The 72,089-nt window shown below is 36.3% G+C and overlaps 4 protein-coding genes and 1 long non-coding RNA gene across 6 annotated transcripts; 3 read left to right on the top strand and 2 right to left on the bottom strand.

Annotated features, from left to right (window-relative positions):
- Positions 1-4,058: 4,058 nt before the first annotated feature.
- LOC131011903 (chaperone protein dnaJ A7A, chloroplastic-like) lies at positions 4,059-9,420 on the bottom strand. The gene is made up of 8 exons (XM_057939802.1): positions 9,109-9,420; positions 8,656-8,770; positions 7,823-7,952; positions 7,355-7,412; positions 6,092-6,134; positions 5,839-5,887; positions 5,664-5,744; positions 4,059-5,170 (listed from the first exon to the last, which is right to left on the bottom strand). The coding sequence occupies exons 2-8, from the start codon at positions 8,760-8,762 to the stop codon at positions 4,322-4,324; spliced, it is 1,317 nt and encodes a 438-aa protein (XP_057795785.1). The 5' UTR covers positions 8,763-8,770; positions 9,109-9,420; the 3' UTR covers positions 4,059-4,321.
- Positions 9,421-21,314: 11,894 nt separating this feature from the next.
- LOC131011901 (transmembrane emp24 domain-containing protein p24delta3-like) lies at positions 21,315-24,511 on the top strand. The gene is made up of 4 exons (XM_057939801.1): positions 21,315-21,619; positions 23,088-23,295; positions 23,419-23,495; positions 24,033-24,511. The coding sequence occupies exons 1-4, from the start codon at positions 21,402-21,404 to the stop codon at positions 24,175-24,177; spliced, it is 648 nt and encodes a 215-aa protein (XP_057795784.1). The 5' UTR covers positions 21,315-21,401; the 3' UTR covers positions 24,178-24,511.
- Positions 21,345-23,229, bottom strand: LOC131011902 (uncharacterized). Its single transcript, XR_009097134.1, has 2 exons — positions 23,096-23,229; positions 21,345-22,915 (listed from the first exon to the last, which is right to left on the bottom strand). It is a non-coding gene; the product is annotated as an uncharacterized LOC131011902 (long non-coding RNA).
- Positions 24,512-45,910: 21,399 nt separating the features above from the next.
- Positions 45,911-48,589, top strand: LOC131011900 (WAT1-related protein At1g21890-like). Its single transcript, XM_057939800.1, has 5 exons — positions 45,911-46,200; positions 46,291-46,353; positions 47,265-47,381; positions 47,685-48,233; positions 48,314-48,589. Exons 1-5 carry the CDS (start codon positions 46,007-46,009, stop codon positions 48,504-48,506), a joined length of 1,116 nt encoding a protein of 371 aa, XP_057795783.1. The 5' UTR covers positions 45,911-46,006; the 3' UTR covers positions 48,507-48,589.
- Positions 48,590-54,626: 6,037 nt separating this feature from the next.
- LOC131011899 (increased DNA methylation 1-like) lies at positions 54,627-61,067 on the top strand. Of its 2 annotated transcripts, none has more exons than XM_057939798.1 (9): positions 54,627-54,785; positions 54,953-56,639; positions 57,039-57,174; positions 57,294-57,376; positions 58,303-58,541; positions 59,080-59,166; positions 59,772-59,871; positions 60,243-60,435; positions 60,534-61,067. In XM_057939798.1, the coding sequence occupies exons 2-9, from the start codon at positions 54,966-54,968 to the stop codon at positions 60,887-60,889; spliced, it is 2,868 nt and encodes a 955-aa protein (XP_057795781.1). In that variant the 5' UTR covers positions 54,627-54,785; positions 54,953-54,965; the 3' UTR covers positions 60,890-61,067. The 2 variants fall into 2 exon arrangements, with proteins under 2 accessions (XP_057795781.1, XP_057795782.1); XM_057939799.1 differs by having other exon boundaries at positions 54,645-54,785; positions 60,514-60,648.
- The last annotated feature ends 11,022 nt before the right edge of the window (positions 61,068-72,089 follow it).

The raw sequence follows: 72,089 nt of genomic DNA, 5'->3' as shown, positions 1-72,089 counted from the left end.
AGGGGTTAGTTGCTGGAGCACATTTTGTTTGATTGATTTTTTCTGGGTTATATATAATTATCATGAATATTCTAGTTATGTGAATGAATTTTAAGTGGATTGTGTGTGAATTTTTTTATCAGCTAACTTGCATTTTTTGTTCATTTTTATGGTAATGAATAAATACAAGCATTTGTGTGCATTTTTTTGAAGGCAGAATTTGGTGTGTGTGTGAATAAATATAGGTGTGTTGATGAATTTTTCCTGATATTCTTCTATATGTACATATTTCATTGTTCGTTTTTTTATAGTGTATTAAATGTGTAATATATTTTGTATGAATACTGATGTTTATATGAATGATTATTATATGGTTTTTGCTTGAACTTAGTCTAAATAAAATATAATCAGTTCATTATGGTTGCATTAGAAAAATATAGTATTAAACTCTCTTGTATATATAGCTTATTTGAACTTAGTCTAATTATATTTGCTTATTTGTTAAATTGTTCATGTCGTACGCAGGAGATGCTAGAAAGAAGAAGCTTAATGGAACTGAACCAAGTAATTGGTTAACTACAAGCAACAAGTAATCAAGCCCGAGAAGGATTACACCTCATTGTTTACACGCACAACGCCATGTACTCTTGTGAAAGGGATTTCAGAGATGAATGACCTCCAGCAACATTCAGTTGACAAGCTGGGTTTTGAACATCTTCTAGATCTGAACATCCTAGATCTCCCGGGTCGACTTAGTTACTGGGTTTTGGATGCGTTCAATATCAGGCGTTGCGATATTCTTTTACCTAATGGTCAGACTATTCCAGTTACTGAGGATTACGTTCAAAGGGTGCTTGGATTTCCAAAGGGACCAAGAAGAATTGAGCTAATTAAGAAAAAGCAGACCACAACGTTGTATGAAGAGTGGAAGCAGCAGTAATTTTGTGTCGACGCCTTGTTTGATTTAGGACATTTGTTATAGTGCGCGACGAGACAATAATTCTGTGTCATCACCTTATGAATAATATTCTATGACAATTTATCGAATTTTTTAGACCATTAAATTTGGTACGTACGTTTCAATGTTATGGTTTTGTCAATTAATGGTGTATTTAGTTTGTGGTTTAAATTATTTCAATTGTTGAGTGTTTCTAAATTGTTCATAAGAATTACAACATGTTTGATGTAAGAATATAATTTGATTCGTGAAATATAACGTTTAGATTATAGGTGTATATATGAAAAAATTTCACACTTAACTGAATATAGTGAATGTATAGTTCATAAACTAAGTATAGCAAAATATTCATACATTGATATGCAAATAATTCATATTTGTGCATTAAAAAAATTCATACATAACTTCATATGTGCGAATATAATTTCCAGTTATATGAAAAAAAAAAAAAACGTCAATAACTTAATGTAATTTGTTAAATAGAGAATGCAGTTAGTCATCATCAACCTTATAAGGGTATGAAAAATATTAACACTTAACTTAATATAAAAAATTGAAAAGAACAACTAAGTGCACAGAAAAATATTCATACATGGCTATGCAAATCATTCATATATGTATATTAAAAAATTCATACATATATTCACATATGCGTTCAAAATTTGCAATTCGATGAAGAAAATCTTCAAGAGCTTAATGTAGATGGAAGTATATTAAAATATAAATTACATAAACAGAACTTGTTAAAATTAAAATAAGTGTAAACATGAACACAGTCTAAAATAAAACAAACATTACGACAAATTAAAACATAAAGCGAATATATAATAAAGTAAGATCATCACAAAATATTCATAAACATACAGTAACAATATTCATGTGTATATAATGGAAAATTCATTAATTAGATCTGTAAATGGAAAATATTGCTAAAGGTGAATGTAAAATATGAACTTATAAACGAATGATCATGAAAAACTTAAAGTAACAATATTCGCCTTTGCACATTTAAACATGATCATGTGATGTCCATCATCAACATTACGATTACATCTCATCAAGTGGCGACATTATGAGGAGACTAGTTTGTGATTATGAGCTTCAGAAAAATTGTTAAGGAGATACTGATTCTCGTTATGTATTATGACAATAACACGTGCCTCGCAACCATTCCTAGTAGATGGCTGCCGACGTCTTTTTTCTTCTTCGGCTGTGCTTCAGACGTCTCATCATGTGTATCGGGATTAATACGTTCTCTAGCACACACGAGGTGGCGATATATAATTTGACCATATTTCTCCTTCTTAGAGGACCCTCTACGAACATCGAATCCAGACGAATATCCGTTTTTTTTTTGTAAAACTGAAATGCATCTTCTTTAGAGTTGATCAATACTTGACCAACAAAGGGCTTCAAAGAGTCATCACAAACTGGTATATATAAGTGGTCACCATTTTGATCGCCTTCATTATTCAAAAAACAATGTCAGCAAAAATCACAAATAAAAATTTGATGAACGAAAACAAAAGAATTGTATGAATATTTATATATTTCGATTATAACACAGCACATCCTACACAATTACATAATAATTTATGAAAATATGTATTTATGCATGAATAAATAAGTGTATATGTATGCACCTAAATTGTCTCAAAATAAGTATGAAATCATGAATTGACATCGTGAACTTAAAAGCAGAAATATTACTAACAAGTAAAATAAGAAAATACTCTAGAGAACCGTATCATCTATTACTATATCAGAAAGAATCATAAAATACTTTATGTTGGGAGTTGGGTAATAGATTTTTAAAGAAGAAGAATAGTGTATATAATCGTACAACAGTAGTTCTTCATTAACAGTAAGAATAAAAAAAAAAAAAAAAACATCTACTTCTCCATCAACATGATATCATATACGAAAGAATCAAAATATAAAAAACACATATGAATATTTCGATTATAGTATATATAATCATAGAGCAGTAGTTCTTCATTAACGGTAAGAATCAAAAAAAAAAAAACATCTATGAATATTTCGATTATACCTGGATTGACCATGCCAACTGATATCGTGAAGTGTATGACGATTTTTAGTTTCTGTTGGCAGAGTGTATCAATTTTTATTCTCTGATAGAAGAGTTTCTGTTGGCAGAGTGTATCGATTTTTATTCTCTGATAGAAGACATGAGAATAATATTGGATGATGAAGATATGAAAAAGATATTGATTAATTTTGATGCAAACGTGATCCCCTAAAATGAGGGAATCTATTAATTAAGGATATTGTAATTACACTATTAACCTCCTAAAGATTTTCGTTTAATGCCATCCTAATATTTCTAATCTACATCTAACCGTCCATAAATGTGAGATCAAGCGTTGAGATTTAGTCTTATTTTATAGGCTAACATTGAGTCTTATTTTAGTGCAATCCTGTATATATATATAAATTATAATGCAACTTTTGAGAGCAAAGAAAGGCGTTTGTTTTAAAGCCAATGCAATTCATATGATGAGATGATGAATTCATATGTTGATTGATATTTCTTCCAAGAGATTGTTCATATCCCTTAATGCACGACCGGCCCGTTTGCGCAGGTCAAGTCCACTCACCAAGCCCAAAAAATTAACGTGTAGGCCCAAAGGACAACCCGCAAAAGCCCACTTCGTAAAAACGACGGCCTAACCAATTTTTGGCCCGATGAGATATCTGTGATTGGGTCAATGGGCCGGCCCAGGCCGGACCACCGCCGGCAGCCTATTGGCAGACGACGAAACTCCAACAAGGGTCAGCATATTCATAAGACACGAATCTTGCTCCCAAACATTAGCCTAATCTATTAGGTGCTTGTTTGGTTCAAGTACAAGAGTGGAAAAAGAATTGAATCAAATAAAAGAAAGGAATTATAACTTTATTGAGTGTTTAGTTCAACAATAAAAATGAATCACTAGTAAGAAATTTCATTCTTTTATTTCTCCTCTATTTTAAGTGGTAACAAATGATTAACTTATTACCCAAACCAAACAACACGTAAAAGATTCAATTAATTTAATTCCTTTCCAACCTCCAAAAATGGGCTCGAACGTACTTCCAACACAAAATTATTCAATTCATGTAAAAGGAAATGAGAGTTTTTTTTAGGCAAATAAGAGAGATCCAAAGTAGGAATTACATTATTCCAACAGCACAACAAAAAAAATATGCCCCAATAATTCTCATTTGTGTTTGCAGTTTATCACACCAAAAATAACCCCAAAATTTCAAGCATTCTTGAGCGCTCATGTAGATTCACTGAGGTAGCAATGTGGATTATAAATATCTATAATTCTACAAATACAACATCTATTACTAAAATGTATGATAAACATATACTATAATTTACCTCACACTAGGAGCCTTCTCCTTCTTTAAGCTGGCGAGTTGCTCAATGAGCTTCCTCTCATCGCCGCTGAGTCGTTTTGGGATCTCGACTTGAACTTTAACGAGCTGGTCACCCCTCATGTTCCTCTTGTTAAGAAGCGGAACACCTTTCTTCGCCATGACTAAGGTCGTCCCTGGTTGCGTGCCCGACGGAATTTTGAGGTCGACCATTCCATCGACCGTCGGTACCTTTGTCGTCGTCCCTAAGATGGCGTCTATGTAAGAAACCTTGCACGTATAAAGAATATTGGTGTCATCCCTTCTCAGGACAGGGTCGGGGAGGACGTCAATGGTGACGAAAAGATCTCCGGGAGGGCCCCCTCTACGACCGGCATTTCCCTCGTTGCGCACCCTCAAACGGCTTCCGGAGTCCACCCCAGCCGGAACTTTCAAGCTGATACGCTTCGACTTCCTAACTCGGCCTTCACCACCGCATGTGTTGCAAGGAGTCGATATCTCTCCGTCTCCACCGCATGTCGAACAAGTCATGACTTGTTGAAAGACACCCAGTGGCGTCCTTGTGGATGCTACCACTTGCCCTTGACCTCCGCACGTGGTGCACTTAGACGCACTTGTTCCCGGTTTTGCCCCGGAACCATCGCAGGTGCTGCAACTCTCGAGACGAGTTATTTCGATCTCCTTCTCGATGCCAAACACTGCATCTTTGAAGTTGAGGATCAAATTGTAGACCTGGTCTTCGCCTTCGGTGGCTCGGCTGCGGGATCCCCTTCCTCCCATGCCCATACCGCCCATGCCACCCATGCCTTCAAATAACGACTCGAATATATCAAATGGATTGTTGAAATCCTGCCATTGAAAGTAGATAAATGTTAAAATACTAGCAACAAGACCATACCACCATTATTTCTGTAGTGCTAAGGTACAAAAACAGTCGTAACGTTTAGATCAAGTAGTAAATTCCACTTAATCTCTTCTTTTCTCTTGGGAGTAAAAAGCATAAAGCAACTTTCTTTTAGGTGCAAATAACCCCTCAAACTAACCGTGTCAAACGGTAAGGGGGTGAGTTGCACCTCGACAAGAACAACAGGAGGTGGTTAGTGTACCTCTACATTTTCATGCTGTATTTAGAGGATGTATACTTTAATCGTTATAATATTTTATTATATACTATATACACATATCCTTTTATACTTCAATATGTACTTTTCATTTGATTGATTAGGTACTCATAGAATTTATGAATAACCATTCATCTATTTTCAATACTACTTTATATAAATAAGATTAGATAACTTCAATAAATAACAATATTGAGAACTGAAGTGACAGCACGACTTACCCCCATACCCATGCCGGCACCTTTAAGCCCGGCCTCACCATACTTGTCATAGATGGAACGTTTCTCATCATCTGATAAAACCTGTCACAGAATTTAATATTAGAAGATTCATCAATATGGAATGCTCGAGCAAAAAACATTAAGTGCGTATATTGTATAAGGATCCGATTCCTACCTCGTAAGCATTACTAATCTCCTTAAACTTTTCTTCCGCTCCAGGTTCTCTGCATTTCAGATGTATATCTTAAGACTAATATTTCCAATTTTCAAAGTTCCATATCATTATAGATAACCTCAAACATAACAAATAGAAAGTCATAACAACCACAAGCTATTAGAAACCAAAACCCAAAAAAAAAGGAAAAGGAAAAGAAATAAGTAGTTGAAAGCAAATAAAAACTATAAGGTGCATGTGCATCATGACTTACTTGTTCACATCTGGATGATAGTTCCGAGCAAGCTTTCGGTAAGCTGAAGAAGAAAGTAAAACAAATGAGATATTAATCAAATCCTTATCTTTTCATCAATCATAAGAAGAAACTCTTAACAGAAACAGTAAGCGCAATTTAAGAACTTCTTCTTATGATTGATGAAAAGATTAGATTCATCCATCTATTTTATGTAATCTCAATTCTACAAATTATTTAGAAATCTCAATTGAACCTTTCTCCATACATACATATATATATATATATATATATATATATATATATGAAAAGATTAGATTCATCCATCTATTTTATGTAATCTCAATTCTACAAATATTTAGAAATCTCAATTGAACCTTTCTCCATACATATATATATATATATGTATACATATATATATAATATGTAGAGTTAGGATCCAGCGAGAATAGCTATTTTTATGAGAAATGAGAATAACGAATAAGTCAATATAAATTTGAGAATAAGCTGTTTATCATGCATGAATAGCCATATTCAGTTAATACAATGAAATTTTCACCCCCTCGGGGATTCAAATCAAACCCAAGTGAAATCTTCCCCCTTCCAAGTCAATATTATCCATAGGATTTAAATGTCTTACATTCCAAATTCATTCTCATTTATCACCAATTTACCACATTTGAACATTCTCATCGGATCCTCTCTCTCTATCTATCTATCTATCTATCTATCTATCAATGGAAAGGAAACATGCAACATGCGAAGAATTCTAAATGCAGAGGATTGCAATTAATGAAGGAACATGTTACAAAAACATTTACTAAATAGAGGGGATAATACAATGATGATGATGACACACAAAGTTCGAAGAAAACATCTTTATGTCGATTTCCAAAATTAGAAGTCGACATAGAAGTAAATAGCATGCAAGGAGTTAGAAGTTTGACGGTCACCAGCATAAATTGACTAAAATAAGTCGTCGATTAACTTATTTGGGCAACACTAATAGATGGAAGAAATGTTGATGTTCACCGGTGCAAATAGACTAAATTAGGTTGCCGATCAACTCATTTCGGTAAGACAAATATATGCATTATGTGAACAAAAATATCATAGTCCTTTGTGAAGGTGAAAAAAAAAATATTAATTGAGACGCAGAATACAAGAACCCATTCTTGAATCAAGATCAGCATTAAATCAACATATTCTACTTGGAGCTTGGGCAATGAGCTTGATAGATAAGCACAACAGTAGAGTACAAGAAAGAGTCAAGCTAAGACTAACCACTTTTGATCTCAGACTTGTTTGCGCTTTTAGAGACACCAAGGATAGAATAGTAATCCTGCATGACAAGTCACTCATGAATAAATGTGAACGGGAAATACATAACAAAACGTGAACGGTTCCCGTTTTTCTTTTCCTACGAAAAGGAAAATTATTGCCAGAAGTAGGACAGCTGTACCAGTTTACTTTATAGATCTTTTCATGGGTATATCAGTGTGAGCATAACATTAGAGGTATATGTGTAGTTTTTGTGTGGTTTTCTTTCTTTACTTTTCTTCATTTTACTTTTTTTAATTAATGGTGGATCTGAGCATGTGGATCAATGTGGGGGTGTGCGAGGGGTGTGTGTGGTAAGAATTAAGTTTCTCCTTGGGCCGACTAGTCAACTCCAACAGAGCCTAATATTAATGCGCATTAGAAACATTGATTGTAATAGACAACATAGACCAAATACAATTGCCAACTCACTCGTTCAGCTCGAACAACAAGGCGGGCACCTCTCTGGTATGGTTTGACATATGATGCCGAACCGAAAAGTTCACCCAAGGGTTTATGAGAGAAAATTGTTGAACTTAGCGATGCGACCTTTTTGGACAAACTGCACACAATGGATAATCAAACATATAATCAGGACAAAAGAGATCGGAGAATGTTCCAAATATATTCACATATATTGACTCCTTGAGATGTGACTAAATGAGAGAGAAAAAGACAACACATATTAGTAGCCACGGGACAACAGGGTGCACACGTGCAAGGCGCAGCAAGTTAACAGAGGGAAAAAAGGAAGCGCAATCATCAAAAAACATACACATGCCAATAGTGCGACAGGGCACACATTGAAAAGCACATACATAGGGAAAGAAAAGGAGAAGCACAATCATCAAAATGAGGGAGCCGGAAAGATGTTAGTAAGACAACAACAAAGAATTATTGCATATCAGCATAAGTTAAGTTCATAACTATGACCTATTCTACTTATTAGTCTTAACCTAAACCTCAACATGTATCATAGTACTAGCTGAAAGACAAAAGGAAAGTGCAAAGCCATCAACGAGCACCAAATTACCCCCAGCACCGGACAAATAAAAGCATCAAGAACCGAATTTTATGTGCGAGCGTCACCAACTGCAGCTACTAAACGAATAAAATATGGATCTAGATAAGCATTAATAACCAGATGATTGTGCAAACGTCTTAAAATCATAAGCACCGCGAACTGCAGTTACTCAACGAATACAAGATGGCCCTAGATAAGTTAAACCCTATGTTTTTCAGAATATGACAACGAAAATGCATACCAATGAGTAGACGCCAACGCTCTATTCACAGCAGAAGATCTGAAAACGAACTGGGGCTGAACTCCCGACGGCGCAATCTGCATACTTCCACAAGGAATGACTGCCATCCAATGCCCTGCTCATTTGAACCAAACAACAAATGGAAACCTCAAATTAAGCTAAAAACCTTACCACGATTACCAACACAACATAATCACCTAATTTTAGCAGCCATTATCCCAATTTCGATTTGAGCTTAAAAGAACAGTAATCTGCCAACCTTTAGGAAATAATTTAACAGCTTGCTGCTCAAGGTCGAACAAAATCAGTAAATATTAACCGCTTGCTTCCTCCATCAGTAAATAAATATAAACTAAAAATCAAGATTGATTTTGCTTCCATACGTGTTTAATTTAATATACAAATACGCAGGGAGAAGGAACAAATTCAGAAAATTATAGAAAACAAACCTACCTGCTGCTGCGGAGAATCGAACGGAGGTGTTGGCCGGAAGGATGCTGACTAGCGGCGAAGGCGGAGGAGCGGCGAGGTCGCGCGGAGGCGCGAAACGACTGGATGCGCGTCGCGGTGGGAAGGAGGCGCAGCGAGGCGAAGCTGCTGGCGTCGGGCGGAGGCGCGACGAAGGCTGCCGGCGACTGCGCGTGGCGGCTGTGAACTGAAATTAGGAGATAGGGTCGTTCTTCTTCTATTCTGTAGTTTTATTCTGTGAACTGAAATTAGGGCCTTCGAGAATAGCCGATAGGTAGGGTTAGAGCACTCCCAGCAGAAATCCCAAAATTATGCTCTTATATTTCTCCCTAAAGCTTTCCTATTTAGTTTTAGGATCTCGATTTTATAAATGCATACACCAGATCTCCTATTTTCTACATAAAAACAATAATTATGTGTGGACCCTACTAATTATAAGCTTAAAATAAATTTAGGGTGGGTGTAAATTTAAGATTGAATTTAGGTAGGTGTAAAAATTTTTGTGGGCCCCATCTAATTTAGGGGATCTGCTGGATGCATTTTTTATCTCATTTTCAATTGTTTTAGCCTAAATTTAGAGTTAGTGATTCATTTAGGTGATCTGCTGGGAGTGCTCTTATGCCGTTGTGCACTTGGCCCAGGCCTCGAATATATATTTTTAGGGTTATTTGCGTGTAAATATACCAACTTTTACCATTTTTTGATTTTTTCATGAATTTTTTTTTAATCTAAATACACGAACTTAGTATTTATCTGATTTTTTCCATGAATTTTATTTTTCTTCAAATTGATGATGATGTGTCCGTCGAAACTGTCGGCTACATGAAAATTAGAGGACGAATTATTTAGTAGATGTTTATAAATAATGGCTACATGAAAAATAAGACACTCTACATTGTTTTATATTTCAAATAATCATCTATCATGTGTAGAGGCTAAAATCTACAATTAATGATGACGTCTGCACGTCCGGATAGATTGGACACTAGCAACCTGTCAACACAAGAACACGTAAGAGCCCTAGGTTGAGCACCGGGTGGGGGTGTCGATCGTAGAGCCTCCAACGTTCAAGTCAGTAACGGAATAGCAAAGCGAAATTATAAATGAAATTAAATGAGAGAGAAAGGCAGGCTGGAATGCGTGGTTATTCCAGGCTGTAAGCGGCGTCGGAGGGTGGAAACGGTGACAGTGTGTTGTGATAGTGGAATGTAGAAGGCGGAGATTGGCCAAGTTGGCTACTTCCGGCTTGGATGAGCAATTAGTGTGGCGACGGAGTAGAGAGAATTCAAGGAGTAGAGAGCAAGTAGGATTTCGTCCCCTTTTGATGATCTAGTCGGGCTGTTTATATAGTGAACATCCAGCCGCTAGGGTTTCTACAGTTTGGCCTCGTCAAGGCCCTTATCTCCCAGGTTGTTGCGATTTGGGCAGGATCACAAAGATTTACCCGTCTGACCTCGTCAGCTTGGTGGGAGACGTGTTTTAGGGTTTGACGACTGTGAGATGTTTTTTAGGGTTTGACGGCTGGGCCTTGTAACTTTATCATTCTAGGTTGACAATAACCATTGGGCCGCATGCAATATATCCAGCTTGGTTGTGGACTCAAGTCGGTCTATAGCTTTCCGGGCTAGATGGACCAATCTGTTGGACCAATTAGACTTTTTAGGGTCATGCCAGGTTGGCGAATTAACTTGATGGGTTTGGGCTAAGTGCGAATTACTCAACCGGACTGTTGAGACAAGTTGGACTTGGGATGGGATAGTCATCCTGGGTCGGTCCAGGTTGATCTCGAGATAAGTATAACTTGACTTATCAGGCTGGGCGAACAAGTTTTCTTAAGTAATTGGGTCAGCCTCGTTATTGATCCAAGTTGGTTCGAAGTTTGTCGGGCTGGACTGACCGGGCTGTTTAGCTCATTGGTCCAACTTGGAAGGTTAATTGGACTTGAGCCAAGTTGACGAATTTTGCCCACTACAATTAGCCCCCCACTCTACAATTAGAATTTTCTAATTGAAGAGTTGGTTGATTATAACTATCCCGTATAGGTGAACCTTTTGGGGTATCGAGCTATCCTGATTGGTATGGCTAGTCGGTTTGTAAAAAATCAATCATTTGTATTGACCGACTACTATATGTGCCAAGCTGCAGCAGTTTGCAAGATTAGCTTGCAAGTCGAAGGCGAATTCTCTTTAGCTTGGCGTGAAACTAATATACTTGCAATTTGGGCATACGTCAATCGGTTTATCAAGTCGGATTGTGTTGCCTCTTCCGAATGGGAAAATTGTTCTTTTTTTTTTTTAACAATACATGTATGTAATTTGGCTTGACAGTCTGAAAATTGTTGCGATGGTAGATGACGTAAACCGATTTGGAATTGTATGATAGCCGGTATATCTGAGCCAACTGAATCTGTTTGCCAATATGAGTTTCGGTGTTTCGCCAGCTTGGAATTTTTCAAAGAAAGATTATAGCCTGTAATTGTTTGTCAATATGAATCGTGGTGTTTTACCAGCGTGGAGTTATCGAACAGGCTGGACCTATTTGCCAACGTGAGATGAAAATACCAGTTTGTAATTATGTGCGAGCCAAATCAAATTTGTTTGCCAACGTGGGAAAGTGCCAAGCTGGACACGTTTTATGGGATGAGATTTACTGCTTTATCAACGTGGACTCATCCGATGAAAGTAATTGGCCCGAATAAATATTATACTGGTAAGCTGGGTTTTTTTTTTATGGTGGGCTTGGCACATATATATGTGTGTATAGCTTGGCTTGCCAGCCGGGAAATCATTGCAGAAATAAAATAACGTAAACCGATACCAATATGTAGATGTGTGACCCAAGAATTAAATATCGACTTGTAAGTGTGTGAGTCAGGTTGGATCGATTTGCCAACATGAATTTTGGAGTTTTACCGATTTGAAATTTTTCTAAGAAAGAATACGGCTCGTAGCCGATTGCCAACATAGGTCGTGGTCTCTTACCAGCTTGGAATTGTTCCAATAATAGGATGTAGGAACTTTACCTTCACAAGTAGGATTTTTTCTTACTTTTTTTTTTTTTTTGCTGAGAAATATATATGTATATCTAATTTGGCTTGTCAACCTGAAAATCGTCGTGACGATAGACGACGTGAGTCTATTTGAATTGAATGACAACCCGTATATGAGGGTTTTGTTGAATCCGTTTGTAATAATGGATTTTAGCGTTTTGCGGCAAAACTTTCGCCAGGTTGAAATTTTTTCCAGTCTCCCAACACATTTGCCAGGCTGGAATGCTTTACCAGCTTGAAATTTCTTTTCTCCTTTGTGCTATCGAATTTTTCCATTTGAAATAAGCAAGTAGAAATAGGCAGATAGTTTTCAATTTGGAAATTTGAAGTAGCGAATTTTTCTGATTACTCCAGCTGACTTATTTGTCGAAATACTTAATTGTTCCAGCCTGTATGCAAGATATTGAATTCAATTTTCAAATTGGCTAATCTCCAGCCTGGCTCGCAAAATAGAGGAAGGCGAGATATCTCTTTCTTGGTTTCTTCGTCTAGTTCGAAGGAAGAGGAAAGGGGATATTTCATTCCTCTCTCCCATCTTATTCTATCTCTTTTGCTTCATCTTTCTCGTCGAGCAGGCAACGGCCGTCTCCGCCGTTCTCACGGTCAGACGCCGCGGTTCGAGTTTTGGCCAGCAGGAGAGAAGTTTGGCGGCGTTAGGTGCGCCTAGGGTTTTTCAGGCAGCTTGAAGGCAGTTGGGCAACTGGTGGTCGGAGGCGACGCCTTTCATCGGATAATCAAAGGAGAAGATGTTTTTCGGTTATTTCAAATTTGGGGATCTGAGGTTCGGAGTTGGCGGCGCCGCTCGATTGACGGCGGTGGTAACTGAGATGGAGAGGGAGTCGAAAGAGAGGGGTGAGGCCGAGCAGCGATTTCGCCGGATGTCGAAATAAGAAGGGGTGGCTCCATTTTTCTGCCGTTGCTTGATTCGAGGAGAAGGGGCCTCCCGGCGGCGCACACCTGTGAAGGAAAAGAGAAGAGGAGATGGGCCGAAGACGGCGTGGTGTCACCGGCGACGACTGCTATTTTGTGAAGTGAGGAAGACGAGCTGGATTCAAGCGGTGGAGGTGACACTCCAGCCGTTTTTCGCCGGTGTTCAGTGGGGAAGAAGGTTGGGTCGGATTTGTGTATATAAAATATCTTATCTCAAGCTGCTATTGTGTATCACTTGGAGGTGGTGGTGCCTTCGCTGGAAGAGGAGTTGTTGCGGTTGGTTCGGCTGAAGAGAGAGGTCAAGGGGCGACGATGCGGCGTTGCCGACAGTCGTAGCTGAGTTGTGAGGTGAGAGACGAATTGGGGAAGCCGTGTCCGACAGCTTTCCGGGGTAAATCGTGCTATAATTCCTTCTCTTTTTGAATTCTTGTAATTTGGGATAGATTCGAGTGCTATAGTTCGTGCGACGACAGCATGGCGTCGACGGCGGTTGTAGCAGATTTCTGAGGTGGGAGAGGCGAATTGAGGAGTTGAAGAGGATGGAGATGTTGCTCGAGTCTGAGCAGAGGATTGTCAAGGCATTTGCTCAGGCGATATCCGAGATAAGTGCCAAACGGGCGAAAAGAAATTCGACTACACCGGGTTGAAATCAAGAACTGTAGTATGGCTGAGTAGTGGAAGTTTTGTCATGAATTGGGCAGAGGCATTGGTGGAAATTGGTTCCTGCTGCATTCAGGTTAGCCATGAGGTTAGCTGCATTCATTGCGGCTGCTGATTCATAGAGCGAAGGAGACGAGCTGGAGGAGTCTATTCGAGTGGCTCTCTGCCGGAAACTCTGGGGCGGTGACAGAGGCCAATTAGGTAGGTTCTTCGGGCTTCCTTTTGATGAGTTATCTTTCTGTGCTTATCCAAAATATTTGGAGTAAATTCGCGACTTTCGGATCATCTCATATGTTGTCGGATTGTATTGATACAGCTATATGTGGTTAAAACATTCCATTTTTGTTCAAGTGATTATGTTCCAGCCCGGTGGCGCTGTTGTATCCCGTACAATGCTATTGAGATTTATGGCGTTTATTAGGGCCGTGGGAGGTGAGTATTTGCATAAGGTCGTGATTCATTTTTCATGAGATGCAGCCGGAGTTCAGAGAGTGATTAGAGAAAATAGGAATGGGTGCAGCGTTGGCGGCGTCGCTCGCTGCTTGATTCGAGAAGACAGGGCGGCGCGCGCGTGTGAGGAAAAAGAGAGAGGAGGAGCCGAGGGATGAAGGCGGCGGCCTCGGCCGCAGCTTACGGCTGTTGCCGGAAGACAGAGAGAGGTGGCGGCAGCACTTTTTGCCGTTATCGTCTTGGAGGGATGGTGACGTGTAGCATCTGTAGGTCTTAGGGCTTGGGTGCGAGGCCCCCGTCTCGGTTCCTTGACCATTTTTTCCGGAATTCGAGGTGAGTTTCATCGGATCTAGATTTCTCAAATAAATTTGGCGTGGTACTGTGTAGTCGGGATTTGGGGTTTTGAAGGCTCGATTCGCGGCGACCCTTGTCGCCGTTCGGGGTTGGAGCAGAAAAGCTCTCTTGTGGTGGTTGCTTTCGCATCGCGACTTTTATGCCGGGCGCCAGAAATTGGGGGAGGAGAAGCTGGAATCGGGGACACTGGGTGATCGGGCGATGCTCTGCCGGAGGATCTGCCGTGGTGGGACTTGCCTTAGGGAGAGGGAAACATCTAAATTTGCCCCTTTTTATGTTGACCTCGTTGCTCCTGCCCGATTCCGGCAGCTGCGTGGCTAGATATTTCCGCCGAGGTGGGTCTGGCTTCAGGGAGAGGGAAGCATAATTTTTGGGATTTTGATTTTTTTTTTTTTTAACTCGTGATGTTTGTAAAAATTACATTAACAGCTGTGCAGCAGTTGAATTTGGTGTATTAATCTTGCCTATTAATGAATAGAGTTACAGCTATTTTATCCTTTTTGTTTGTAATGAAGTAAGATCCATCAAGTAAGGAATCAAGTGGACTGATTTCAGTCTCTGCAGTTGGAGCATCTTGCTTAGTTTCATCAGCAAATATACAATTTTTTCAAATCTCTTATTTTCCAGCTTTTTGGTGGTTTGGTGAGTTTATTAGTATTGTATCATTGTCTGCAGAAAAATAGTAGAAGCCTCACTCTCCATTCCTTACAAACAATTCATTTAGTTTGTGAAAGGTAAGCTCGACGACAGGGAGAGCGGACTTTTCTTTTGGCTCTCGTAGGTTTTGAACTTTCTACAACGATAAAGAGATCTTTGGATGTATGGTTTCTTTGGCTCATAGATGTTAAATGAGCAATTCTGTTGAAGCTCAAAATGAGATACTGCTTTTCTGTACAGAACCTGCTCATGCGATTGGACTTCAAGTGTCGAATTATGTATGCTTTTTTTTCCTTGGTGACAAGAAATGATACTTGGTTCGGTTTCGCTGGTCGACGAATGTGATTTCGTTGTGACTTGTGCGAATAGGCTATTTGGTTGAATTTTCTTAAGCTAATTCAGGATGCATGTCTTTAAAAAATGATGTGATTTTTGACATGTAATTTATATGAGAGCAATAAATGGTTGAAGTTCTTTAGTTGCATCTGTTGGTGGTAGATGGAGAGGCGAGGCGTGCGGCGGCGGTGTGGCATTGCCGGCGGCCATTGATAATTAATGAAGTGACGGAGACGAGCTGGGTCGAGTCTGGCTGCTTTTTGTCGAAAATTTTGGAGGCATTGGCGGCATAAGTGTTAACCCCATAGTTGTTGTTGGATTGAATTGATATAGTCTAATGAAGCTGTAAGTGGTTCGAAATTTCGACTCTTGTTCGGGTGATTTTAGTCCAGTCCGGCGATGCTACCGCATCTCACACGGTGCTGCTAAGGTTGACGTCGTTTATTTGGGGTCGTGGGACGTGAGTCTATTTGGAATTAAGTGACAACCCATTTATGTAAGCCAAGTTGAATCTGTTTGCCAACATGGATTTTGGTGTTTTATCAGCTGGGGATTTTTCAAAGAAATAATACAGCTTGTAGTTGTTTGCCAACATGGATCGTGGTATTTTACCAGCTTGGAGTTATTAAAATAAGAAATACAACTTGTATCTGTCTTCACAAGTTGGGATCTCACAAGTTGGTGCCACCGATATATAGTATTATTTGTAGATGTGTGAACCAAGAATTAAATACCAGCTTGTACTTAAGTGAGTCGAGCTGGGTCTATTTAATTGTACGAAATTTGCGCCGTACACCAATGTGGAATTGTCGAAATAGGGACACCAACTTGTTGCACTTTTGTGTTTGTTGTAGAGTATGCAGAAAGCTGCATTCCTTAAGAAAAGAACTCTTGCGATGGTGGCAGAGCTTAATGAGTTGAGGGCTGAACGAGCAAGTTGGCAAGACAAGATGGTAGCCGTCAAGAAGGCGCGTGATGAGGCCAATAAGATTGTCAAGAAATTGGAGTCTGCCAAGTTGTAAGACGCTCGTCGGCTGGAGTGAGCTGCAACGGACTGCAAGGATCTCAACTATAAGGTTGTTGCATTGGAGCAACAAATCCTTTATGCAAGCTGTGGGACGGAGATTCGAGTTCGGGGTGAGATGGCCTTGGCGTATCTCGAGAATCAGCCCCCCAGGACTGGGGATGTCCAGCAATATATAGATGAATTTAATGAGTGGAAGGCTGACAAGGAGGAGCATGAGCAGCTTGCAAGCAACTTTGTCGGGATGACCACCGGAGATGACCGACCTCAGACGAGAGAGTGACTTTCCTAGATTGGCATGTGCCTGTTTTATCTCCATCTTGAGCTTTAGACCATTAGGTCCGTTTGAGCTATTTATCTTATTAGGATGTTTCATTTGTGAATTTTTTGAAAGTCGACATTGCTAGATATTTGAGAGATTTGCCTTATTCTATTGATTGACGTGGTTTGTTGATATCTCCTATTACCATTTTGCATGTGAATTTGTTTAGAGCATAAATGTACACATGCTTGAATATCCCATTTGATGAAGTAAATACCTTGATTATCATGGTTTCGATAACGTATGGATTGGTGCAACATATTGCAGCTTGTAATCGAAAGAACAACAATATGTTAAAGAGATACATAGACACAGCTTGTCATTTTATTTTCATTTCGAAATTTTCAGCCTGGAATTGATGTTGGAGAATTTTATTGCATCTAGACAGGACCAGGCTGAATTCATATGTGTCGTCTTGTATGTGATTTTGATATGTATACTTGTATTTATTTTGCCAAGCCGGGACGAGTTATTGTTGCGTTTGACTTTGGCGGCTTGTGCCCCACTTTGGCGTGCGAGCTAATCAGATAATTTCATGTAGCATACCGGCTTGGAACTATTTTTTTAATCAAATTCTGAAATTGTAGAGTTGTCGACTCCGAATCGCCTAAGTCAAATACTTGAAATTAAAGCAAGCTGGTTTTCATTAGATGAGATCGTACTGACTTCGACCAATGGTGGCTAGTACAATATGACGAACATGTGGCATATTCAAATTTATAAAAGATAAATGCGTACAAACTTCTTGACTATAACCGTCGATTGCTCCAAGCTGGGTAGTCTATCCAATTTGATGATTAAAGATGATTTTATTGACATAGGTTAATATTGTCGTCGTAGACGGATCATCATTGGCGACTTGTATTTCGCAAGGTGTTAACATCGTAGGGCAGGTTGAGACATTGTTATTTGAGGTTGGTGGCTGCACTCCGAAGAGTCGCCTACATACATCTTGCGAGGATCAAGCCGAATGTAGTTCTTGGGCAAGATTGTGCTTCGTAGAGTTGCCTACGTACCCTTTGACGGGATCAAGAGTGATGTAGTTCCGTCTTGGTGGCGATCCAGGCGGCTAGGTCAGCCTGAGTAGCCACGTGGGGTGCATCAGGAGTTTCAGATTCGTCACAACCATCAGACATGATTGTTGCTCGTAGAGATTTAAGGAAAGTGCGTTGATTCGCTTGATTGCTAGGGCCCCACGGTGGGCGCCAAATTGTAGAGGCTAAAATCTACAATTAATGATGACGTCTGCACGTCCGGATAGATTGGGCACTAGCAACCTGTCAACACAAGAACACGTAAGAGCCCTAGGTTGAGCACCGGGTGGGGGTGTCGACCGTAGAGCCTCCGACGTTCAAGTCAGTAACGGAATAGCAAAGCGAAATTATAAATGAAATTAAATGAGAGAGAAAGGCAGGTTGGAATGCGTGGTTACTCCAGGCTGTAAGCGGCGTCGGATGGTGGAAACGGTGACAGTGTGTTGTGATAGTGGAATGTAGAAGGCGGAGATTGGCCAAGTTGGCTACTTCCGGCTTGGATGAGCAATTAGTGTGGCGACGGAGTAGAGAGAATTCAAGGAGTAGAGAGCAAGTAGGATTTCGTCCCCTTTTGATGACCTAGTCGGGCTGTTTATATAGTGGACATCCAGCCGCTAGGGTTTCTACAGTTTGGCCTCGTCAAGGCCCTTATCTCCCAGGTTGTTGCGATTTGGGCGGGATCACAAAGATTTACCCGTCTGACCTCGTCAGCTTGGTGGGAGACGTGTTTTAGGGTTTGATGACTGTGAGATGTTTTTTAGGGTTTGACGGCTGGGCCTTGTAACTTTATCATTCTAGGTTGACAATAACCATTGGGCCGCATGCAATATATCCAGCTTGGTTGTGGACTCAAGTCGGTCTATAGCTTTCCGGGCTAGATGGACCAATCTGTTGGACCAATTAGACTTTTTAGGGTCATGCCAGGTTGGCGAATTAACTTGATGGGTTTGGGCTAAGTGCGAATTACTCAACCGGACTGTTGAGACAAGTTGGACTTGGGATGGGATAGTCATCCTGGGTCGGTCCAGGTTGATCTCGAGATAAGTATAACTTGACTTATCAGGCTGGGCGAACAAGTTTTCTTAAGTAATTGGGTCAGCCTCGTTATTGATCCAAGTTGGTTCGAAGTTTGTCGGGCTGGACTGACCGGGCTGTTTAGCTCATTGGTCCAGCTTGGAAGGTTAATTGGACTTGAGCCAAGTTGACGAATTTTGCCCACTACATCATGTATTAAAAGAAACATTACAATCATTATTGAAAGAATCATATTTGATATATGAATTGATTTAAAAGCGAAATATATAAAATTGGTCATATATATATATATATATATATATATATATATATATATATATATATATTTTAATGGATGGAGTTTGATTATAGGTGGAGATTTATTAGAGATTTAGAAAAAAAATAAGAAGAATTGAGGAAAATTAGAATTGAGTGATTATACGACACCACGTCACCACGTATGATAGGATTTATTTTGCTATTATATATATATAGATTTTTTTTTGTTATTTTCATTCGTCCAATAAATATAATTTTTTAATTTTAAAATATATACTCTTATATTTTTACCTTTTTTACATATATTAATATTTACAAAAAAAATTATTTCACAAACGATTTATTAAGTGCATGTTTAATAGACCTTATGAGCATAGATAGTTAAATAATATGGAGTTATCGATGTGTCTGGTATCATAGATTATTAATTAAGAGGTTCGTGATAAAAATCAATGCTCTCTTTATTTCAATATTTTTTATATAGAAATAATCTCACCTCACTCATGAGATGATTAATTTTAACGATACAACAATTATTTATTCCTATTCATTATATTATTTACCTTATTTTTATTAACCATTTCATTTTCAAATATGAATATCAAACAAGTGTTAATTATCCAATACATAAATTTTGATGAATTATTTTCTCTACGTTCTACAAATTTTTCAATATATTTTTAAAAGATGTGGTCTTGGGTACACCCGGGTGTACCGTACATCTGAATTGATTCGCACTCAGATCCTGACCTGCATCCTGATTCAAACCCACATCACGACTCAAATCGTATAAATGACACTATTTGGTTATACAAATGACACTGTCTGTAATTGACACTAATTTGCTATACAAATGACACTGCGTATAAATGGCATTATAATATTGTAAATGACACTCTATATAATTGACACTATTCAAAAATATAAATGACATTGTATATAACTGAATAGTGTCATTTACACTATTTGGGTTGGAATACAAATTTAGATTAACATGCGGGTCAGGATCTAGGTACAGATCAATTTGAATTTACGGTACATTGGATGTACATAAGATTTTGTGTTTTTAAAAATTGTGTCTTCCAATCCAGATCAGACTTATACTGGACGTAAGTATAATATATAATGAGACAATATGATTATTGAATTGAAAGATAAAATATCAAATTAAAAAAAGTGAAAAGATTTTTGGACACCAGGTGTCTTAGACACCTTCATAAAAAATCGATTTTTGATTCATATTTAATTTGAGCGATTTTTTTTGCTATATAGTAATTTCTCTAAAATATCATTTTCAAAAATATATTCAACCAATTTTGTTATTATTTTCGACTTTTATATTTTTTATACTCCCTCCGTCCGCCAAAAGTATTCCACTTTGGCCGGACACAGAGTTTAATAAAATGTGTGATGATGTTGATGTAGTGGAGAAAGAGCCCCACCACTTTATGAGATATGTGGTTGAGATTGAATTTGGGGTGGGTTTTTTGTAAATAAAGAGTGTTTATAAGGATAAAATATAAAGGTGGATGGTGGGACCATGGCTTAAAAAGGAAAGTGGAATACTTTTTGCGGACGTCATATATAGTAATTGTGGAATACTTTTGGCGGACGGAGGGAGTATTTTTTTTCCAAGTTCACTAATTTTTTATATAAAAATATATAAAAATCGAAATAATAACAAAATCGATTGAATATATTTTTGAAAATGATATTTTAGACAAATCACTAAATAACAAAAAATCGATCAAATTAAATATTAGGCAAAATCCGATTTTTTTATGAAGATGTCTAAGATACATGATGTCCAAAAATCACTCTCCTTCAAAAAATTGGTCTTAAAGTCAACGGTAATGGTAACACCAGTAAAACAGTCCACGTACGCGCGTGACAGCAGCAATACCATATTGTCCGAAATCTACCGCCTCTATTTACGCTACGTGGCAAAGCATTATTGGCCCACATAGAACGAAACGGCGTGGAGCTAGTACTCTCACATAACAATCCCACTCGCGGAGTTTATGCGCGTCTCAACCACTCTCCTCTTTCTAACCATGTAACCAACCCCCAACCGAAAAAATTCAATAATTATAATTACGATTTTCGAACTCATTTCTCTCAGAAATCTCCAAACCTGTGCATTCCGTTCCCTGCAGTTGAGGATCGATTATGAAGTTAGGGGAAGCGCGTTGGCTGTGGACGCTGCTCATAGTGGCGGCGGCGGTTCCGGCGGCGCGTGGGTTGTGGTTGGACTTACCGAGCACAGGATCGAAGTGCATCTCCGAGGAATTGCACAATAACGCCGTTGTTTTAGCTGATTACTACGCATTCATCGGAGAAGACTACGATGTCAATGCTACTCAGACTCCGACCATCACCGTTAAGGTAAGTTTAATTTGCTTGCTTTTGAAATTATTGTTTTGGATCTTCTGATCGGTCTCGATTTTTGTTGTATTCTATTGATGTATAGAGCCCCAAAAAAAATTATAGGAGAATGTTGTGAAGTTTTCGTTGATCCAATCAGGAAATCGTTTGGTTTCTATAATTGAATTTGCTCATTGTTTGTTTTAGTGAATGGTAAATTCAATTGTTTGTGTATTGTGAAGTTTGAGATGAACACTTTGATTTGTAAACATTGTATTTTGATGTGGTTTTCTTTTATTGAGGTTGCTGCTTTCTAGTTAGCTGCGAGAGTGATTATGACTTTACCATTGAAATGAGTTACAGTAGAGGGGTCAATTGACTGAATTTTGATGTGCTTCGATTTCCTTTTTTCTGTAGTTTGGTATAAAGAATTTGATGATGGATTTGGAGAGTTGATTTCAAATTAATTTGCTTGGCAAAGCTGCAACTTTGATTTCGCGTTACATACTAACATAGAGGAAAATCCTATGTTATTATCAATTTATATATTCAGACAAAATTATGTTTTTCTACTTTTATTTATGAGTTTACAACTATAACTGAAAAATCAAATCCCAAATTTATATCCAACTTTGCCAAACAATAATTGAAATTTATGGCTTTCATATTCATTACATATATTCACCTCAAATTGAAACATCAAATTTCAATTTTTTTCATTTCAAATCCCTCCATCCAAACACACACACACTATATTTTCTTCTGCATATGTTTGAGTATCCTAGATTAGTACTTAGAATAGAATCCTTGAACTATTGTCATGTCTAGCTAGTGATGAATAATAAGGCAAGGGAACTCTCAGCCGTTATAATTCAATGAAATCACTAAACTTCGTTGTATTTGTTGAATGCATTTTGACCACTTAAAGTATTGTAGATCTTCTAATGCAGAATAGGTTTAATATCCTGTCTTTTGATAGCTAGCGGCTTATATATAATGATAACATTAGTATCTTGAATATGGCACCCCTTACTGAAAGGAAACACTTTTTCTGCAATAAGAATTCTGAAGGGACTTCTTAGCTATAAGTGACTTATTGGCTAATTATGTCTTGCCGAATTTCAGGGGCATCTGGGTTTCATGTATAAGTTGGATATATTAGAACTGAATATTGTGTAGAAGAAGCTCAGTTTTGTGAAAGTTATCATCCCATTGACTTTAAGACTTGGAAGATTTAGACATTTTAATAATAAAAAATAAATAAAAATTGCTTATGTCTAAATTTATCTTTGAACGCGGCTCCTTTTAGGTTACATCACCTCCCTCTTGGGAGCGAATTGGAGTTTGAGGAGATATAAGGTAGATTTTGGTGAATGGAGAGATAAGGTGGTTCTTGGAGTGGATGGGGAACTAATTATTAACATCTAACATGACTTTGCCCGATCAAAAAAAAAAAAAAAAAAAAAAAAAAAAAAAAAAAAAAAAAAAAAAAACATCACCATATGGAAATGAAATCCATCATAGCGAAAAAGTTGCTCACGGTCAGTTTGCCTTTACGGCAACTGAGGCTGGGAACTACTTGGCATGCTTTTCACTTGATGGTGATCAAGGAGGTAAAAAGGTGACTGTTGGTATTGACTGGAAAACTGGAATTGCTGCAAAAGATTGGGAGACTGTTGCAAGGAAGGAGAAGATTGAGGTAACGATGGTGTTTCAACCCTTTGCCTTTTATGTTATATGTTGATGATCTCATCAATGTCGCTCCTCTGTCTCAGCACATGCCTCTTTACCTTATCGTAATTGTAAATTATATACAATGCAGGGGCTTGAACTTGAGTTGAAAAAATTAGAAGAAGCAGTGGAAACTATCCATAATAACTTGTATCATCTGGTAAACAGGTAAATCCGAACTCTGATTTTTACACTATGTATGCATTTTTCTCGTGTAATGCCTCAACTTGCTATACCCATTACTGTCTTTTCCAGACATTCCCACTTGAAAAATCATCACGGACCTGATTTCTTACTATGAAGGCCGTTCAATACACATTCATAATTTTTTTTAGGATCTGTTAGCTGTATTAGCTCATGATAATACTGTGAAAATAACAACCCTCTCAAATAGTTGAAAATTGAGAAGTCATGATAAGTGTTTATGGTGCTTTGTGATGTAAGCAAGGAAATTTGTTGTTGTCCTACTTTTTTGCTCGAGGTGCCGTGCAATCCCTGAGAATTTTATCTATTTGGTTTACTATTTCTTAACCTTTTTTTTTGTGAATAAACTTGTGGTCTCACTTGGGATTTGGGAAGCAAAATAGAGTTACTACACGTATCTCAGTTGAATCACACTTTGTCTTGAGCAAAATATAGTGTATGAATGCACTATTCTAAACTTGCGTATGTTATCTCCAATCTAACTAATACTTGTGGCTGCAGGGAGGCGGAGATGAGGGAGGTTAGCGAGAGTACTAACGCTAGAGTTGCATGGTATAGTTTGATGGCCCTCACCATCTGCATCGTGACCTCGATTCTCCAGGTTCTGTATTTGAGGCGATATTTCAGGAAGAAGAAGCTCATTTAGACAGCACTTGGTTCTTTTTCTTCTTACAGAAACCAAATCCATTACAAGTTTTTGAAGGAATCAGGCAGTTATATTATTGATATATAGCAGAGTGATGTAGTACAACAAATTCATAAATACAATTCAAGTTTGTATTCCATTCACATATTTGTAGTGTTTTCGGTTCTGGATCATGACCTGTTCGATGGACCGGATCATGATGATCTTGACCTGTCAATTAAATTAGATATGAGCTGAAACAGACTAAAGATTGTATACAGGAATCAATTCCAAAGCCAAATAATCAATTGTATTGCTGATTTTACTTGAATATAACTATATATTGTAACTTAAATTGTTCAACTTTCAAGTTTGGGCTCATCGATTGACAGATAAACATGTCAATTAATAAGATTAATCTGAAATTTGAAGATTTGGGATTGGGACAAAAAAAAATATTATAGCCCCCCAAAAAATCTGATCCAAATTGAATAGTTTGGACCTATTAACATTTCTAGATAATAGATATATATGAGGAATTAATTAATCAGAGCATTTTCCAATTAAAACAAAAAAAGAAGAGTATTTTCATATCTTACTACAATCCCTAAGCTTATCATATATCTACTTGATTCCTTATTCGTGTTCCATTTTTCATTGATTTTATTCATTATACTGTCCATTGCATTTTCTTGGCATAAAAATCAAAAAACATATACTACGAATTATGATTCTTTTTTTTCTTTTTCTTTTTGTAATTAAAATGTATTCACTCGCGAACTTTTTAGACTTCGTAATACACAATTTGATGAACCTATTTGGCTAAGCTTATTTTAAAGAGCTTATAAGATGTAATTTTTGAGAGCTTATAAGTTGTCAAAGTGTTTGTATAATTGAGCTTATAAGCTAGAGAGATAATTTTTTGTTAGAGAGAGAAAATCGAAAAAAAATGAACTTGAATGATATATAATGAAAATAATAAATTATAGTTGAAAAATATTTATAAAATGATTGTTGCATATGAGATTATAAAAAAATAAATTGGGGTAGAGGAACTTATTTTTTGAGGAGCTTATTTTTAGAGAGCTGTTTATGAACTTATTTTGCCAAACACTTTGAAGGAGCTTATAAACTCCTAAACAGCTTTTAATATTTTGAGGAGCTTATAAGCTCAACCAAACACCTCAGTCCATGCAGACATGCCAATTAACTCTTTATTGATATCAAACTTCTATATCGAGCTGCGAAGCAGCGCAAGTACTGAAATTACGAGGGTACCACCTTAGATAATAAAACAAGTAATAACTTCTAGCCTTCTACAAAACATATTTAGCCATTTTCTAGTGTGTGTCTAAAACACCCTCACTTTTATTTTGCTTTAATCTTCCTTTCTCAAAAAGTTCATTATTGAAAGGGTGACTATATACATACCCACCATTTTACTTATTATAACATTTTATTTAAAAAATATCATATAATTTAGTCCCACATTAAATTCATAATTAATATAATTTCTTTCACCATAGTCCTTCAAAACACATTGAGTAGGACTCCTGGGCGAATAATAAAATACTCCTATATGTTGAGGTTTGATTAACGGGTTAATGACGCAACAATGAAATCAAGTATATAAAGCAACACTAAAGATTACGTGGTTCGATCCTAAAGATCCAAGTATACGAGAGGTCATCAGAAAAGATTCATTATCAATTAGCAAAATTACAATTACAAGATAGAGCGACAAAATTCTCTCAATCGCAGAGTTCTGCAATTCTCTATCTCTATATCTTATAATTCTAACAAATCATATGTTTTGTGTAGGAGTGAGCATTCAGTTCGAACCGAATTGACTCGAACAAGAGAATTGAAAACCGACGGAACAGAATTTTTGGAACCGACCTAGATCATTTAAGCCCTGAAAATCGGTGCTCCATTTTGGTTGGATTTTGGCCAGATTCAACTAAATTTGATTGAAACGAAAACAACCATATTTTCACCTGTTAAACATCAATAATGCAATATACTAATGTAAATTCAAGTTGTCAAACATCAACAAATTCACCAAAAAGCAACACTTGATCACAAATTCTTAAAAGGTGAAACATTAAAATTAAATTATCCATAGATAATAGGATTAATAGTGTTTTATATCTCGAACTTTCAGTATTTTTCATAAAATGTTCGGAACTTTTATTTTCTCCTAAAAAATCCATAACTTTTAGTTTTTTTCATAAAATGTCCCGCTATACAAAATTCGATGATGAAAAGATGACTTATCTCGTCAAATTAAATATTTTGGGGATCATCATTGTTGGAAAATCATATTAAAAACCACCATTGTTGGAAAACGTTGACAGTTTGGAGATTTTTTTTTTTTAATTATCTTTTCGTAATCGAATTTTGTATAGCGGGACATTTTATGGAAAAAAAAAACTAAAAGTTCAGGGTATTTTACGAGAAAATGAAAGTTCAGAACATTTTATAGAAAACGCTTAAAGTTCGGGACATAAAACACTATTAACCCTAGATAATAAGACAAACTCGAAAATCCAAATCTTCTTAGAAAGAAATAACAAAAACAATAATTTTGAAATCTTGAAATCATCATTACAATGTAATATCCATCATTCAGGTTGATTCTTCGCTGCTCCTACTTTTGTCATTGATGGAAAGATTCTTCATAACTACAAATAAAGATTAAAATTAATGAAATATTCCAAATTAATAATTCAAGCAACACACACACACACACATATATAGGAGGAAGTTCAATAGGGAAATAAATGTTCGCAAAGAAAGGAGAAACAATATCAGTCATTGATCACGATCCATCGAACGGTCAATAATTAAGATTAAATTTCACATCCAAATTTTTGATGAACGTATCGGTAATTGTTTTGAACATATCCAGGTTTCGAACCCCAAAAACCCCAAACGTTCAATAAAATTATTGGTATTGTTCAACCGCATTACTGTCATGTTCAATGTTTCACATTTTCTTGTATAAGCTCATTTTCTTGTAGAACCTAACCCTATATATATATATATATATATATATATATATATAGAGAGAGAGAGAGAGAGAGAGAGAAGATCAATTGAGAATCCACAAGTAGTGTAAGAAATTAGAATACGCCTGAACAATTGCAAACAAGTCATTTCATTTTGATGAACAAGTCAATAATTTTATGAACAAGCATTTTGATATTAGGTTCGAATTCTGGAGGTGGTGAGATTTTCAACATATTAAATAAATATGTTTGTTCATCAATTATATTTGTTAGTTCGTAGAATTTATGATTATGCTCATTATTCTCATTTTTCACGAAAAATCAAATTCTCAATTTATAATAATAATAATAATAATAATAATAATAATAATAATAATAATAATAATAATAACAACAATAATAATAATAATAAAGACTTTCAAATTTGACCTTTTTCATGCTTCATTATATCCTCTATATCCTCTTCAATGGTGATTGCATCTTTTGACCTCCTCAACCAATCTTGAATGCATATGAATGACTCAACAATTTTAGGACTTAAAGGACTCCTAAAGCATTGAGCACTCTTTCCATGGTACTAAAAGCAAATTCTGAAGTCACTGGCGAAAATGGGAACAACCAATACATCACAAGCAAGATCACAAAGCACTGGAAACCTATGTTGGTTAAGTTTCCACCATATCAAAATGTCAAAGGTTTCATCTTCCGTTGATACAATCATCTCGTTGCAATAAACATTCAATTCATCTATTGCAGAGATTGTTCTACTTTAAACATTCTACCCTTGAAACACTCAACCATCACACATTTCTTCAGACCTTGAGATGATTCTTTGTCTTTTGATTACTGAGATTGTGTAGTAGCTGTGGTACGTGGTAGGTTGATGTCGTTCTTTGTAAGTGTCATACAGCTCGTGCAAGCTCTACATAACACTTTTTTCAACGATATTTCCAATTTTCGCAGCACACTCTTGAACAAGCACATACTATAGGAATTCATACTTGTATCTAGTCAACAATAACACTCAATAAGATGATGTGGTTGATTTTATTTGCATATTCACAATGCTTATCAAACTTCGCCCTCATTGACCTCACATCTTCATCCTCACTTCTCATCCAAATCATTCAATATCATACTAACAGAAATAATCTCATGCATGAATTCATTACAAGTAACATAAAAGATCTTGATATTCAAACTGTTAAGTAAAAAAAAAACAACAAAAAGCTCATTCATCCTCTTCCCAATATCTCAATCTATCCTCAAGAAAACACCCCCATCATCCCCAAGATCACTGCCAAAAAATGGATCTTTCACAAAAATATGCATCAAAGGTTTTCTCAAACTTGCAAGCTACACTCAACATTAAATAAGTCGAGTTCCACTGAGTAGGTACATCTAAGCATAATAAACTCTTGTTTTCGATGTTCTCTTCCTTACAACAACCCCTTGATTTAACCAACCTTGTTGGAGATTGCCTAATATATCTAACTGCACATTTAATCTTCTTAACAAAAGAGCATATCTCTTTCAACTCATCACCAACCACCAATGCAATTATATGAGCAACACATCGCATGTGAAGGAATTTTCACTTAGCTAGACAACAGCCTTTAGAAGTTAATCGTGTTCTCAAAAAAGCCAAGAAAGTATCATTGATATTATCAATGGTCACAACAAATACCCTAGCAATCCCCTACTCGCACAAGCAAGTATCAAGCTGCCTACCCAAATCATCACTCATATGCCTTTCAACTGTGCAAAAATTGATTATTCTCTTGTTCAACTTTTCATCTTTATCAATGTAATGAGTAGTGACACAAATATAATTCAATTGTTGCAAAGAAGTCCAAGTGTCTATAGTAATGCAGACACTTTGACCAATTTCAACAAAAAAATGACGAAATTTAAGCTTTTCATCTAGATACATTTGAAAGTAATCTATTGAGATTTCTCCATCTGTAGATGAACTTAAAATTAGGTTGCAAAGTCCTAACAAATTCCTTAAAACACTCTCCATCAACCACCCTAAAAGGAAATTCATCCTTAATTTTCATCTCAATTAATTTTCTCCTACAAAACTCTTGATCAAACTTCCAACTCTTATGTTGGAAAAATTCTATGTTTTGATCAATGCCAAAATCCATTGAAGTGAACTCTGATGATGACCAAAACCAGTTGAAGGATCAGGAAATTCCCAACTGAAATTAGTATGCTAAAACTTAAGGCTAAGAATAGCTGACTTAGAGAAATTCTATGAAGAAGTTCAAGGCTGCTAAAACCCTAGATGAAATATCAAACGGCAAAGAAAAACCAACAGATGACCCAACTGAAGGACAGTCAGACTGATGAAAAAATCTAAGTTTGAAGAATCAGCAGACGGCTAAGCTGATCAGGTTCGTGCATGCCAGGCCACCAACACGTAGACTTCATTGAATTGAAACACGAACTAATGGAAGCATCAGTCTACTCAAACTAACTGGAAGTTAGCACGTGCTCAAACTCACTTATGCTACGTCAGCTCTGAAGCCAACAAGCCTAAAACAAAGTCAACCTTTACATTTTTATCAAACTATTCCAGACATTTAATGTTACATAGTTCGTATTAAATGTGAATCCCGCTTTTAAGAAAAATGTACAAAGATGTCTACTGGATATCAACCTCAACATATGAATGTGCAAATCCAGCTATTACGACCATTACTTGATGCAATGAGAAGATTCCAACGGATAACAGATTGAATTTTGAAGAAAACTCTCTCCAACGGCTCTATTCAAATTCATGTCTACATATGTGATGGAAGCTCAAGATAAGCAAGGTGGTGGGGAAGCTGTGAGGTAAATCTTTTGAGAACAACAATAGCCCAAAAAGGAACTTATATTCTTCACTGTAAAATTCCAAGTTTAAACTTGAGAATACATTAGAAGTTCCTAAACTAGGCGTTCTTCATTGTAAATATCATAAGCCTAGACCTGAACACACTGATCCTTTCAATTGTTCTTAATTGTAACGGTGTGTTCACTTAGTTGTATACTCCCCATGTAGCTCTCACTCATTGTAAAAGATAAGTGTAAAAGTGAAGAGAAGTATGCAAGTAAGCTTCTAACTCTGTAACTTTGTTCATTTATCAGGACGGGCCAAAAAGCCCAAAAACCCCGAAAAGTGAAGAAAAATAGGCAAGTAAGCTTCTAGCTCGTAGTTTTACAATTGATTCGTATGTAGAGATTACAAATACACAACAATTAGAATAAATTACTTGTTGTGTAGCAAATAATTATGTAAAATTACTTGTTGTGTAGCAAATAATTATGTAGCAATTCCTGCAGTTGAATCCACTACACGTATATTGAATCCACTACACGTATATTGCAGATTCGATGTAGAAATAATTTTCGGTGCACAATTCAATCTTCGAAAGTTAGAAATTTTCCAATTGAGTTCTATAGTGCTCTAAATATTTTCTCACTTGTGTTTATGTGATTTTACGTGTGTCTGACAAAAAAAATACATTCATGTTCTTATAGAAATAATACACGCCTGTAGCTTCAGATTAACAGGCCGAAATTTTCTTTTGTCTCCAATTAATTAATTTAATAATCCAACTATTTACTAATTAATTAAAATTTATTAAAATATACTCCCACCGTTCCACTTAACATGACCCATTCAGTGAAAGTAAAAGGATCATGTTAAATGAGACGGAGGGAATATCAAATATATCCTAATTTAATCCATTTTCAAATTAAGGTTGTTGATCTTATCTCCATTGGCTAATGGATTCACCAAGTGATTGCATATCAAGTTTCTATATTCGTTTAATTGCACTACTTTATCTCGGTTAATAAAATCAAATAAAATGTTAGTTGGACTTTGGAGACTGACATAAGAAACTTGATCCAAAATAATTTCAAAAACATATAATAATGAGTTAAATTTGAATATTCATTCTTTATAAGATTTTGATCGAAAGAAAGAAAGAAAAAATTAAACTCCAGCTTCGCTACGAGTGATGAAAAAAAAAAACTCCAACTTTGCTACGAGTATAATCAACAATAATTTAATTATTAATGTACTAGTTAGTGTGTAACTCGTCGAAATTCGACGGAAAATTATTTTAAATTATTTTTAAATGATATAATATTATTTTTGTATATATAATTATTTATATAAAAATTATTTTTAAATTTATTTAATTTGAGGTAATATAGTTGAAATTATATTAATCTGAACCATATTCCAAAATTAAATGTTAACTTTTTGTTAGAATAATAAATATTTTTAATATAAATTTTTATTTAATATTGTTTTCAAAAAGGTCAATATAAGATTGAAGATTTTCTTTCATCTGAGCATCATCTCGTCTGAACCTTGTAGGATCATATCATCATCTAAATCCGGAAAGACGACATCTAACGTTTGAACACCAGACTTTTGAGCATCATCTCGTCTAAACCATAAAATACAAAAAATAAACGTTTATGCATCAATTTTTTTAACATTACTATCTGGAGTTTTGAAAGAACAAATTTAACTTGTGAGTATCATCTCATTTGAACTTCTTTTTCTTTTGCAGCAAATCTCATTTGAACTTTGAATGACCATAATTAAGTTACAAGAATTATCTCGTGTGCAGCTTTGAAGATCATTATCATCTTGAGCTTGTAAGATCATAACTAACTTCTAAACATCATCTTGTATGCAGCTTGAAAAATCTTGACAAATTTTTGTGCATTATTTCACGTGGAGCTTGAAATATCATAATTGAGTTTCGAGCATCTCATTTAAAATTTGAAAGAACAAAATTGACTCTTGAACATTATCTCATTTGAAGTTTGAAAGGCCATAACTAAGTTCTGAAAATAATCTCGTGTGAAGCTTAAGAAAGTTGATGCGAGATTCAAATTGTATTATTTTATTTAGTAAATTAATTGATATTTTTCATAAAAAATCAACGTTGAATCCAAATTTTATTTTTAAAAATATATACAAAAATATTATTTTATAACCAAATTAATTGAAGAAATAATTTACTTAATCACACCAATTTATTTTTCAAAATTAAATTAATTAAATTATGTATTTAATTAAATAAATTTGGTCAAATTGAATTGACAATGCAATTCAAATTGTATTAGTCTAAATCATTCTGCCAATTAAACGTAGATTTTTAATTTGGAAAGCAAGAGCTTCTTCTCGTATAAGTTTTATTTTGGTGAAATCTTATAAAAATCAATGTGAAATGGGGTGATTTATATGAATTCTTCACTCGATTGAGATTATTATAAATTTGATACAAGATTAAAGATTTCAAATATATTTTAACATCATATCCTCTATTGTTCATTATCTAAATTCTTATTATTGTAATGGACGAAACTGAAACAAATAAAGTTTTTAGATGTGAAAAATATATTTTTCTTCACGATAAATGTATGGATATATTTTATAAAAAATTAGAAAAAAAATTAATGATTTTGATAGACGTAAAATAAGATTTTATTATGCAAACATGCAAATCAATGACCGGACCTGTTACATACACGTGCATGTCTAATTCAAACCCAATTTAAAATTGATTTTATTAAGAATTAAGAAGATAAATATTATATATATATATATATATATATATATATATAAATTCATACAGTATAATATATTGCAAAATATACATATAATATATACGCTTTTGAGAAATATAAAATTACTAACAAATACACATCTAATTACTACATTCAATTAAAATCATTTATCGTATATAAAATATAGTAATTTTTATCTTGTCAGACATGTAAATCTAATTTTTATCAAGATAAAATAAATAATAAAATTTATTAATTTAGATTATATGTAAGTTAATATTTATAGATATATATATATATATATATATATATATATATACACGTACATCTACTATTAATTATATTTACTAAGATTAATGAATCTTTATATAGAATGTAATAGTTAATTAATTAATATATAATGAAAAGTATACATGGTAAATTACTGTAAATACATGAGAATTTAAGAATTTTTGAAATAAATCAATTTTAGACATGCCAGATAGGATAAGTGGTTTTGCTATTATAAAGGAGATTATATTAACTCAAGTCAATTGAATAGATGAAAAACTTTCATTAGTAAATGTTCGCTATTTATTTTTAGCTACGCTGCAAGTGCACGGTGTAGTTGCAATAAGTGGAAGGAATGTCGTATCCCACAATGATGGTGAATTCAAACTTCTAAATACTATTAATAAGTTGTTTTCAATCTACTTAGACAACCAAAATCAAGAGATGCTTATAACTAAAACAAAGCTAAAATAAAACAAGCAAACTAAATAACAATAACATAAACTTAATTAATAAATTGGGGAATGACTCGAAGGAAAGTTATCATAGGGACTTGATTTCGATGGATCGTAATGAACTTCAATCTAAATCAATATTAATCTTGATATGGCCTACTTATTGTTAGGTCCGGAGGGTCTCGAATAGGTATATGAGGGGGGGGGGAATACACCTATGAGTAGGGGTGAGCAAAAACCGAGCCGACCGAAAAAACCGAAAAAAAATAAGCCGAACCGATCGGTTTTCGGTCGGTTTTTTTTCTATGGTCGGTCGGTTCGGCCCATTTTTTATAGAAATCTCGGTTTTTTCGATCGGTTCGGTTTTCCCGAATTTGATCGGTCGAAAACCGAACCGACCGATAAATATATATAATATTTTTTTTTTTTTACTTTCCTAAAGCTAAGCCCACGGCCCACCTCCCCACCCCAATTTCTTAACCCTAAATTCATAATCATCAAATCTCACTTCTCTCTTCACTCTATGCGGCCCCTCCCCTCCCCTCCTCCCAACCCAAACCTGCCTCCCTCCACCCCCAGGCCCCATTTCAGATTGGCGACGCACTCCATTCCAGACCGACGAGCCGCCCTTCCTTGCCGCCGCGCCTCGAGCCTCCCGGCAAGACGCGCTCCATTCCAGAGCGAGCCGCCTCACCTCCACACCAGAGCGAGCCACGCCGCCGCCTCACCTCCAACCGTTGCTTCTCCGAGTGCACCGCCGCCGCCAGCTCATCCAGCTATTCGGCTCGACTCTATTCGGTCGGTCGAAAACCGATTATTTCCACGGTTCGGTGTTCGGCCGGCTGCTCTTCAAACGTCGGTCGGTTCGGCCCATAAATCCTCCAAACCGTCGGCCCATCGGTTTGTATATTTTTGGTCGGTCGGCCGGCCGAACCGACCGATGCACAGCCCTACCTATGAGCTATTTTTCTCAGTTAAAACGAAACTTTAAAAACAAACTGATTCAACCTGTTTACCAAAAGGAGTTTTGTCAAAACATGGTTGACGACTGATACTGAATACTCTTCAGTAAGGAGTTATCAGTTAAGTCAAAAACTTAAACTGATATACGTAAGGCTTCAGTCGAGTTTGATTAAACAGAGATATACGTAAGGCTTCAGTCGAAATAGCTTGTGATATTAAACACGTTGTCAGTCGTTAAGTTTCTCTTTGCAATTAATCAGTTTTCAGTTTAGGAAGGTAAGAGCACAAGTAAGAAGGTAAGTACTGAAAGCTGTAAATAACACAGAGATTTTTACGTGGTTCGGAAAACACTTCCTACATCCACGGTCGGTTGATCAGACCAACAACTTCACTGGGCAAGTGCTTATGGGTGCACTGCAAACCGATGCGTGTGCTTACGGGTGCACAACAAACCTGAACGTGTGCTTGCGGGTGCACACAAACTGAGATGATTGAAGATCTTATCTTCAGTACCAACACACTGGGTTGGATTTCTCACTCCTAGCGCACACTGGGCACTAAGATCTCATGGAGACAGAGCACTGGTCTGAACTCCTTTTCAACACAAACACTCAATCCGGTTGGTTAAAGAGAGGTTTGAAAACTTGCCAACTAACCCACAAAGAACAAGTTCTTTGCAGTCAGTTTTACCTAGGCTTTGGATATACAATATCTGCCTAAGTTCTAAGAGAATGTATGTAATCATCAGTGACTGATTTTTGGCTTTGTGATTCTCTTCTTCGATTCAAACTGTGGGGAGGCTTGGTTTTGCTGAGTAACGAATTCGACAGCGTTTCAGCTTATGTTGTTGAATCGGTGAAGATTGATGTGATCCTCGAGCGCAATTTATAGGAGACGTCTTGAATAGATCCGTTGACGGAGATGGTCTTCAAGATTTCTTCCATTAGAGAGTAATTTGAACTTGGGTTGAGGCTTCAATCTTCGAGGTTCCTTGTTTGGTGAGAACGGCTACTTTGAAGAGCAGGAGATGCGACATCTCTGAAAAGGTGATCACCAAAAAGGAATGGCCTCTGCAGAGAAATGACGATCCTGAAATCTCTGCATTTAATGCGGTTGTACTTCTGGAGTGCGTGGCTTCCTTTGAACGTTGGAGGTTCAGTCCGAGGAAGAATGTTTAACTGATACTTGACTTTAGTATTAGTCCGCTGAATCCACGTGATTAAGTGAGTTGTCAAGATTTAAGTTCCACTTTGCTATTAATCAGTTTCGGTTGAGAAAACGTTTGTGCACAGATAAGAAAGGTAAATACTGAAAGCGATAAGCAACAAGGGGATTTTTACGTGGTTCGAAAAATACTTCTTACATCCACGGTCAGTTGATCAGACTGACAACTTCACTGGGCATGTGCTTACGAGTGCACAGCAAACCTAGACAACTGAAGATCCTATCTTCAGTACCAACACACTGGGTTGGATTTCTCACTCTTAGCTTCACTGAGACAAAACTATGTCTTTCTGCAAATACTAAGATCTCTTGGAGTCAGAACACTGGTCTGAACTCCTTACAACTCAAACTCTCAATCCGGTCGGTTGAAAAGAGGTTCGAAAACTTGCCAACTAGATTACAAAGAACAGGTTCTCTGTAATCAGTTATACCTAGGCTTTGGATATACAGTATTTGCTTAAGTTCTAAGAGAATGTATGTAATCAGAAGTGGCTGATTTTTGGCTTTGTGATTCTCTTCTTCGATTCAAACTTTGGAATGGCTTTGAATGCTGAGTGACGAATTCGGCAGCGTTTCAGCTTATGTAGTTGAATCGGTGAAGATTGAATTGATACTCGAGCTCTATTTATAGGAGAGGTCTTGAATAGATCCGTTGGCTGAAATGATCTTCAAGAATTCTTCCGTTAGAAAGTAATTTAAACTTGGGCTGAGGCTCCAATTTTCGAGGTTCCTTTGTTTGGTGAGTACGGCTACTTTGAGGAGCAGGAGATAGGATATCTCTGGAAAAGTGATCACCAAAAGGATGGGCCTCTGCAGAGAAAGGACGATCCTGAGATCTCTGCATTTAATGCGGCTATATTTCTGGAGTGCGTGGCTTCCTTTAAACTTTAGAGGTTCAGTCCGAGGAAGAATGTTTAGCTGATACTTGACTTTAGTATCAGTCCGATGAATCCACGTGGCTCGCATTAAATAATCAGTCGTAACTGATTCTTTTGGACTAGTTAGTCAAATATCAGTATTTGACTTTGCCTTAATCGTCACATCAGTCGGCAACTTCAGTCTTCAGTCCTCCGGCTCCAGTCTTCAGTCTTCAGAACAACAACAAAACTAGAAAAGAACTCTAACACTTGAGTTCGAACAGTTCTAGTTAGAAGGAAGGCCTACTGATTTTGGTATCATCAAAACAAGAAATATGATATTTCATTAAGTTCACAGCAGATGGTAAATGTAGGTTATCCTTCTTCTATACCTCAAAGTGAACGCACTAGGATTGTAAGATAATCTTGATAAGCTAACTGATTCGTGTTCTTGAAAAATAAATTATGCCAAAATATAACCGGAAACTATCGTAATGTGAGATGTGAAAGACGTTAAAATTGCTTCAAATGAATCTTCAAAAGTTTTTTTTTATTTTTAAAGAAAATTGTAAAGAAGAATCGTTTGAGAAGAAGTTATGAAACCATGATAAGTCGGCTCAGAGACAAATATTCTGTCCAAATAAGGTTCCATTTTGCAAAGAACATAATTCCATCTGCATAGTAGTTTACGCACTAAATCGGTGTTATCACAAAGTAAAGCATTTTCCTTCGATTAAAGCTGCTATTTTAGTATCAAGGCACTATACTTTTCTTTTCTTTTTTAATTAGTGTATGTCACACACAACGATGTGAATCATGCAAGTTATTCTCCATATATTGAACACGTTATTTATTATATACTTAATAATATTTTTCATTATTTGTTGGTTTTGTTTATACCACTTTGGTCAATATATAGGTTGTAAGTTTGCTGTTAACAAACTATTTTTGTCATCCCAGTGATACTTTTTTAATTAAAAAACAAAAGTTTTTCATGAGAAATTCGAGTTTTAGCAAAATTTAATCTCAATTAGGGCTATTCGAATATTCAGTTAAAAATTAAAAATAAAAACGCTGGTGGCTGTGGCTGCATATGTCAACTAACTAACAAAAAATAAATGGTTTTAAATTAAAATGTCGAAAGATTAATCAATCTATAAGCGGACAAAAGGCAAAGCACAGTTCAAATGAAAAAAAAAATATAGTACTAGTATATATTTACTTTTGCTTAACCAAATATCTAATCAATAATTTTAAATTTCCGTCTACAAGTATGTAAATATGCAATCAATAATAAGCGCAAACCTTCAGAATTAATATCCTACATAATTATTTTGAAAACTAATTCGATGCCTATGTCAAATTGTCAATACCGAAATTCCCTATGACAAAAAATAAATATTTCGAATTAAGAAAAATTATCAAGTTTATCAAATTTGTCTTATATAAACGAATTGAAAGCGAAGATGTTATTATTGGTCAAAATATAAGGCTAATTATTATCCAAATAAACATTGAATTAAACTTCATAATTAGTAGAGCCCCAAGAAGTAAAAAAACATAAAATCGAATCTTAAAAGTTGAATATATAAATATGAGATTCTTGAGGTCATCCTGCATGACTCATCAAGAGAATTGGTGTGGATAAAAATCAGTGTCGCAGTGTCAGCACATTGACTCATTAATTTGATTATATTTCAAACTCTTTCTTTTTATGTATGGACATGATTAATTAAACACTGCATACAGATACAGCCATACAGAGTGTCAATTGTGAATTCTATTAGAGCACTCACATCGATAGACTCATTTGGCCAACTCGAGTCGGTTTGTCGGATGAGTCGACCGATGCAGGTATGTGGGAGCTCGACTCATCCGTCCAATAGACTTTTAAAATAATTCATAGAATTAAATAATGGGCTTTTGACATTAGTTTGAACTTTCCTTAAAATGATCTATTTATTATTTAATTATTTTAATTTCCAATTTTCTTAATTAGTTTAATTTTAATTTAAGAAATGTATTATTTAAATTGATGTCATTTAAATTAAATTAAATTAAATTAATGTAATTTATATTAATATAATTAAATGAAAATGTAAAAATCAAAACTAATGGATAAGAGTAAGTTGGACGAGCCTTTCCAATGCAGGACACTGACTTATAAGTGGTCATCTCTATGGATGAGCCTCCGACTGACTCAACAAATATTGATACTATTACATGGCAACTTATGTTGATACACATGTATGAATCATGATATATGTGCTCATTAATTATAATTTATGCGCTTGTGTTTAACACGTAAAAATTTAAAAATCGGTAACCAATATGCCGTCACCACATAATCATTAATTAGGCACATTTGTTTACTAGCATAAACTAGGGATCGTTATCCAATATATATAAGATAAATTTATTGGCGAAGTTCTATGTTAAATTGTTTGACAGTTTAAGACTTCGTTTCACTGATTTTGATCTGCATGCTTATTGCTTAATCAAGACCTGTTTAATAATCTGAATTTTAATACGCGAAATATTTAGTATGCTTAATCAAAGAATAATGTTATAGATGAGTATATATAATAGCTGAATTAGCGAAACTAACGTGATAATTTCATCAAAGTGGGGCTTAATTGTGAGGTGGGAATCCACCAAACCTCAAAGTTGGGATCTTACAACGAAACCACCGAAGTCCAATCCGATATGCTTTGTGTATGTTGGATCCTTCATGATTTGTCTCCCAAGTGCTGCAATTCTACATTTGGTATCAACTTTTTTACGTTAATTAAATTATTAGTACACAAAAACTTGCAAACAATCGGATGTACTGTACAATCGAGTTGTTCCACACTCAAATTTTAACCCGCATCATGATCCTTACATGCATTCTGACTCAAATCGTGTAAATGACACTATTCGGTTATACAAGTGACACTGCCTATAATTGATATTATTCGGTTATATAAATGACACTGTAACATTTTAAAATGTTATAGTGTTATTTACAATCTTATAGTGAAATTGCATGAAGTGTCATTTATATTTTTGAATCGTGTCAATTATACACAGTGTCATTTACAATGTTATATTGTCATTTATAGGCAATGTTATTTGTATAACAAAATAGTGTCAATTACAGACAATGTCATTTGTATAATCGAATAATGTCATTTGCATGAGTTGAGTCAGGATACGAGTTCAGATCAGGATATGCAAATCAGGGTCCGAGTGCGGGTCAACCCGATTGTACCCAAGACCACCTCTAAATACATGTCATATATATTTCAAAAACATGAGAATTATTATAAATGTAATATCTTAATATAAGCTCCAGCAAAGACACTTATAAAAATAAATCTCTCGCGTGATGGTCAAACGTTAACATACGATGTATGCTATAAATTAAATTATCAATATTACACTTAATTTATTAAAATGCGATTTTATTAAATAACAAAAAAATAAAAAAGAAATACAAAGAAAACCCAAGAAAGCAGAGAAGCTAACAAAAGTCAGGTCTCGTTAAAACCTTCATGAAACGAAGGAAAAATAGTGCTTGGAAAGGGGAACAAAAAAACAAGAAACAAGTCGATAGCGAAATCCGAGCTGCTGAAATAGAAAGTTTATTAAAAAAAAAAAGAGAGGTTCAAGCGAAAAAACAAGCGAAAGCACCCGCGAGAAGTCACGGAAAACCAAAAAAAACAACCAAGACTAAGAGAACATTAAATCATCCTCGTTAAGAGATTCTTCGTCATCCAGCATATCTCCCCATCTTTTAGAAACCACAGCCGACATAGCTTGAGCTGCGTCTGAAGAAGAAGAATGAACCACAAAATTTTGAATAAGCGCTCCTCCAGACTGAGCATTGTGCACTTTATTCAAGAACTCCACCGGCGACGGAGTGTCAAGAACAGCGCCCTTATTCAAAAACCGCATGCTTGGATCCTCTGCATTCCTGAGCCGACTTTTTATACTGTCAATCGGATTCAGTGGAGTTTGCGGACGTTCCATACCCTTTTTAGGTCGACCCGGTCGACGCTTGGGATTGTCAACGAGCATTTGCATCCCCTGACTAACCTGCTCCTCTAACCTGCTAATACGACTAGCCAACTCCTCCTGAGCAGCATGTGTGGGCTCCAACCGAGATGCCAAATCATCTGCCATGTCCGTGGACGGAACCACTGCAGATCGCATAATGACCTCAGACCCGGCCTCGTTCTCCCTTTGCCATCGTGCTGCCGAACTAACGGCCTCTCGATCGTCTGCAATGACCTCCTCATCCACGGGGCTATTGGAAACCTCCAAAACAGTCGTGTCCTCTTTGTTATCTTGAGCATCAATGGGCCGATCGAGTACAGAATCAGGTCCTGAAATCGAGATCGAGTCATCTCTACGTGCTGCCGTATTGTCTCCATTCTCAAACTCCCTACCTTCCAGCACCTCAAACCGATTGCTTTTTTCCATAGAATTCTTTCCAGCAGTAACATATTCACGTCTGGACGAAGACTCCGCATCATTATCCAGCCCAGTAGAACAAGGCACCTTATTCGCGCGCTGTCGGTTCGCAACAGAACGACTCCTAGTCTTCTTCCATTGTCGAGATCTATTGCGATGCTTCCTGCCCCGCAAATTATTATCCTGTTCTGTCTGCTTAGTCGGAGAAGCAGGCTCTTTGCCCGAAGAAAGTTTTCTGCAGTCATCAGTGGCATGGCCAATCGCAGAACAAAGACAACAGAAGTATGGCAAATTCTCATAGCCAAACTCAATTTCATAAATATCATCATCACATTTAACATCAAGAAACTGAGGGATATCCAAGGCCACATTCATCTCAACTAACACCCTAGCAAAATAACCAACTGAAGCCCTAGCAGACATGCCATCAACGAGAATAGGAGTTCCAACATGCCTAGCTATACCAGAGAGAACTTCAGGATGCCAAAACTCATGCGGGAGATTAAAGATACGGACCCAAACCTGAGCAGTAGAAGAAACAATCTTGTTCGAATTGAAGTTGGGAGTCCATGCCTGAAGGAAAAGAATTCCCATACGAAGACGCCAAGCAGATTTCGCGAAAGCCAAAGCATAATCCTCAGGTGACGAGAACTTCAAAGTGAAATATCCCTTGCCCAGAGGGATAACCTGCCAAGGAGCCGACGTTTTCCAGAGGATAGAGAGCTCAGTAAAAAGATCCGCCGCAAATCTCGGCGAATCGCCTTTGCGAAGGAAAACCCTCCCATGAATAACATGCTGAAAGGATTTGATTTGCCGTTGACGGAAAGCCGACGAAATAGAAAGGCACGGCATGTCGTTCACCATTGCGAGTTTCAGCACCGCAAAATCATGAGCCGGGACGTCTGCGGGACGTCCCGAAGATTGCCTAAGAGACTCGGCAAACGACTTCACGGGAGGAGTACCAGACGGAACATCTCCACCCCGGCCTAACTCCAAAAGCAAACGTTGCTGCTCCGGATGCCCCGATCGAAGAACACCGGGCTGATCAACGTCAATGCAGGAAGAGGATTGATCCCGCGAAAATGAGGTAATGACGGAATCCGCGAACGGCGACAGAGAACTGCCCGCTGATGAAGGAAGTATCGCCCTGCTGCTGTCAAAACGCTGGTCTGCACCAGTTACCATCACAGTCGAACAAACTTTGGGAACCCTCGACTCCAAAACCGGTGTCGAGGCATGACTTGCAGCGACAGACACGGAATGAGGAGGGAGCACCGGAACCCTAGTCCCCACCGAGGGCGCAGAAGCCACAGGGACCAAGGCCGAACTTGCCGCGCACCAAAGTTGCGTTGCCAGGCCCACAGAAGAAACCCTAGTTGCCGCCATGATATCGGACTCGGGAACTTCCGGGAATAGGGAGCAATCACGGGATAAGTTGAAGCCCATAGGCAAAGCGCCGCCGAAAGACGGATCCGCAAGAGAAGACGGAAGCGGCGGCTGGAGGGAAACCCTAGGTAGAACATGAACGTTGGTGTGTAAAGGAGGAAAATCGGAGGACGTGAGGGTCGTCATAATGCCGGCCGGAGATGACCAGCCGGCCGGCCAGAAATGCCCGCGGAAGAACCGCCTAGGCGGCGGCCGAGAGACTCCCTTGAGAGAGGGGGCTCATCGCGTCTGGAATTCCCTTTCCTCTTACTATCGTTATCGATAGCGAAATCCGAGCTTCGGCATGGTCATCACCCAAAAAAAACGCTAACGAACGAGCCAAAGAAACGTCATGAACAAGACCAATTCGAGATAGGAGTTTCAGACTAACTATCACCCCATTCCAAATTATTCTCGATGACAACAACATAAACAGGAACCCCGAAGAGACAAAAGACCAAGAGATCCCACCGACAAGATGCCGGAAACGACCACCGGAGCAAAAGGCAAAAACCGTCGGAAACAGGAGACCCCCGACACACCAGCCCGAGCTCGACATGGCCCAAGTCCCAGCGCACCGGGAGCTTGAAAAAAGCCATGCCAAGACCCTGCAAAAGATTCGATCGAGTGTTCTGGTTCGTGGTAAGGCATTAATGTCCGACGAGGTACCCTCCTCCTCGTCTATTATGTCGGCCCAATTTTTCTTTGCCACATTCGACATTTCTTTTATGTTAGAGTTGTCACTCGGTTCAACGACAAAGTCGCGCGGCTGTTTTCCAAAAGCACGAGCTAATTTATGCCGCTTTTTCACAACTTCCAGAGAAGAACTTCTAGTAATTCTACTGTCAACACCTCCTTTCTGTTCCGCTGCGCGGTGAGGTTTTTTTCCTTCCGTTGTGGATTTGCGGACCCGTTTCATAGTTTTTTTAAAAGCTGCTTGTTTTTGTCTGGCATATTAATCCAACTCGGCTTCTTTTTCCGCCACCCAATCCACCCAAATCTTATGATTGATATTTATTTAGAGGGGCGAAAATTTTACCTGGGTTCAAATCTTAGACGGTGCGAAAATTTCACCATAATAATTGAATACACTATTCGTTTATTACAAATAATTTATTCATAGATTTATATTGTATTATTTATTATTCTCATTTTTCATGAGAGATAACGTTCTAACTAGATCTTAGGATAACCCGAAAGTGATGAAGTAAATGAACTTTTGACAAGTCAACCATACTTTGATGGTTAATTACGTTGCTTATGATTTTATTATATTAATGACGAGATTCTGAGTGTTAATTGGACCAATATTATTGCTGTGTCCAGTATGCCCAGTATATATGAAACTATATGAAAACGGTATTACATGAACTACAGTCTATAACAGTGGCGTCTTTACATAAATAAATCCAAGGTCGGAATCAGAATAAAAAGTGGAACCAAATTAATTAATTAATTTAAAGTTTGTGATGAACATGGATTTAATTTATTCTTTTTAGCCTCTATTGCGTTAGGTAGATGATCTTCAACTTTAAACCCAAGAATGAAATTATATATGCATGAAGCATGATATGCATGCATAGACGAAAACGATGACAAAAAAAGTAAAGCAAATAGAATAATGAATAAAACAAATAAAACAATAAATATTAATGTACGTGGATTTATAAATAAAGTAGACAATATATAATATGGTATCATGGTGTGTATCGAGCAAGATTGCTCCTGTTAGTATCTTTACTGATTCGATCCTTGCAGCACCAGCAATGGTGAATGAAGAGGAAGACGCTAGGTGCCTTCTTGAGATACTCCACGTTGCTAGGGAGAACTTTCTTTTTTGCGTCAATGATCATGTGTATAGAGAGGCCAATATGGCGGCACATAGATTAGCTTAATTCTCGAGTAATTGTTTGGAGTCCGTTTGTTAGACTCTGGATTTCCCTAGCTGGCATAGAGACATTGTTGCTGATGATTTGTCTTAATATAAGTTTGTATCTTCCGTTTCGAAAAAAAAAAATAAAAAAAAATGCTATACATATATTATCTATATTACATAATTATATATCAAGCTATTATGCAACAATATATATTGTCGAGGGGCCGGGTCACACAATTCTATTTCCCTTTTAAATATTTTGGTTCGTGAATTATTAATTGAACTATATATATCACTTTTTTTTTTTCGAAATCCCTTTTCAAAAAATTAAAGACCGTAAAGCATATAGAGATAAATTAGTCTTCCTCCATGCAACAAAAAGATGAGCAAAAAAGAAAATTTAATCAATCCCCTACTTTTCAGAAGAGGGCCATATATCAAACTTATACGTACATATATAAGTCTATGTATATCATCGCATTGGCGTAATTAACTTTAAAAGAAAAAAGGACGATCAAATTGTGTTGTACTAAATACGATTAATTTGAATATTTTATTTTATTAGTCCAACAACACAAAGACGTACATACGTAGATATAATATAGAGGCAGCACTCTATTGTAGCCAAAATCTTTTAGTCATAGGAAATTCTAGCCATGTAAATAAAAATATGAAAATAATAGCATTTTTTACTAAAATACCTTTTTAGTGTGTAAAAGTATAAAATACACTATTACACACTTTTTCACTTCTAAAAAGTGTGTAATAGTGTATTTTACACTGTTACACACTTTTACGTCATTACACACTTTTGCGAAAAAGTGTGTAACAGACTAACAATATTAAGAGTATAATTGCACATTTACATTAAAAAAGCTGCTTTTTTCATATTTTTTTTGGATGGACATTTTTTTCCTTTTCTTATACAAGAATGACTATAATATACGTACGTAGTTACTATAAATAAATAGAAAAAGAGATATTATTTCGCAAAAGAAATAGCATAATAAGATCTTGACCAATAATATCGTAAGATCTCTCATAAATTGAGACATGGCGATCAAATCAAGATATCAAATTGAAAAAAAGCCATCTTTGAGACCAGGACTTGGCCATATATGCATGCCTTTATGAATAATTATTGTAAGATAAAAGTGGTTTCAAAATAAATTAAGTAATTTAACTCAATTTCTTCAAGTCCGTTTGCTCCAATAATTGGAAATAAGTTGCGTACGCAAATAATTAATGAAACAAAACACCCCCCACACTTATTAATGTATATATAATACTGATAATGAATGATCAATTAACAATTTAAATAATCAAAAGACCGTAAAAGTGTCCACTCATCATCCACACATTATTTCAATCAGAGAGCACTAAACATTGATAATTAATTAAAGTCGTAATTATAAATGGGCTTCTTCATTTTCCATTAGAATTATATATTTTTGTAATTGTTTTTTTTCTTTTTTGGTTGAGCTTATAGCAAAAGATTCTTGTTTCAAGAGATATGGTGCGGTATATTGAGTTGGTGGATAAGGAATCTTAAAGAGGATCAAAAAAGTTAGTGACATTCTTAGGTGTTATATTCAATAAACATTTACACACACATAGGTTTCACTTTCATATTCTTTTATTCTTCAGCTTTTGTGTATATAAAAGGCCACAAAGCCTTGATTTTGTTATTCCATACTAGAAAGAAAAAGAAAATAAACAAGGACAAAAATGGTGAATATGAGTGAATCTTTTAACAAAATGAAGCCATATTTGGCTATGATAGGTCTTCAATTTGGGTATGCAGGAATGTACATAATTAGCCTTGTTTCGTTGAAGCGAGGATTTAGTCATTGGATTTTGGTGGTTTATCGGCATGTTGTTGCTTCTCTCGTTTTCTGCCCCTTCGCATATTTTCTTGAAAAGTAAGCTCTTAATTTGCTCATACATATACATGCATATGTTTACTTCTTAACTTAATCTCTCTTAACAGTTTTCTGTGTGTTTTTTTACAGGAAAATAAGGCCTAGGATGACAAAATCCATATTTCTCAAGATAATGTTGCTTGCTTTCTTAGAGTAATGTCCTTAAACTACTACTATGATTTCGCATGCAGCTTCTTGTTATATTCACATAAGATTGTTTTCTCATAAAATGAGTTACTCAAACCATACGATGATTATTTGCTACCACTCTCTCTCTCTCTCTAAATATATGAACAAGAGATGATCGAACATTATATATATGTTATATTTAACTATTCACGAGTTGACTCTCTCTTATTCGTGTATATTTATGTACATTTGTTTCTTGGTTCTCAGTTCTCACAAAATATGTGGTTCTCACTTGAACCTAATCACGCATATACATATATATATATATACATATATATGTGTGTCTGTGTTGGGGGGTATGATTATCGTGAGAATTATATTTTTCATGAGAATGCGAGAATAATGCATTTTCCATGAAATTAATATATTCATTCTTAAATTTAATGCATTCGAGAAAAAAATCACTTCCAATGAACTCAAGATGATACATCTACAATAGATATCATGATCGAATGTTAAAAATGATTGTCCGTTCTCATTTTAAATAAGAATTTCTAATTTAAACTTCTCCCCATATATTTCTTTATCTCTCTCTATATATATGCTGAAATGTACATGCAAATTTGCACAACATTTTTGTGGAATAAATCCTCATCTATGATCGGTTAAAATAAAAAAATTAATCATTTTACTAAATGAATTCGTGATTTTAGGTTCGAACCTCATAAGGGTGAAAATTTCCTTTTCTTTTTGAATTTATTTTCTTACAACGAATTCAGTATGTTTCACATATTTATGATCATATATTCATAGTTCATAGTTTATTAAAAATGAGTTTGTATCCCTTTATATATTTTTTTTCATATTTGATTTTCCAATAACTCGATCTTGGAACAATTGTAATTAATAAATAATAATTTATGATTAATTAATAGGCCAGTGCTGGACCAAAACTTGTACTACCTGGGAATGCAGTATACATCTGCAACATTTGCATCAGCCACCGTCAACGTTTTGCCCGCCATCACCTTCATTATGGCTGTCGTTTTCAGGTAATATTTATTCTCTTCAAATTCATAAATAATAAAACAAATATATTAAGCCACACATATGTCTAAAAGTATTTACATAGAGAGGACGGTTCATATAACCGTATAAAACATGAACCACTTACATATAGTCTTTAGATCATAAAGATGTAAAGTGAATTCATCACCTTGTTGAATAAATTCTTGTCAAAGATTCGAATCTTATAGCTAACGAAAATTCAATTTTTTAAATTCATCATTTTTCATAGCGAAGTCCTGATTTTTCATAATAAGTCGAGTTGAGGAAACAATATTGTGATTATGCAGGTTGGAGAGGGTGAACCTGAAAAAAGTGCAGAGTTTAGCAAAGGTGATAGGCACATTAATAACAGTGATGGGAGCAATGGTGATGACTCTATACAAGGGGCCGATCGTGGACATCCTGTGGTACTCTCACGGCGGCGGGCAGCAGAAGGCGGCGGCGGGCAGCGAGCAGCACTGGGTGAGCGGCACTATAATGCTGCTGTCGTGTATCGTGGGATGGTCTGCCTTCTTCATCGTGCAGAAGAAGACGCTGGAGGAGTATCCGGCAGAGTTGTCGTTGACATCGCTGGTGTGCGTGATGGGAGTGGTGGAGGGTGGAATTGCGGCTGTCATAATGGAACGCCGCAAGAGCGCCTGGGCTATCGGCTTTGATTCTAGGCTTCTTGCTGCTGCGTATTCTGGGATTGTGTGCTCAGGAATTGCATACTACATGCAGAGTGTGGTGAATAAGGCGCGAGGGCCCGTTTTCGTGACTGCCTTCAGCCCTCTCAGCATGATCATCACCGCCGTCCTCGGAGCCGTTGTTCTCGCCGAGCAGCTTCATCTTGGAAGGTCGATCATCTCTCTCTCTCTCTCCCTCTCCCTCTCTCTCTCACACAAACAAAGTTCACTAATATTATAAGAATTTGCAGCTTGATTGGAGCAGGCATCATAGTGGTTGGGCTTTACTCGGTGGTTTGGGGTAAGAGCAGAGAGAGGTCGTCTGCTGATTTAGACAACAAACTAACCAAAGCGTCGTCGTCTCATGAGGAATTGCCTGTGTCGGTGTCGGACAATGTTCATCATCAAACAAATCCCAATATGCTATCACCACCTTCCGTCTAATATGTAAATTAATATACGTGCGTGCAGTCTCTTATCTAATGGATATATTCAGGGGAATAAATTAATTCACCAACTTTTCATCACTCTTGTTGTTGCATCATATCATATCATCTCATATTCAAACCCATTTTCACTAGCAGTACTATTTTTGAATAGGAATGCCAATCGGGCAATTTCATCGAATTTTTGAGCCAATCTTATTTGTAGGGGTGTAACTCGTAAATTGCGGATATCCAACCCGTAAAATCTCTCAAATTGCGGGCCTCACTCGTCTCCTATGCAGATACCTGAATATCCGCAATGGAGGATATTCGTGTACCTGCATTACCCGCACTTATTTTAATCCATGCAGATTGAGGGTATTTCTACCTGCAAATTGCAGGTACCCCTACCAGCAAAATGAGGATGCCACATTTTTAATTATGAAAACACTATATAATCATAAAAGTTGATCAAAAGTAAATAAATAAATAATTGGGTTTGCGGGTACTCGCAAACCTATTGCGGGTACTCGCAAACCTAATGCGAGTACCCGATACCCGCCTTTTTATGCTACTAAATGCCCACACCCGACCAACATTATGAATTGAGAGGGTATCAGGTACTCGATATCCACGCAAGCATCAAGTTGGGTGATAGCAGATATACGGTATACCTGATACCCTCTAACCGAATTTATACCCATGCTTATGATGAGGAGTAAAATATGCATCAGAGTTGTACACCATGAAAATCCCACCTTGGACAAACCACCTGTGGAAATCCACCTTTGGGGGCGCTCCCGGGACAAAGTTCAGCTACGCCCAGAGCCAGCTTTGACTTCCAGCTACGCTGAGGGCCAGCTTTGACTTCCAGCTATGCCGTGGGCCAGCTTTGACTTCCAGCTATGCCAGATGCCAGCTTTGTCAATGATTTGGGCTTTGTCACATTGTTTCGTGGGCTTTAGGGTTAGGCCCAATTAGTCTTCTATAAATAGGGCTCTTGCACATAGAACGAAGGGGGGACTCTCTTTCACTCTCACCATGTAAAATGTACTTGCTACCGGGAATATAGTGAAAAACTCGAGTAACGCCCATGGATGTAGATTATTTATGATCGAACCACATATATCCTGTGTCGTTTGTTATTTCTGTTTATCATTTATATTTTGGGAATTATTTATGAACTTATCAGCTTATTAGATTTTGGGCTATATGGTTGCGGGCTATACAAGTTTTAAAAAATTGAGCTATAAATTCTCAACTCTAACTCTAAATTTTCGAATTTCGGGCTAATTTATTGAGCTAACCGAGTTCGAAAAAATTTATAAAAAAATAACTAATTGATATTTCTCTTGACATTTTATATTTGTAACAAACAAATAGAACAATAAATAATTGATATTTTAATATTGACTTACAGTAACTAATATGCAACTTTTATAGGTATGAGGTGCACACACATTTTTCTCAAAGAATTATCATTTTCTAATGTTTACATCTAAATTTATATGTTAAGGATTAGATTAAAACACAGAGAAGTGAAATGATGAGTATAACTTTCGAAGCAATGTATTGAAGTTGAAAAATCAAATAAGGAGAAAATTAGAATATAATCAAGCGAACACATTGCTTTTGTGTCAACTCTATAGGGCTCAGATTATTTTCGGGCCAATCTTATCGGATTGTCGAATTATTCAGTTACGACTTACGAGTTATTTGGGCTGAAATTTATCGGACTAAAAAATTTCAACTCTAACATTTTCGGATTATCAATCTATTCAAGTTAGTTCATAAATTTTGCGTTAATTGATATTCCTAGTTGAATTGATATTCCTACTTCTGAATATGTATTTGACATAACGTGCAAATATAAAATAATTTATTATACATACGATTAAAAATAGCAAAAATAGCGTAAAATGGAAAGAGAAAGGAAAAAAAGAAGGTTGAATTGGTGTCGGGGATGAAAGTAGGAATTATACAGACAGAACCGATCACTACCCACCGTGGGCAAGCATAACGTGCCCACCACTGATGTCACAATTTTAATTAGGAAAGATAACTAATAAATCTTACTCTAATTAAAATTATCTTACTATAATTACAATTGTCACATCATGATGGACGCATTATGCATGTCCACGGTGGGTAGGTGATCAGTTATGATTATACAGATTGTAGATTTATATGTGAACGATAAAAAAATAAAATATTTTGTTGCAATTTAAATTAATTTGGATCGGACGAAAGTCGCCATTAAAAATAGTCTTCTAACACTAACTTATTGGGGAAGAAGAAATGCCATATAAGAAACTCTACGGAATGAATAAAATGGGAGACAATTTTCCAACTTACTTAATGGGCCTAGAATTATTGTGAGCCCATTTTATGCAGTTTTAGAAACTATATTAGGTAAATTATCGTTAAAATCATGAAGTTTGGTTCAGTTTTAGTTTTTTTTTTTTTTTTTTCGGTTCAATTTTAGTTTGTCATACGATTTTTAAAATTTAAAGTAAAATACATGAAGTTTTTATTTTTTTTCATTTTTCCATGAGATCAAATTTGGTCAAAATTGAAGCTGACTTGGTAAAATAAAAAGATGTTGATTGCCAAATCAAAAAAAAAATAAAATTGAAACTTCATGTATTTTACTTCAAATTTTAAAATTTATGTGACAAACTAGAATTGGACCAAATTTCATCGTTTTATCAACAATTAACCTTTTATTTTTATTTAATTTAATTCCAAAGATTTTGTGATGGGCTAAGAAAGAGAGACAGGGAGAGAAAGAGTTGTGCTTTTCCTGTTTAACTTAAGTTTGGGCTTGTCTATATGAAACAAAAGAAAAAACAGAGAAAGTGAGAAATAGTTTGGACTAGGAAATAGAGTGTTGATATATGTAGGCCTATGTATAATGCAAGTTCATTAATGTTCTATAATTTTATATTTGATTTACAATTATTTTACAGTTAATGCAATTTTTTTTTTCATTTTTCTAGTGTACACGAATTCTCTGATAGCAATAACTAGAAATTTTAAACTTTTACCTCATTACCTAAAGTCGATTACATGGATCACACGCTGAAACATAATAAACTTTTCCTCCTAAAAAGCATAAAAAAATATTCTAAAAATATTATAGTTTTAGAACATTTGTTTTAGTCACGTTGTGACTTGTGATAATTTGTACTCCCTCCGTCCCACTTCAATTGGCACTTTTACTTTGAGCACGTAGATTAAGAATAAAGGATTGAGTGTGTAAAGTGGGTGGGGGCCATTTGTTTAATGTGTGTAGAGAAGGTAGGGATCACATGCTATTTTTGGAAAGTGCCAATTGAAGTGGGACAAACAAAAAAGACAAGTGGGCCAATTAAAGTGGGACAGAGGGAGTATACAATACGATCTCAAACGTCAACCATTATAGAAGTGAATATTGATAGTCATGTAGCACACGGCGCATGCAAAAGTAGATTTAAAATAATTATTCGATAATATTATATTTAATGCACTATTGTCATTCAATTAAAAAGAATGCATAATGAGCCAAGTCCATTGCAGGTTGAACTTTATGTGAGGGATTTTGTCATATTTATGATTTATCATATTACAAAATCAAATGCACGAATACAACCAATTATTGCAACATACATTTACAAATATATGGCAAATATATGAATTATTTGAAACGTGAATGCTATAACTTTTTTTGTTGAAAGAGGACTCAAATGAAATTCTGTAGCTCTAAAGAGCAAAAAATAAGACATATATATTGTCTTATTAAAAAATATAATAATAATAATAATAATAATAATAATAATAATAATAATAATAATAATAATTGAAAAAACAGGAACTCCGAAAATGAGAAAAGGACGAGAACTCGCATAAAGTAAAGCCTGCACTAAAAAATATAGTTGTACTATTATTCTTTTTTGGGTTAAGTATCAAATACGCTCCTAACATAGAGGTCATTATCACGTCTAGCACCCTATGGTTGAGGTCGGTTCAACTAAACCCCCGAAGTCCTTACTTTCGTGCAATTAGCCCCTCCGACTTAACAGCCGTTTAACACCGTTAACTATTTTAATTTTTTTATTTCGTTGGTGGGACCCACACCTTCTTCTTTGCCAAGCTCGCCGGAAACTCGCTCGAAACACGTCTCCACCGCCGTCGCCGCCGCAACATCGAGCTCTGACTCGCGCGTGCACCTCCCGACATTTCTCACGGCTGATGAAATCCTGCTTCCCCCACCCCCAACAGCCCTACCATCCCTCCACCCTCTCCACCACCACAATCGGCGGCGCCGACACCACCATTTCGAGCCTCCCCGGTGACTTTGTCCAAGAATGCCTCTCTAGAGTCCCTCACTACACCCTCCATTCTTTCCATTCCGTCTGTTGTTGCCGTTGGGCCTACCTCCTCAACTCCCCCGCCTTTCACCTCCTCCACCACACCATCTTCCACCTACCTCTCTCTCTTCTCGCATTTTCGATTGGTCTCAATTGGCCTAAATATATATCATCAACCGAATGGCAATGTTGCGGTGCAACATGTGGACAGGGACGCTGGTGCCCAAGGCCGGGATGACCTTTCCGAGAAAGAAGTTCGCCGCCACCGCGGTCGACGGGAAGATACTCGTATCACGTATAGCACCCTATACTCGACTTGGCTTCAACTAAACCCCCGAAATTTTTAATTTGGTGCAATTAAACCCTCTGCCCTAACGGTGTTAAACGGTCATTAAGTCGGAGGGGCTAATTGCATGAAATTAAGGACTTTGGGGGTTTAGTTGAACCGACCTCGATCATAGGGTGATAGACGTGATAAAGGACTCTATGTTAGGGGTGTATTTGATACTTAGCCCTTTTTTTAGGGACAAAAGTATATTATTCTAAATAATTAGATATTTTTCTATAAAAGTCTATACTTGGATGCATTTTCAAGGGCCATGCTATAGAAGCCCCTCAAAAAGAAAGGGCCATGCTATAGATGTTTCAAAGAATTATTCACATCCAACAAAACAAAATTGCACCCTTCCAATCTTAGAAGTATCTGAGATATGATTTTACACACAAATTTGAATATTTTTATTTACTACTATTGACGACGTGACAACGTCATAAACACGTGATTTAATAACATCTTTTCATCATGCCATCAACGTGTAAATAAAAATGGATAATGCATCTACTCTTATACTATATGATAATGAAATATTTGTTATAATTTTTTAATCAGATAAAATCATGTAATATAATAATAGCGCTAAAGGGCCCCACAACTCCCTTGTAAAAATTAGAAGTTATACGTGGTGACATGCAACTATCATGCATAAATTGAATCCATATGGAATACCATGTTTGATCACACTAATAGAATTGTGACAAAACTATTAAATACGTTAGTTTGTCCTATTATATCCTTATCAACTTATAACCAACCATACTAATAGGCAGTAAAGAAATGTAAGAAATTATCATGTCACATTTATCAGATCACAGAGTCAATGAATGATCAAATTAATGCGTTTAAAATTATAGTAACAATTTTATCCTGACATAGGATAATTGTATTGCAACACTTTACAGAAATAAGATGCAAGAAAAAGAAATCGAAATAACGAACAACACTAACAAAAAACAGAGAATAACTAATCTTTTTCAGGAAATGAGCATCTGTCTATATTATTTTCATAGCATTACTTCCTATGTTTAAATTTTGTTACTGCTTCGTTCATAATTAAATTACACTTTATTTTTCTAGAAATCGCTCCCTTATATTTTAAATCTCAATTTATACTGGAGTATATATTTACAAAAAAAAAATATATTGTACATATCAATTTTGACAAGTCTCTTTCTTAGGTTACGAACAAATGAAGTTTAATTTTTGTGAAACATGACACACTGACATGGGTTTATTTTTGTTAATCCAAAAAATATTTAATTAAATGTAAGGAGCTCCAAATCGGATGAAATGGCAGAGTCCAAACAAGTCAACGATGCTTCTGAAATTCAAAAATATTTTTAATGAGGAAAATAACAATAATGGAGGGAAAATTTCAGTATTGTCGTAGGAGGCAAAATTACAGTTTCACCCCCCACAAAGGTATAAATTTAAAAGAATTGCAACAATAAATGTAAATCGCTGTCCCTAAAATCCCCCATTACACTTTAAAAAAATACTAAACCCTGTCTGCCCCTCTCTCTCTCTGCAGAAGCTACAGCATATAGATACAGCTAATCTGTACGCATCGCCTCCGTTACATTTTTCTGCGCATATTTCCTCTGCTCCATTGGTAAGATTATCTTTGTTTTTCATGATTTCGGTGTTTTAGTTGTACCTGTTTGGTCGAATTGTGTGATGATTGGAGTGCTTTGTTTTTTTTTTTTTTTTTTTGGGGTGTGCGTTTCGTATTTCTTCTCCCTTGGGTTTACGTTACTGTTTGTGTTTTTCCGCGGGCAGGAAATAGTAAAAAATGTCGATTGAGGTGGGAGAAGGGAGCGGAGAAGTTGAAGATGAGTTGATTGATCTGAACAAGGAACCACCGGTTGAGAGGAAAAGAAAAAGGGCTGAGAAGAGTAATACGAATCATAAGGGGAATGAGGGGGCTGATGGTCTGCCTAAAACTGGTAGGGTTTTGAGGTCAAGAACGGTTGCCATGAGTGATGGTGAAAAACAAGTGATTAAGATGGAAATAGTGAATATGGACGACAAGGACGAACCGCAAGTGCCGGTGATGGAGTCTGTGGGTAAAAAAAAGGCGACTGTTTCAAAGAAAAAGGGTAAAAAGAAGGGTAGGCGGGGTAGACCTCCCAAAACAGAAATTAAATGTGAGGTTTCCTTGTCGAGTAATCAGAAGAAGAGGCGGGGGAGGCCCCCCAAAGAGAAAGTTATAAATGGTGTTTCGCCTTCAGGTAATATGAAGAGTTCAGGTAATATGAAGAGGGCTAGGCGCGGGAGGCCTCGGAAAGTAGATAGTGAATGTGTGGCTTTCTCATTGGATAAGAAACATTTGCAACAGAAGAAGGTTGATACTAGAAGTAATGGGGGTGGTAGAGGTCGAGGAAGGCCAAGTATTGCGCAAAAGGGGGAAAGGTCGCTAAAGGCAGCGAATGAGGATGTAGGGTTGGCAATCAAGAATAAAAATGTCAAGAGAGGTAGAGAACGTAACGGATCTGGAGATAGGGTTCAGTCAAAGAGAATAAAGGTTGGCACAAGTGATTTGACGGATGGTGTTGTGCAGCAGAAAAAGAACAAACAGGCAAAAAAACACGCTGAAGGTAAGGAAATGGGTTTAAGGGAACGGAAGCAATTAATTAGGGATCAAATAGTTGCTATGCTTAAGAAGGCTGGATGGTCTGTTGAATACAGGCAGAGACTAACCAAAGAGTACCAGGATGCTGTCTATGTTGACCGGGATGGAAGAACTCACTGGTCGGTGACATTGGCTTATAGGAAGCTTAAGGAGAAGATTGATAAGGGAGACGCGGATGATAATGATGTTTTAGCATTTACTCCTATCCCAGAGGAGACACTTAGGATGCTGTTCAGAGTCACCGAGCAAGGCAAAAAGAAAGGTAAAAAGAAGAATGCCACAGGAAGGACTATCAAAAGAGCTACTAAGAAGGAGTCATCATCTAAAAGTAGATCATCAGATGGGAAGGTTAAATCAAGACGGACTTTGTTGGCTCGTAAACCTAGGAATGGATCTGATTATGAGTTATATGAAGGAAAACGCACTTTGCTTGCGTGGATGATTGATTTGGGAACTGTACCTCTTGGTGGAAAGGTGGAGTATAAGAGAGGAAGGAGTAAACGGATGCTACTTGAGGGGAAGATCACGAAGGACGGAATCTGTTGTGATTGCTGTAATATAACTCATACAATACAGGGCTTTGAGTCTCATGCTGAAAAGACACCTGGAAAATCATTTCGGAATATATATTTGGATTCAGGGAATTCTCTGCTCCAGTGCTTAGTAGATTCCTGGGAAAAACATGTGGAAACTGATAAGATTGAATTTGTTTGTGTGGATGTGGAAGGGGATGATCCAAATGATGACACGTGTAATGTGTGTGGCGACGGTGGTGACTTGATCTGTTGCGATGGTTGTCCATCGACTTTCCATAACAGCTGTTTGCGTATTGAAGTATGAATGCATGACCCCTCTTATCAGCTTTTGTTTTTTTCTACATCTTTGTTCTTTGCCATCACCTATTAAATGCGATTTGCAATATCTACACGGACAACCAAACTTGATTTTGTACATGTTCTTACAAATATCATTCTCAACATTCTGGAGTTTGTTACTATCCTAGTATTCCCTTGTAATCATAAACACCAAATGATTGTTATATAATGTACATTTCTTCCGAACATGCTACGTATTGTATCATTCATTTGTGTTGAAATGATGAAATTGGCTGTGATATTTATTGTAATTTAATTTACTCCAGCCTAAACTTTGAAATGGGTTTACTATTTAGTATGACCCATTACTTTTTCCTGAATTTTAGTGGTCCTGCTCTCATAAGTTCAATTTCTGCAGATTCCTTCTGGAGATTGGTACTGTGTTTTCTGTTCATGCAAGTTTTGTGGGACTGCATGTGAAAGTACCTCAACCAGTGACGATGAACACAATTTATCGTCTGAATTGTTGGCATGCCGTCTATGCGAGGAAAAATGTAAGCTTAATACACGCCTTCATGTTGCCAAATGGTCCCTGAACTTGTCATTTCCTTGTTCATAGCTTATGTAATAGTTACTTCTGAACTGATTATTCATGACTTCTAACTCTCTGCAGTTCACTTGCATTGCACCAACGAGACAATAGCTGAAGATTTTCATGATGAAAATAATTCCTTTTGTGGGAAACAATGCTTAATGGTACTTACTGCTTGCTTTCACAATTCAATTACTTTCGGCATCCAGAGAATATTTACCTTGTGATATCGATTCAGAGAATATTTACTCCACCTGTGATATTGCTGCTTATAAAGCAATGTACCTCTGGTATATGCTGAGATATACTTATATTTAATGCATGAGTGTTGGAGATAATTTCAGTAATTAGTATGTGTAACACACCAAAAGGATACTAAGATATTCGGTTACCTTTTCACTTGTCTTTTTATGTGCCAGGATTTTTAGTGACATGATAACATTTATTGTTTAAACTTACATTGTTCTAGGAAGTCAAGAACCTATTGACCAGATATGAATTTCGGTCCTTGAATTGCCTTCATCTTGAAACAAAAATAGGATGCATCGAATGTGAATAACAAATGGAGTAGTTAGCTGTCTAAGAGGTCTTTACTAGACTGTGAAATTGACGGTTGTTTTTTCCTAACTTTTTAGATTTTTATTTTTGTAAGTAACAACATTATGCATTCCTCTTCCGGCATGTGCATCTAGTGACTTAAATTGGACTTTTTGAAAAACAATATTCGTTTACCACCGTTTGTCACCTCGTGACTTAACAGACCCTTTTATCGGTCCTATCCTATCTCTAGGTTGATGCCATTTATACACTATCAAGCATTTATGTGCTTTAAAATGCCATAGGCCTTTTGGTTTTATGGACTTCCCCGCAGGAGCTCAAAATACAATTTCCTTCACTTCAAGGTTTCATTTGTAAAAACTCACTCAGGACACTTACTTACACCTCACATCATATATTTGTTTTGCTGCTTGAATTGCTCCAGTTCCAAATTTCCCAGTGAAATTAAGGCCCTCAGCAGACAGTGAAACATTATTATTTATAAGACATTTATTAGTTTGGCACTGATATATCTAGCATTGTTCATCTACAGATCATGGATCGGTTACAGGATCTTCTTGGTGTTAGACATGAAATGGGAGAAGAATTTTCCTATACCATTCTTCAGCATCGTGTTATTAGTGATGACACATCGCTTTTTGGTAATTCCTTAAAGATAGAAAGCAATTCCAAGTTGGCTGTTGCTTTCTCTGTTATGGATGAATGTTTTGAGCCTATCATAGATGAGCGAAGTGGAACCAATATGATTCATAATGTTGTCTACAGCTGCGGGTAAGCTTTCCTGCTCACTGCTGCTTCTATGATATCTTCTACTCACTTAGGTCTTTACTTGTCAATATATGTTTCAATAGATGGTAATTTGATATACATTTGAATATTTGATGGATATCCACTTCATGAGATTGCTTCAGTTTCTGCATGAACTATATAATCTTCACCTTTTAGCCATTAAAACAAAAGGAGCTTACCATTGAAAAAGAAAAAGACACACAAAGAAGGGGCTAATCAAAATTTCATTGCTTTACACCGAAGGGTCAGAGTTTTAGCTAAGTTAAGCATGAAAGTGTTACCTACAAGAGTATACATTGAAGTCCATAGTTTTAGAGAACAATTTTAGCCTCTTGCCTGTGCTGTAAAGAGTTTGTCTATTGGCATCTATTAGGACATGTTGAACTTTCTTTTGTATATATGCTAGTATCCAGTCTTTTGCTGTTCCAGTTAATTATGAAAGCAGGCTCTGCACTGTTTTAATTTGATTTTAGATAAAACTGGATATTTTATTCTTCAATCTGTATCCTATTTTCCATAGGTCCAATATTAGACGGTTGAATTATGATGGATTTTATACAATCGTTCTAGAGAAGGGTGATGATCTTGTCTCGGCAGCATCAATAAGGTCAGTCATTTTGATTTGCTACTATAATCTGTATGGACTTACATGTTTTCTTTACCTTATCTGTGTTTTTATTAGACAGTGCTTTATATGTACCTCGTGAAGAAGTAAGTCTAATATTGGCTGACCAATTCATGAAGGAGTTAGCCTTGTGAAAAATATATGTTATCTAAGATTCTTCCAGCAAAGCAAATGTGAATCTTACTTGATGAAATTGCAGTTTTCAGTGATAAATGATTAATCTGATTTCTTTCATCTGCAGTTTCTTGCATAGATTTTTCTTTTATTGTTTAACGTCTTTCACCAATTGTCATGGATTCCTGAAATTAGTCAATCTGATGTTATATTCATCTTAATATTTTTTTGAGAAGCAGCTATGGTAAGGATAATGGAGGTAAATGATTATATTTATAAAATGGAATTGTTTCTTTTAATGTTCATGTCAATGATAACTGCACATAAATTTTTCTCTCTTTGGGATTCCTCGGATGTATCTTCGTATTTTCTTTCAATTCTCAGACTTAGTTTTTTTTTTCGGAACCTGTTTTTAGATCCTTAACTAGTATTTGTCTACTGACAAAAACCTGTATGTGATTGCTGAAAAACAGAATCCATGGGAAACAGTTAGCAGAGATGCCTTTTGTTGGAACTCGATTCATGTATCGGCGTCAAGGGATGTGCGGCCGGCTTTTAACTGCAGTTGAAACGGTATGCTTTGAGCTTTATCTCATATCATGTATTATACGCTGCAGTTAAAATATCCAAAGTTCCCCCGATATTTCTTTTTGTAGGTAAATATCCATAAATGTCGACAGCGGTTAGTTTATAATACAAATTCTGGGATATATAACATGTAATTTTTTTGAAAATGGCTGGGATATATTGCTGTTTTCTTCCTCAAATTTCTACTGCTATCAATATATCTGCCAGTGTTTTCATAAAATAAACTCACTTTGCCATCTATCATTTTGTATTCTTGTGTGCAAATTTTTTGTCTGCTTCTCTTGTTGTTCAGCTGCGATGATCTATTTTCCTGATATATGTTTTTTTGGGTATTGTCATGTATAATATCTTATCAGATTCTTTCCACTCTTGGTGTCGAGAAACTGGTAATACCCGCCATATCTGAACTTAACGAGACATGGACGAAAGTATTTGGCTTTCTTCCCCTTGAAGATTCAAAGAGGCAAGAAATGAAGTATATGAGCATGATCGTGTTCCCAGGGGTAGACATGTTGCAGAAACCAATATCAGGCCAAAACGAGTCTGCAGGTACTGAACCTTTTCTGCTTGTCTGTGTGCGTGCATGTGTGTGCATATCTGTGCGTGTTTTAGCATAATTTCCAATAGATTTTGCTCTGTGATTGTAGCGACTGGATGCATTGAAATCAGACCTGAGCATCATGACATCCAGGAAGACACTGTATCTGGTTCAGATGATCATGCTGAAGCTGCAGCTCAAGAGAAGCAAGGCAAGAACAATGGATGCCGAGCTGCATCAAACGTAGATGGCGGAGATGATGTTGTTGATGGCGAACCTTCTCAAAATGGGGTTTGTCTCGACAACACCGATGCACCCAAAGAGGAGAGCCTTCCTCCCAAAGCCGATACAGGTATTGACTGCAACGTCGAAGCACCGGAGTCGGTTGAGGAATCCAATGCCTGTGGTGGTGGTGGTGGTGGTGGTGAGGGGGTTTTATCAAATGGGAATGACTGTAAATTGTAGTGGCATGGTGTTATGAGGGGAAAGTGAAGCTGGAGCTTACTTTTTTGCAATTCCCTTGATTAATATAACCCTGAGTAAATAGGGGTTGATTTTTCTCGACATTTTGGATGAGATGTCTAGATTAACTTGTATAGAATATTAAATATCTCCTTTTTTGAATGTATATCTTTTTGAGGAAGTAGCTTAATTTCGTGCTAATGAAATGAACGGCACAATTAGGGCACAACCACTGCACAATACGGGCAAGATTGTGCTCCGATGTTGCATGATAATGGCATGACATGATAAGAAATACTGCTTTTGTCCACTATAAGTGCGGTGTAGTTTGAAAGATGCATATTTTAATATTGGGAGATGTGTTTTTAATAGATAAAGGAGATGTTTATTTTACATGACTAGTGAAATGCATGAAATATTTTCATCCTCAAAAGTAAGATTGCTTCAATAGAAATAATCAAGGCTCTTGGGATATCTCAAATTTTAATTCATCAAAGTAAACAAGTGATTAACCTTATTATTTTTATCAATCAAGACTAGTTCTCCGAAGTAAACGCCCACAAAGGGTTTAACAAAAAGTATTGTATTAGGTTTCGGGTTTGAGTGTTTTACATATTGGATTTTTGATAAATGTTGTGTAATTGAGATTGAAAATATAGGAAATTATTTTAATGAGAATGAACATGTGTTGTGGCATGTGATAATGAAAATTGATATGAATATGTTGTTGGTAATGCATGAATAACAATTCAAACCAGGATTTGAATCCTAGTAATGGTGTAAATTTCACAAATTAACCGAATTGCGGCTATTAATGCATTACAAGCAGTTTATTTTACTGTACATATTGACTTATTCGTCATTCTTATTTCTCACGAAAATAGTCATTCTCAAACTTAATCCCAAAAATATAAATGTATGTATATCAAAACGAAAATATTATACTTTTTGTGGATAAACTAAAATAACAAAAAAGATCACACTTTTTTATGGACGAAAGGAATATCAAATATACATATGTGTTTTGGTCACTTCGGTATAAATCTTATTTCTTACAGTAAAAACTGAAAACTAATCAAAAAATCAAATTCTTTAGATAAAGATAATTGAAAATTAATCGAAACATAATGGAAACCAGTTCAATTTCCTTACCCAAACTTACTATCAAGGTGCGTTGTCTTTGATGAAAAAGGGTTTTTCATTCTTTTTACATGTTCCTTTAGTTAAAAAAAATTCCTCCGATAGGAAGAAAAATATGCCGGAGGAAAATTTTTCCGAGTAGCCCCTCTTTTCACATTTTCACTCCAATTCACGATAATATTATCACAAGTTATAGGTGTTAAGGGAGTGAATGACAATTGCCTTATGTGAAGGGGTCAGTTTGCAAATAAGGAAAGTAGGAGGACTTAAGTGCAGTTGTTTTCAGAGTTAGTTTGTAACAAACTAACAGAATCACATCTGCAGCGGGAGGTTTTCTTCATCAGTTTATGAGCTGATCTCTTTATCTTTTGGAGTGTATAAATACTCTTTGTAAACCTTGTAGAAGGGGTTAGAAGTTTGTGTGATTAGTTACAGAAAAAAGTGATAGAGATCTGAGTGCAGTAGTCTTGAATATAGGCTTGAGAGCTGCGATTCTCTTCTTCTTCTTCGTTGTAATCTTGTAGCTTCTTGCTCTGGTTTCTAGTGAATTTGTGGTTGATCGTCCGTGGATGTAGGCACATTGCCGAACCACGTAAATCTTGAGTTCTTTACTTTAAGTTTTGTATTTTGATTTCTTCTCTACAAACGTGTGAGGTTGAGGTTGGAACTTGAGAGTTCTTGAGCATTGTTTCAGCTCTTGTTTTGTTTGTTGCGTGGTTTCTTGATCTGGAAACGACAAGTGGCGCCGTCTGTGGGAACCGCTAGGCGCAGCGAAGAACACGATCAATCACCGGAGAAGTAGATTTAATACACCAGACATCGATTCTCAAGAAGATCGATTGGAGATGGCCACTGCAAAGTTTGAAACAGAGAAGTTCACAGGCAAGAACGATTTTGCCTTGTGAAAACTAAAGATGAGAGCAATCCTGACTCAGCAAGGACTGCTTGGAGCCCTGGATCCAAAGAAGGCGATCAAGGAAGAAGATAAAGATAAACAACTTGAAATAATGCAGAAAGCTCACAGTGCCATCATACTTTGCCTTGGAGACAAAGTGTTGAGAGAGGTGGCTAAGGAAGATTCTGCAGCAGGTGTTTGGGCTAAACTTGAGAATCTATACATGACCAAATCTTTGGCAAATAGACTCTATATGAAAAGGAGGCTGTATTCATATAAGATAACCGATGATAAGCCAATATTGGATCAACTAGATGATTTCAATAAGGCCATTGATGACCTTTCTGATATTGAAGTCAGTCTAGTAGATGAAGACAAAGCTATTATGCTCCTGAATGCTTTGCCAAAATCATATGACAATCTCAAGGATGCCATGTTTATGGGAGAGAAACTTCCATCACTTTGGAAGAGGTGGTGAATGCTATCAAGTCCAAGGAATTGCAGAAGGCTGCTGATTCAAAACAAGAAACACCAAGTGAAAGCCTCAATGTGAAAGGAAAATTCTCAAAAGCTAAGTCCAAGAAGCCTTGGAAAGATAAGCAGAAGACTGGACAACCATCAAAGGGAAAGGAAGATGACACAAAGGAGACCAGGAAGTGTCATTTCTGTCAGAAGCCAGGCCACATCAGAAAGGACTGCTTCAGCTGGAAGAAGAAGCAGGCTCAAAAGAACTCCACTGCAGATCCTGCAGATATTGCAGAGCAATATCAGGAAGCAGAAGCTTTAAATATCATTTCTTCAAAAATAGGAAATGAGTGGATTCTTGATTCAGGCTGCTCCTTTCATATGTGTCCAACTAAATCTTGGTTTCATGTTTTGCAGGAAGAAGATCAAGGATCTGTCATTCTTGGCAATGATGAGGTATGTCCAGTGAAAGGAATAGGATCAATTAAGCTGAAACTCCATGATGGAACAATCAGACTGTTGACTGATGTGAGGTACATTCCATCATTCCATCCCTTAAAAGAAACTTGATCTCTCTTGGCTTATTGCAAACTAAAGGATATGAATTTAAATCTGCTAAGGAGAGTCTGCATGTTCTTAAAGGGTCCAAATTAATCATGAAGGGAGTTAAAAAGCATAGCCTATATCATCTTATAGCATGTACAATTACTGGTGAAACTGAGAATGTCTCTAAGTCTGATATTATGTTATGGCATGATAGACTTGGTCATGTTAGTGAAAAAGGCTTAATGGAATTAAAGAAACAAGGAATCTTGTCTGTACAGCATGATGAAAAACTGAATGATTGTGAAGCATGCATGTTAAGTAAAAGCAAAAAACTAGTATATCCTGTAGGAAAGCATACTTCTACTTATCCTTTACAGTATGTTCACTGTGACTTGTGGGGTCCCTCAAAAACCACCATTGTGGGTGGAGGAAGTTATTTTATGTCTTTAGTGGATGACTACTCTAGAAAGGTATGGGTTTATGTTATTAAAAATAAAACAGATGCCTTTGATAAGTTTGTTGAGTGGTGCAGTGAAGTAGAAAATGAAAAAGGTTCTAAGCTTAAATGCTTAAGAACTGATAATGGATTGGAGTTCATAAATGAAAGATTCCAAGAATTCTGCAAAGCTAAAGGCATAAAAAGGCACAGATCAGTTCCTGGGAATCCTCAACAAAATGGGGTAGTAGAGAGAATGAACATGACTCTTCTTGAAAGAGTAAGGAGTATGATGTTCAGTTCAGGAATGCATGCTAGGTTCTGGGGAGAAGCAGTTTCTACTGCTGCTTATCTCATAAACAGGTGTCCCTCCTCAGCAATTGAGTTTAAAACTCCAGAGGAAATGTGGAGAGGAAGACCAGCAGACTACTCAAATTTAAGGAGGTTTGGGTGTCTAGCCTATATGCATGTCAGACAAGATAAGTTTGATCCTCGGGCTCTCAAATGTGTTATGATTGGATATCCATCTGGAGTGAAGGGATATAAATTGTGGTGCATTGAACCAGGCAAAGGAAAAGCTTTGGTCAGTAGAGATGTTGTCTTTAAAGAAGATGTTATGCCATTCAAAAGGGGAACTTCTGATACAGGTTTTGAGGTGGAGGATTCAAAGTCTGATGAAGGGTTCAAGAGTCCACCTGAACAGGTGGAAATGAAGCTAGAAGCTGATACAAATCAGGAAGCAGAGATATCAGAAAATGATGAAGAAAGCTTGGATCAATATCAGCTTGCTAGAGATAGAGTCAGAAGAAGTATCAAACCCCCTGCAAGATTTGCTCAAGCTGAGCAGATATCTTTTGCACTCACAGTGGCTGAAAAGATTACCTATCAAGAGCCTAAGAACTACAAGGAAGCAGTAACTTGTAAAGAATCCAAGTTTTGGATTGAAGCTATGAATGAAGAATATCAGTCACTCATCAAGAACAAGACATGGAAGCTTGTTCCAAAGCCTAAGTCCCAGAGGTCTGTAGGGTGCAAGTGGGTGTTTAAGAGAAAGATTGAGGTCACTAATGGAGTTGAAACAGTAAGGTATAAGGCCAGATTAGTAGCAAAGGGCTTTACTCAGAGGGAAGGAGTAGATTTCAATGAGATCTTCTCACCTGTTGTCAAGCACAGTTCAATAAGGTTGATACTAGCCTTAACAACTCAATTTGACTTGGAGTTACATCAGTTGGATGTAAAGACAGCCTTTCTTAATGGAGAACTGATAGAAACTATCTACATGGATCAACCAGAAGGTTTTGAAGCTGAAGGAAAAGAAGCTCAAGTCTGTTTATTGCAGAGATCTCTATATGGTCTCAAGCAGAGTCCTAGACAGTGGAATAAAAGGTTTGATGATTTCATGTACAGTATTGGATTCAGAAGATCTCTACATGACAGGTGTGTTTACTTGAAAGAGTCAAAGTTGGGAGGTTATGTGTATCTACTGCTTTATGTGGATGACATGCTAATTGCTAGCAAGTCATTGAAGGAAATATGTGAAGTTAAGAGAGCTCTTAACTCTGAATTTGACATGAAAGACTTGGGTGAAGCTAGGAGAATCTTGGGCATGGATATTAAGAGAAACAGAAGCAAGAAGGAGCTGATACTCATACAAACTGATTAATTATATAAGTAAGGTGGTAAAGAAGTTCAGGATGCATGAAGCTAAAGCTATTGGAGTTCCACTTCCACAGCACATCAAACTGGAGGATAAACAAAGGCCTGAAAGTGAAAGAGAAAAGGTGGAGATGGAAAAAGTACCATACTCAAATCTAGTAGGAAGCATTATGTATTCAATGGTCTGCACTAGACCAGATTTAGCTCATTCAATAAGTGTGGCAAGCAGGTTTATGGCAAATCCTGGAGCTGCTCACTGGGAAGCACTGAAGTACATACTGAGATATCTTAAAGGTACTCTAGATGTTGGGATCATGTTTAAACAGTGTGATCTTAGTAAGGAAGAAGCTCTGTGTGGATTTGTGGATTCAGATTATGCTGCAAGCATTGACACCAGGAAGTCTCAAACGGGGTATGTATTTACTCTATTCAAATCTGCAGTCAGCTGGAAATCAATGCTTCAGTCTGTTGTTGCTCTATCAACAACTGAGGCAGAATACATGGCTATTACTGAGGCTGTGAAAGAGGGCATTTGGCTTAAAGGGATGATACAAGAGTTAGGGATCTCTCAGAGTTCAGTAAGTATTTTCTGTGATAGTCAAAGTGCCATTCATCTTGTGAAGCATCAAGTTTTCCATGAACGCTCGAAGCATATAGATGTTAGGATGCATTTTGTTAGAGATGTTGTGGAGAAAGGAGATGTAAAGGTTGTGAAGGTGAGTACTGAGCATAATGCAGCACATATGCTTACCAAGGCTCTGCCTAAATGCAAGTTCAAGTATTGCCTTGATCTAATCCGAGTATGCTCTCAAGCTGAGAGCAATCTGTCTCAGTAAAGTAGTTGTGTTGGTTGATGATCAACGATGAAGTCACTTGCTCATTCAAGGTGGAGAATTGTTAAGGGAGTGAATGACAATTGCCTTATGTGAAGGGGTCAGTTTGCAAATAAGGAAAGTAGGAGGACTTAAGTGCAGCTGTTTTCAGAGTTAGTTTGTAACAAACTAACAGAATCACATCAGCAGCGGGAGGTTTTCTTCATCAGTTTATGAGCTGATCTCTTTATCTTTTGGAGTGTATAAATACTCTTTGTAAACCTTGTAGAAGGGGTTAGAAGTTTGTGTGATTAGTTACAGAAAAGAGTGATAGAGATCTGAGTGCAGTAGTCTTGAATATAGGCTTGAGAGCTACGATTCTCTTCTTCTTCTTCGTTGTAATCTTGTAGCTTCTTGCTCTGGTTTCTAGTGAATTTGTGGTTGATCGTCCGTGGATGTAGGCACATTGCCGAACCACGTAAATCTTGAGTTCTTTACTTTAAGTTTTGTATTTTGATTTCTTCTCTACAAACGTGTGAGGTTGAGTGTTGGAACTTGAGAGTTCTTGAGCTTGTTTCAGCTCTTGTTTTGTTTGTTGCGTGGTTTCTTGATCTGGAAACGACATTTTTGGGTAAGCTTTTCAAATTATATTCAAAGTTGTGCTATCATACGGGGGATGTTATTAGTTTCTATATATTCCACTGAATTTGATAAAATCCTATTCTAATTGATTATCTACCTACGTAGGCTACTATGCTCATGATTACTATTATTCCCTTTTGTGGTATTAGTTAAAGTTTGATTTTGGGCTAATTAACTATTAGTTTTAATCAATAATTCCTTATGAAATGCGTTGATTTGGTTAGTCAAGTTTTCAAAGTTTAAAAGTTAATACTACATCAGTTTTACAGAACTTGAGTTTTGACTTTCATAAATTAGTTTAGTTTATTTCTTTAACCTAGCTATACATGAATTCGATCATCTTTAATGGGGGTTCAGTTTTGATGTATATATATATATATATATATATATATATATATATATATATATATATATTTTTTACAGTATATAAACCCATCTAGTGGGGTGTGGGAATCTTCCTAAAATATTAATTAATTTAATTTAAATTGCAACGGATTTTTTTTATAAAAGGTGTTTTAATGCAAATCATACATTTTTTTTGTGTCTGCAGTTTCGTGGGTGTTAAGTTGACATTGGTAAATAGAATAAAAGTGTGATTATAAGTTTTGGGTTTGGGTATCAGTTTATTGATTTCGATATTTTATTTTATTTGTTTAAAAAAAAAAATTCGTCCAGTTTAAAAAGGGATTTATGCTTGTAGTTAATTTCTTAGTTAAGAAAACTATTTAAATTTCTTTAAATTCCCACACTGGGTATTAATTTAAGTCAACAGAGATATTTCATTAGATATCATTTAAGTTAATATATGTTTTTTTTTTCTTTAGGCCCTTACATGGTAATATTGTATTTTATATGATTAGGTGCGACGCATTTAAGATTCCCTTTTCGGATTTGATTTATAAGCTTCGACTTTAAGGTGAGGGATTATATGCTTGTGGTTATATTCATGTATGTTTTTATATGCTCTTTTTTCATGTTTGATTATACTTGCTCAGCCATGTAGAAATACATGTTCAGCCATGTAGAAATACATGTTCAGAATATCAGCCATGTTGAAATACATGTTCAGCCATGTAGAAATACATGTTCAGAAATTCAGCCATGTTGAAATACATGTTCAGGGGCTCTCAGTTCGCCCATCAGATTATCAGTATATGTGTATGACAATGTGAATTATTTGCATGTTTAAGCGTATGTGAATATGTGCATGGTTTCTCACTGAGTATATTTTCAATATGCTCACCCCTTATCTTCTCAGTTTTGCAGTTATGGAGTTGAGGTGGCCATGGAAGTCGAGAATGACTAGAGATTTAGTATTTCCATAGAAATTTAAGTTGAACTTGTTAAGTTTTAATTTATTGTTTTATTTTATTTTATTTTCATGTTACTACTTTAGTTTTAGCAAGTTGATTTTAAATTAGTTTAAATTTGATAGTCAAGGAATTTTATTTTTATCTATTAGTTTTTCAAAGATTTTATATAGAAAAGTTTATGAAAATTGGGGTGTTACACTTTCCATTTCCTCTTCTGTTTCAACCTCGTCATCTGTTTCATCCTCACCCTCATCTGTTTCATCATCATCATCATCGTCATCATCATCTTTTGTTTCATCTCATGTCATCCTCATCCTCATCCTCATCTGTTTCATCATCAGTATTATCCTCATTCTTTTTTCCTCATTTGAGGGGGAATTGTACCCTCGATAATTTTCCAGCTTCTGTATCAGCGATAAGAGGAGGGCCTCCGACATGTTTCTGCTTCAACCAAATTACCCTAATTAATTGCCAATTTAACAGCAATATTAGTAGCTATGAAATAACAAATTTCAACAAATCGATAAATTATATAGAAAAATAAATTGATTTTGGATTGAATAGAATTTACTGAAGAGAAATATTTCAAAAATCTAACTCTGTATAAGAACATTTAATCATGTGAATTTAGTTTTCATGTAACTAGCAGAGAGTGTGTGCATTTTTCCCCATAATTCGTGAACTTAACATTAATCAAGTGTTAAAATTGAATACTTGTAACAAATTTCATACTAGTTCTTCTTTTAATGTAGTATAAAACTGAAGATAGATTTTTTAATTAATGTAGCGATGGAAGATAAAATCATATAAATTATTAATGTACATTTAATGAATTAATATATTGTTAATAGTATTTTTGAGATCTAGTTTTTCTTCTTTTAGTAGAAAAGTGCAGCAAAACTGCAAATGTATTTTAATATAGTGATGGGAAATCATACATATTTTTAATAGAAATCTAATAAATTAATGTATATATTCTTCTAAATATATTTGATTGAAAATAAATACGTGTTTATTAATAAGCCCTATCAAATAGCTATAGATATAATTTAGTGTAACATGGAGATAATAGGCAATCTTTATTTTGTGCCCAAGACGCTTTTTATATTAATTAGTATAGATTAGCTCATCTTGATCTTCTGATTAATCCTTTGATTTGAAGAGCAGAATGTTATATCTTTCAAGTCAAAACAAACTTGCAAAAGAATTTTGCGGTAGACTAATAAATCTTATCAAGAAAGAGATAAAATAATCTTTATATATAGTGATCATAATGAATATATATATGGATCCATGAGGTCCTTTTGGCTTAGATGAAACCTCTTGTAGATGAATCCATGGCTACAAGTAATGAAGATATTGGAAGTAATGGTATAACTGGCAATGTTGAGACATCACGGGAATGAAACACTTGAAGAGATAGTTTAGTACAATCCTATGTTTGACGAGTTTAAAATTATTTAAGGCCATTATCTTAGGGCTATTTGCAAAAATAGGCCAATTATTTTAATTTTTGGCATTTTTAGGCCACATTTGAGCTCAATTCAGCATTTATAGGCCACTTTTGGGGTAAAAATGTGGCCCAAAATAGCCTGATTGAGTACACATGTGGCCTAAAAACACCAAAAACTAAAATAATTGGCCTATTTTTGCAAGTCTGAAAATAGTAGCCTATTTTTGCAAGTAGCCCTAAGTAATGGCCTTAAATAAATTTAAACTCCATGTTTGACTATTTAGGCATGCAACATAATTTACTCAATGCTATGCAAAATATTACATTTGTTTTTGTTATAAGAACTGTTGAGTATTTCTTCACTCTATGCTTGGTTGTCATTGTGTAGACAATAGGATGTTTCTTCAATAGTTCCACAGGATGTCTCTTGTTGAGTCAGAGCTAACTCACTCCTCTGCTGTGTCTTTCGGTTTCTCTGGCATGACTTCGCTGCTCTGCCGTTTGGTTCCGCTGCTCTAGCGTTTGGTTCCTCTGGCCTGACTTCGCTGCTCTTCCGTTTGGTTCCGCTGCTCTGGCGTTTGGTTCCGCTGCTCTGGCGTTTGGTTCCTCTGGTGATTCACTTCGCTGCTCTGGCTCTGGCGCACTTCTATCCATATGGAAAAGATATCTTTGAGATCTTGTGTTGACTTGAGAATCCAGATTTTTAGGGTCTCTTTGTACCCTAGGATTCGCAGCTCCTTGTCAACACTACTTGGGCCCTTTTGTTTCTTCTTTGGCAGATCATGGGCTCAACCCAACTCTCCAAGGGTTTGCATATTTATTGGGTTGATGAAGACGTGAGGGGTGGCTGCGCTGTTTGTTATTCTACTTCTTTGAGAGAGTAATTTCGTGCCTTTGAGTGAGCATATCATCTGTGAGTGTGTGCTGTTGTTTTACACTTTATTTCATTGGAAGTATAAGTTGGTGTTACGTTTGTTGATCTGTACTCCAGCTTGTTGGAGTGTTTCTTATTGTTGGTTTGAACGTGGATTGAGAGGCAATCACGTTTGTGAGAGTAAGTCTTATCTTGCTCTCGGTAGTTCACATAGGTGACGATTTGGGAAGAAATAGAGGCTAGGAAGATCGAGTCTTCGCGTGTAAGTCCTTTGTATTTCTTATCCTCACTAGTGAACCGTTTGAACTGGGCGAGGCCCCCCAGACGTAGGTGTGTTATCACCGAACTGGGTAATCATTGTTGGTGTCTTGTGTTCTTTACTTTCTGCTCAATTTTCTTTGAGTATCGTTGCTTACGTTGTTTGTGTGTGGCCGAGACAATTGATCGTTGGATAGGTACAATTTCAAGAACTATGTATTTCATGCTTATTTTTTAACTATGGATATTAATGACTGGTTACTTGTTTATATGTTATCTCCAACTACGTTTATTATGTTTGTATAGACTAGTATTTTTAATATCCTCTAAGCTATGAAATACTAGTATTATTTAAGTTGACTCTCTTAAACTAGTGTTCGCATATTTAAATTAAAAATATTATGTAATAATCAGTCTTAATAATCAACTAAGTTATTCCAAATTAAAATTAATTATTAAAAATTAACATGTCCTAATAATGTATAATTAATTTTAATTAAAAAATGTAAAATTATACTACTAACACAAAAAAGTAAAATTGAATAAATAGATATACTAGAGAAATTAATAGAGTAAACATAGGTCACACACTAAAAAGTTAGCTAGCTATATAGAAGATCCCAATTGCAAATATCAAACAATATGGCTTAAAACACACTAATTTTCACAGGCGTGCAGTAAAATTGGAACATAATTTATCATTTATGTATTTA

Source organism: Salvia miltiorrhiza, chromosome 2, assembly GCF_028751815.1.
Source record: "Salvia miltiorrhiza cultivar Shanhuang (shh) chromosome 2, IMPLAD_Smil_shh, whole genome shotgun sequence".
Lineage (NCBI taxonomy): Eukaryota > Viridiplantae > Streptophyta > Magnoliopsida > Lamiales > Lamiaceae > Salvia > Salvia miltiorrhiza.
This window is presented reverse-complemented; position numbering and strand designations above follow the sequence as displayed.

Coding starts and splice junctions, on each gene's coding strand:
- LOC131011903 (XM_057939802.1), bottom strand. CDS start 8,762: ATGGCAGTCATTCCTTGTGGAAGTATGCAGATTGCGCCGTCGGGAGTT. Junction 7,953..8,655: donor GCGTTGGCGTCTACTCATTG/GTATGCATTTTC, acceptor CATTGTGTGCAG/TTTGTCCAAAAAGGTCGCAT. Junction 5,888..6,091: donor TATCATCCAGATGTGAACAA/GTAAGTCATGAT, acceptor TCTGAAATGCAG/AGAACCTGGAGCGGAAGAAA.
- LOC131011901 (XM_057939801.1), top strand. CDS start 21,402: ATGAAGTTAGGGGAAGCGCGTTGGCTGTGGACGCTGCTCATAGTGGCG. Junction 21,620..23,087: donor CCGACCATCACCGTTAAGGT/AAGTTTAATTTG, acceptor AAAAAAAAAAAA/AACATCACCATATGGAAATG. Junction 23,496..24,032: donor TTGTATCATCTGGTAAACAG/GTAAATCCGAAC, acceptor TTGTGGCTGCAG/GGAGGCGGAGATGAGGGAGG.
- LOC131011900 (XM_057939800.1), top strand. CDS start 46,007: ATGGTGAATATGAGTGAATCTTTTAACAAAATGAAGCCATATTTGGCT. Junction 47,382..47,684: donor ATTATGGCTGTCGTTTTCAG/GTAATATTTATT, acceptor GTGATTATGCAG/GTTGGAGAGGGTGAACCTGA. Junction 48,234..48,313: donor GAGCAGCTTCATCTTGGAAG/GTCGATCATCTC, acceptor AAGAATTTGCAG/CTTGATTGGAGCAGGCATCA.
- LOC131011899 (XM_057939798.1), top strand. CDS start 54,966: ATGTCGATTGAGGTGGGAGAAGGGAGCGGAGAAGTTGAAGATGAGTTG. Junction 57,377..58,302: donor GTGGGAAACAATGCTTAATG/GTACTTACTGCT, acceptor GTTCATCTACAG/ATCATGGATCGGTTACAGGA. Junction 59,872..60,242: donor TTTTAACTGCAGTTGAAACG/GTATGCTTTGAG, acceptor ATATCTTATCAG/ATTCTTTCCACTCTTGGTGT.